The 70915-nt window shown below is 44.1% G+C and overlaps 5 protein-coding genes and 1 pseudogene across 9 annotated transcripts; 4 read left to right on the forward strand and 2 right to left on the reverse strand.

Moving 5' to 3' along the window:
- Window positions 1-3007: 3007 nt before the first annotated feature.
- On the forward strand, window positions 3008-5385 carry LOC136451724 (E3 ubiquitin-protein ligase SINA-like 7; annotated as a pseudogene).
- A 2502-nt stretch (window positions 5386-7887) lies between these two features.
- LOC136449655 (beta-glucuronosyltransferase GlcAT14A-like) lies at window positions 7888-11138 on the reverse strand. The gene is made up of 4 exons (XM_066449778.1): window positions 10326-11138; window positions 9071-9146; window positions 8875-8990; window positions 7888-8794 (listed from the first exon to the last, which is right to left on the reverse strand). The coding sequence occupies exons 1-4, from the start codon at window positions 10825-10827 to the stop codon at window positions 8280-8282; spliced, it is 1209 nt and encodes a 402-aa protein (XP_066305875.1). The 5' UTR covers window positions 10828-11138; the 3' UTR covers window positions 7888-8279.
- A 2096-nt stretch (window positions 11139-13234) lies between these two features.
- LOC136449654 (ABC transporter G family member 7-like) lies at window positions 13235-24831 on the forward strand. Of its 2 annotated transcripts, XM_066449776.1 has the most exons (12): window positions 13236-13644; window positions 13936-14126; window positions 14206-14356; window positions 14442-14574; window positions 15115-15316; window positions 15853-16129; window positions 16582-16713; window positions 22112-22332; window positions 22442-22654; window positions 22754-22838; window positions 23199-23410; window positions 24403-24831. In XM_066449776.1, exons 1-11 carry the CDS (start codon window positions 13432-13434, stop codon window positions 23373-23375), a joined length of 1995 nt encoding a protein of 664 aa, XP_066305873.1. In that variant the 5' UTR covers window positions 13236-13431; the 3' UTR covers window positions 23376-23410; window positions 24403-24831. The 2 variants fall into 2 exon arrangements, with proteins under 2 accessions (XP_066305874.1, XP_066305873.1); XM_066449777.1 differs by lacking the exons at window positions 22442-22654; window positions 22754-22838; window positions 24403-24831 and having other exon boundaries at window positions 13235-13644; window positions 23199-23871.
- LOC136449656 (uncharacterized) lies at window positions 24736-25683 on the forward strand. Its single transcript, XM_066449779.1, has one exon. It carries the CDS (start codon window positions 24736-24738, stop codon window positions 25384-25386), a length of 651 nt encoding a protein of 216 aa, XP_066305876.1. The 3' UTR covers window positions 25387-25683.
- A 3745-nt stretch (window positions 25684-29428) lies between these two features.
- Window positions 29429-30448, forward strand: LOC136451725 (uncharacterized). Its single transcript, XM_066452404.1, has one exon. It carries the CDS (start codon window positions 29689-29691, stop codon window positions 30208-30210), a length of 522 nt encoding a protein of 173 aa, XP_066308501.1. The 5' UTR covers window positions 29429-29688; the 3' UTR covers window positions 30211-30448.
- A 3953-nt stretch (window positions 30449-34401) lies between these two features.
- Window positions 34402-47078, reverse strand: LOC136449657 (protein SEMI-ROLLED LEAF 2-like). 4 transcript variants are annotated; one of them, XM_066449782.1, is made up of 22 exons: window positions 46712-47078; window positions 45345-45424; window positions 45019-45126; window positions 44726-44935; window positions 44334-44408; window positions 44123-44238; window positions 43709-43823; window positions 43481-43609; window positions 42989-43036; window positions 42267-42466; window positions 41975-42171; window positions 41548-41840; window positions 41290-41439; window positions 40778-41212; window positions 40528-40677; window positions 39007-39079; window positions 36864-36991; window positions 36082-36282; window positions 35850-35984; window positions 35628-35753; window positions 35289-35435; window positions 34403-34918 (listed from the first exon to the last, which is right to left on the reverse strand). In XM_066449782.1, the coding sequence occupies exons 4-22, from the start codon at window positions 44864-44866 to the stop codon at window positions 34769-34771; spliced, it is 3009 nt and encodes a 1002-aa protein (XP_066305879.1). In that variant the 5' UTR covers window positions 44867-44935; window positions 45019-45126; window positions 45345-45424; window positions 46712-47078; the 3' UTR covers window positions 34403-34768. The 4 variants fall into 4 exon arrangements, with proteins under 4 accessions (XP_066305880.1, XP_066305879.1, XP_066305877.1 ...); XM_066449783.1 differs by lacking the exon at window positions 45019-45126 and having other exon boundaries at window positions 34402-34918; window positions 40778-41068; window positions 44726-44919; XM_066449780.1 differs by lacking the exon at window positions 45019-45126 and having other exon boundaries at window positions 44726-44919.
- Window positions 47079-70915: the final 23837 nt, after the last annotated feature.

Raw genomic sequence — 70915 nt, forward strand, 5'->3', positions numbered from 1 at the left:
CGATGACACTAAAAAGTAGATTTTCTTGCCAATATAATGTAATTCGACTCTTGAACTGCAGGTACATATATATACCTGGTTGGCTGGTTCGCCTGGGAGGAATAAGATGGCAAGGCTTTGGATCCACAACACAAGAAGAGGTATCGATAGTAACAACTTGTTCCTCCATTTTGTTATTAGAACGAAAATGAGACAAGGTGGCTATCTTTTCTAATTTTACGTATTCTCCTGTTAAACATTTAGCTAAGGAGAAGCCGCGAAGGAATTGGGATGGCTCAAACGTGTGTAAATTCTGTGGCAAGGAGTTTGTTGATCATCTTCGGTTCCGATGTCGTATAGCAATGGTGACTTGGTGTTGGGTCAGGGATAGCCTAGGATGCCAGCTCTCCAACTTCAATTAGTTCCTTTCAAGAGAATTTCTTATCTTGTGCTGGGGATGGGAAGAACATGTTAATGTGGTCGGTTATGGCTGCAGTAGGGTGCTATCTTTGGAAGACTAGGAATGATCTTTTGTTTTCTAACATTGTGATAAAGTCTCCTAAACAAGTTGCTTACAAGACTTCGGGTTTCTTAAAGCAGTGGATAAAGATAGCGAAGGAGGACGTGGCCAAGAAGGAGCTCTCGGTGGAGAATGAAGATGAAGGAAAATGTCTTTCCAGATAGTGACTTGCGCCTCTGCTGGTTCTCTAATTTGTTTCTTTCCTAGGCTGGTCGTTTTCTGGTGTTTGGGTTGTGGTTTTTGTGTTGGTAGTGTTGGTGAGATGAGAGTGTTGGCTTTTGCATGTGTTGAACTGTAATATGGAAAGCTGGTAACCCCAACAATACTCTATCAAATCATCGCTCCGCTCTGCCTCGTCAGTCGTCACTCCATCGCCAGGCGATCCACCGCTACCGCCCCTACACATCGGCTACAGGTGGACCCAAAAAAAACTTCATGCTAATCACACCGGCCCCAACCCTAATAAGACCGGACCCGACCAACGCGTGCTCCTCCTCGAAATCATCCAGATCAGAGTCGCAAATCACTGGCTTGGTGGCAGTGTCCCTCGACATCGCCGTGCCCAACCGGTTCCTCATCCTCAACGCCGCCGAGCTCGACGTATTCGCGCTGCAGGGCTCTGACCAGCCGACCAGGTGCCTCGCTGCTTGACTTGCTCACCTCCTGCATGGGTGTGTTTGATCTGTTTGTATAAGGTTAGGGATTTAGAGAATTATTAGATGTGGCGATCTTTTTTTGAGGCGTCAGCTAGGGTTCTTATTACGCAAAGTTTATTAAGCGACGCGCCCCACGGAGAGGAAGAAGGAGGCCGTGCATGCGCCGGAGAGGGAGGAGGAGGAGGACATGCCTACACCCGCACATGTGCCGGAGAGGAGGAAGAAGCCAATGGTGGCTACGGTTCTGGCGACGACGAGGTTAGGGTTTCCATCTCTAGAAGCTCTAGAAGGGGGTTCAGGGGGAGGCGTCCGTGACACGACGGTGGTGGCAGGTTGAAGGGCGGCGAGCGAGGCGGCGAGAGACAACCTATTGGCCGGGCTGGGTTGGTGATGGGAGCATCGCGGCGGTGGTCGGCGGCGAGGTATTGTGGTTAGGGTAGGCGGGGTTGAGGGGTGGGGGAGGGTTGCAGGTGGCACGACGAGGTGGCTCGCCACCGGCCGCTGGTGGTGGTGCGGGGATGGGGGTGGGGCGAGGATGAGGACGATGCCGGTGACCTTTCATGAAGTTAGGGGAGGTAGGCAGCGCGGCCAACGAGGAGGTTGCCGCTGGCCGGGGCGGCGGGGGAGGAGGCAGGGGTGGAGAAAGGGAGCGTGAGGTAGATGAAGGGGTCCAGCTCACACGCTTCCAGATGTTGTGACAGGTCATGTTTTAACCGTGTCCTTATTAGATGGAGAGCATGCATCTGGAAGCCTTGACAAGTTTAACTCATCTGGAAGCGCCGGAGGGTGTAGATCATGCATGCAAATCAATGTTTGTCTTTTATTTTGTTCGGCTGGAGGGATTGTGGGGGGAGAGAACACTGGGTGAGCCAGAGATGCGATTGTAGCGCTTAGTCGTTTGGTACTACCCGTAGACCTAAATATTTACCACTTCTTAGCTGTAGTCATTTTCCAGATAGATATGAACATTTGTTGCTTCTTAGTTATATATAAGAAATAGAGATAGAGATAGAGATAGAGATAGAGATAGGGATTAAATCTTACATAAAGATTTTTAATTCAGCTTGCGTAAGAGAGAGATTTAGTGGGCCCTCAGTGCGAACGGTGCATGCCAATCAACTAGCTGCACTAATAAGTTGGGCCGATCCGATGGTGCGACAGGCAGGTCCATTTAGATCTCACCTCCCACACCCCCAAGCAGCCATGGCCGCTCTCTTCTTCCATTTCCACTTTCCAACCAAAACATAATCTCATTTAATCCTTACGCAAGGAGGGAGCAGCACAACGCGCGCTTTCCTTCGACAGAAACTGGACAGGCCATGGGACGTTCGCGGGCACCTCCGGTTTCAAGACGACGAGAAAGGTGAGTCGTCTCATCACCGCTGCATGCAGATTGAGTTTTTTGTGCATGTTTCAATCCCCGTTCCTGCAACCTTGCACTGCCAATTCTGGCGTATGGACTGCGCGCGGATTCGTAGGGGTTCCTCAAAATCCTCCGAAAGAGATCCAGGACCAGCGGTTTAGAGAGGGAGTGAGGGCAGATGTAAGAGCTGCTTATAGTTTTCTCATCGGTGCTGGTTGATTTGGGACTTGGAGGATCGGAAAATATTGCATGTCAACTTGCAATTTACAAGCACACGATGATAGATAGTTATCTTGATTACTTGTTTGGACCTGATCTATTACGTCAATCTTGTCGTGAGAATCCATGCGGTTTCTAAGATGATTTTCGGTGGCCATTACATCAGAGTTTTGATTAGTCCACTGATTAAGATCTTGCTCCACTATTTTACCCAATTCACAACTGTAGCACTAGTCACTGTATTGATTGCTGATGAAGACAGGCTCGCAGATGGGTGGGAAGAGGCCAAGGCAGCAGGTGCCCTCACCACGCGCCGCGACAAAAGGCCCTAGGCTACAGGCTGAGACCCTAGCCGAGATGAGCCAACACCAAGCGGAGGAGAAGATCACCGTCGCCATCAATGCCAACCTGCTGAAGTGTTGTGTATGCTTTGGTCCATTGACGTTGCCCCTTTTCCAGGTATGGATGCGCAGAATCAATCTCTCATGTCCAATGCTTCGGTATTACCTTGCAGTTTTGGGAAGTTCCTGATTCCTGATTTATTTAGAGTAAAGCTAAACATCACTCGAGTGATTTAAGGTCTCTTTTGCACACGAACTTTTCTACCCAACTCAAGAATGTCACATGGTCTTCTTCCCTAACTTCGGCAAGGTTAGGGTTAGGGGTCAGGGGCTTACCTGGATCCAGCAGGTGTAGGGGTAGCATGGGGTGAGGCGCGCGCCGATCGTGCTATGGGGGAAGGCGGTTGGGCGGGGCAAGCGTGGGGGCGCGATAGAGATAGCCTGACGACCTCCACTAGGTTAATATGACGGCAGTTAGAGGTGGTGGGGTGCCACCGAAGCCGGGCTGGAGGTGGCGGCGGTGGGGGAGCTCGAGCGGAGATGAAGAAGAAGACGGCGAGGAGGCACATCCAATGGTTTTAGGATTAGGCCGCTGTGGTTAGCGGCCGGGGAGCCACCAGAGCCAAGTAGGGAAAAGGAGGCGGCGAGGATGAGAGTCAGAGTTGGTGTCGAGTGTGGGCGGAGGAAGAAGAGGAGCCAAAGTGGGGAGCTGCTGGAGTGGGTCGCCAACGAGGAAGTGCTAGCCACCGGTTGTGCCTCCGTCAGCTCTACCCGACCTACGTGTGACCCTCCTCCTCCTTCTTTGCTTGCACCCAGGAAGGAGAGGGGAGCCATCAGAGTAGGGAGCTGCGAGCGGCCACCAGCGAGGAATGGCCGAGCATGTTCGTAACCCTAGACTGAGGGCTTTGCTCTGTGGAGCAACGAGAGAAGAAAGAGGAAGATGACGGAATGGAGGGAAAGATCAAAGGGGTACGCCCCATAAATAGTGGTGAGCGGGTAAGTTTGATGAAACTCTCGACTCTGTAGCCAGTAGAAGCAAGTCGCTAGGTGTTGTGAGAATTGTACTAGGGAAAACTACTTTCTTTATAGTTGACTTTTACCTCTTATGATAGCGAAAGCACTTTTGGAAGTCCAACCAAATACATCCTAATTCACCCGACATCTAGTGTCTAGTTGTCTACTCCTTGCTGTTGTATCTATTAGCATTGTTTTAATTTCTTTGTACCACTGATTCGGAATAAACAAATTGATCATCATGAAAGGGGCCATTTCTTCGCAAAATAAAGGTTTAAAATACATATTTGTGGTCATAATTCCAAGTTAGACAATCCACATGAATTGTTCGGTGTCGAAGGTCTAGTAAAACTAGGGTGAAGCTAGGTTGCTGTTAGGAGGTGCAAATACACCTCTAAAAATGCAAAAATAGTAGGTTTAATTAAAATTTCATTATATATCCACGCTTTATGACAACTGTCTATACATCATAAGGCAAGTGTACCTCCACTAATTCGCTCCAGCCGGTAAAACCCCTGTTGTTTCACTTCAATTTTCTCCTTTTGGTTGTCATGCAGTGCACGAAAGGCCACGTCTCATGCTCACGGTGCTGCACCGAGGGGTATCAGGACGACGAGGTCGAATGCCTCATGTGCCGTGAGCCAGAGACGGCCACCCGCTGCCGCGCCATGGAGCACGTCCTGCCCGGCCGGCCTGCACGTGCCATGCCCGTTCCAGCAGCACGGGTGCGCCGAGATGATCCCCTACGTGTCGGAGCAAGCCCATAAGGCGTCGTGCGCCCACGCCCCGTGCCACTGCCCTATCTCCGGTTGCGCGGGCTACGCCGGCAAGCCCCTACGCGAGCACATCCGGCAAGACCACCCCGGCGTGGTCCGCACGGTCGTCTCGCCACACTGCCTCAGGCCACTGAGGATGCGCGCACATGAGCAGGCCCGCGTGGTGAGGCTCGGCAACGGCGATGGGGACGGCGGCGCGGAGTTCCTGGTTGTCGTCGGACAATACAAGGAGTTGGGCCGCGCGCTGTCGGTGGCGCACCTCGTGGATGAGTCTGTGGACGAGCAGAATTTCAGGCACAGGATCGTGGTGATTGGCAAGGCCGGCGTCCTTTCGTTGTCCGGTGAGACCCTGGACGCCGAGCGGCTGGCGGAGCCGTACGAAGCGAGCCCGTTCCTGTTCGTCCCCAACGAGACCTGGGACTCTCCCGTGGACATCCTCGTGTTCATCGAGCTGAAATGAAGTCCCCATTTAGAAAGCAGTGGTTTATTTTATCCTATTTTTCGCAAGAACCTAGACTTTTTTTTCCAATGACATCCGCATCCAACTTTTGCATTCCAGACAGACTTGAAATGGTCCCAAGTACTCGCATTTTTTTTTAGATATGTAGCCTTTGTCATATCTACTCTTTCTCTTTCAAATGGTAAGTCATTCTAATTTTTTTTTTAGATATGTAGCCTTTGTTATAAGGTAATAAGCTGTCGGCCCTGTGGTATTCAGTACTTGGTGTTCGCTATGTTGGTGACAGATTGTGTTACTTGTGTTTGTTTCGATTGGCATGGAAATTGATCCGTGTAAGGCCTTGTTTAGATGTAGTCTGATTGACCTCAATTCACATGTATTAAAGTGGATTGAAATAAAACTTGAACTAATTTTCACCTCAATCCATCCTGACACATATGTATTGACGTGAATTCGACAATATTCAATTTGATGTCGTAGGATGCACCTCAATCCATATGTGTTGGAATAGATTAGGGTGGAATTTAGTTCAAATTCCACTCTAATCCACCCAACACAAATGGATTAATATGAATCCGACTATATTTAAACAAAGCCTAATGCATTATTGACCCTTTAGTCAGAAACGCATCAATCTTCCCTTCAACCAAACAAAAATACCTATGCTCGTGCGCGCAACTGCCTTTCTCTCCAGTCTCCACTGCCGGCACCGACAGGATGAGCGTCCAGCCCAGTTACGTGCCACTCGGGTCCGGTGACGCACCTTTTGGGCTTCCTTGTTCACACATATTGGGCTGGACTTTTCGCTTCAGCTCGGGTCCGGTGACGCGCCTGTTGGGCTTCCTTGTTCACACGGATTGGGCTGGGCTTCTCGCTTCAGCTTCATCCATTCGGCCCGGTATGGTGCTGCTAACACAACATAACATGGCGGTGGCTCTACATTCGGCGGAGCGGGCCTGCGACAACCGACGACGGTGGCTTACTTCGGCTGCAGGCTGCGACAGCTTCGGCCGACGCGAGTACACGAGCTGCAGATGCGTGTAGATGGCGCGAACGGCAACCTCGTCGATGACAAGAGAGAGAGACTCATAAAGCTGAACTGCTGAAGGTTGCGGACAAGCGCTGGCGAGCGTGCAGACGCGGTTGGAAGTAGCGCCGTAGCGGGCTGTGCCGGGGAGGACGACGACGGCGCCAGCGTACCAAAGAAACCAGTATTAGCTTACACTCTGTTTCCATTGCCAGTATGAACATGATTACCGTTTTGCGTTTACATATCCATTACTCAACCAAACGGCACCCTCCAATTCTGTCAGGTCCGTCAGGCCCCGTTCGCTTGAACTTATTAAGTCATGGTACAGTGTTTTTCTCTCGTAACAAAATCAGCATCAGTCGACTTATCAGTCACAAGAACCATCAGCTGTGCTACTTTGCCAAACACATCACATAAGTACCATCAACCTTTTGCACATTCTATGGCAACTAATCAACTATATGTAGATTGCTGCATCAAACGCTACTGGCACTGCATCCATTTCCAATTCACGTAATTTAGGCTCCGTTTGGTTCACTGGAATAACATAGGAAAAACGAAGGAATGGAGTTCCTATAGTATTTTTTACTGTACCGGCGTTTGAAACAAAGCAATTAGCGCAAACCATTCCGGAGGAAAGGCGAGCACACCTGTACTTCCGAAGGAATGAAATCAAATGAGCCCATACATCATGGAAATCTTTCCCGTGGCTCTCGCGTCCTCTCACTCACTAATCAAGGCGTTTTCTAGCAGGTGTAGGTGTTGTAGTTGGATTGACAGGCCATCAAAACTGAGTCAACACACAACATGCACGTGCCATCAGGACACGTCAACTCATGTCACTTTGTAAAGTAGTTAGCTTTTATTTACTCTAAACAATCTTATACAAACCAATACTTTCCTATGTTATTAATATTTCTGTGTTCCAAACACCAATTCCTAAAAAAAAATCCTGTATTTTTCGTTTCATACCTCTATTCCTTTTCTATTTCTGTATTTTTTTCTCATTCCTATGTTTTACATTCCTCTGTTCCAAACAAGCCCCTGACTGGATACAGCCTAGTCTACCACACGGCAGTGGGATACCATACCATCCAAGCCCACACAATTTGGGCCTGTTCGTTTGTCTGAGTTCTAGAAAAATCTGGATGATTTGGATGAATGCTGGATAAATGTGAGAGAGAAATACTGTTCCGAATGAAAAAATAAACGAATAAGCCAGGTTTAAGGGCACCCCTAAAGCAAACAGATCCTACAAAGGGTAGGCGGTAGGGATGCTATACCGCCAATTTGCCATTGCTCACATCCACAGTTCATTAGCTCACTACAGTCCTGCAATTAAGGGGGAACTGCTTCACTGCAAGAGACCAGAGTCGTTAGTGCATAAGCACAGATGAAATGAAAATGCAGAATGTCATATCTAGAGGGCAGCAGGACACATGAGATTATGAGAATAACTGCATGTCAAGGGAAAAAATTCAGTAAGCATTGTATTAACCACATGTCCATAACAGCAACAACCGTGACCAACCAATCAATAACATTCCCCCATTCTTCATTTTCTCAATTTTGTATGGAAGCACCAACAATTCCATCAGTTCTATAAACAAAGGCACATGCCATTCAACTCATTGCTACTAATTACAATGCCTATTAGCTTCCGTATTCCCACAGTAAGCTCTCTTGGCTTCCAATAATGCTAGTGTGCACTAAGCCCTTGAAGCCATGACACCAAAAAAATTCTGGAAAGAATAAACCCATCTCTCACCTTGGCCATGTGTTCATACAACAGGTGCAAAAATGCTTGCTCCTGAAGCCGATTCCAGGAAGTTCTCGAGACATGGAGAGCTCCTCTGAGCAAAATGAGACAAGCTCAACGCTTCAACTGCGGGAAGTGAAGCCTCATGCTTGGATGCTACTGCTATTGCTTGCAAGAGTTGTTGCTTGACTTTGATTCTTCCAGAATCTGGTTTATATATGTTCGGAACTTCTCAGCTTGAGGGCCAGGTCTTACAATGTTGACGTTGCTCCACTGGGAGCAAGGATCACTGAACCACCTCCTTCTACCTGTGCACCACGCACCAGGAACAGGTCTGTGACGCCAACGTCGAAGCACTTTATCATCAATCTTGTCCAACAGGGGTTCATTCTCCTTAAACTTCCGGGCAAAAGGAACCCCACTCCCTACTAGCTCATCATAATGTGTAACATTTAGGAAATGGGGCTCCATCTGAGGTGGATTGTCCCACGCCATATACCGCAAGTCGTTATTCACTGTAAAATTGCGGAAATCCGAGTTGCATGCAACCGAATGGAAATACCCCTCTAGAGGTAGCATCACGTTTGTGAAGTACATCAGGAGTGTTCTAGGGAGATTCTCCCAACCAAAAACACAGTACTCAACAAAGCGTCTGTTTAAAATGACCCATGGAGAACCTAATAGAAAGAGAATGCATGTGTTAGAAAACCATTTCATCAAGCGGGTGAAGAAACAAAGTGCAAGTAAAGAGAAATGCCTGTGAAAAATTTGAAACCATCAGGAGTGTCCCGTTTCTCTGTGGCTTGGAAGAACTGATTCCTCCCTGCCAAGTATATTCCGGCATCTACTATAACCGGTTGCACTCTCTGAGACCTACAAAAGAAGTATACTGGTGAAACTAACAGCAGTGCACTGTGTACCATTCAGTATTGCTATGTTCAGATAGAACATACTCTTTCCATCCAATGTCACTGGTGTGATCAATAAAGTTGAGGTGCCTTGGAACAGAGGAGAAAACATGAATCAAGTCTGCAGCAAGGGACAAAAACAAAACAGAGAGTCATGAACAGGAAACTCAAGAACCCCTAAGAGGTGTCAGTCAGGATACAAAAGCCAAAAGCAAAAATTAGAACATGCTAGCATCTATTAAAAACAAAATTACACTTCAATAAGAAAGGGCGTGAACTACATGTGACATAGCGGAAGCAGCACATAACACAGATCAAATTACAATACTTACCATGTACAGTATAACATAAAAAAGGCAATGTCATACAGGTAGTGTCAGAGGAAATGAGGAAAAAGGACAACATAAATCAGAGCATCAGACTGCATCCTGTGTTGAGAATTCAGTGGTGCACTTGTTAAAGCTCTCTCAATTGTTCATTAAAATGAAGGGTTAATCAGTTGCTCTCTTAGTTGTTCATTAAGACGAAGGGTTAATCCCAGCTAGATGGCACAAACAAAGCCACAGCAAGAGTTGCATAGCTTGTTCCTGACTATTAGAGTCCTCATATAAGGATGAGAGCATAAATTAGTCATGGAGTGGTTGAGCTGGTATGGTACCAAAATAGAGAATGAAGAAGACAGCATGCCAATCTAGTAGTTGCACTATATATCTCCACCTAAGGCGGCTATGGCACAACAGTCCAACAGGATTCCAAACAAGCAAGTTCTTCCAACATCACCTAAACGTAGCAGCAGCAGGCCACATCCTAATCCGGGTGGGGTAGTGGGTCTTTGGTCCTTTCAGGCATATTTATGCATTCAATTATGCTACTTGACAGATAACATTAAACACCACTTAATACAAGTCAGCAACATGCTGTGAAGAACACAAAATTGACTTTTGTAGCTACGGCTCAACCGAACAGTGGCAGTTGCTCCCCTTGCAACGGCATGTTCGTTTGGCTGGTTCGTTTACATGAGAGAGAAGTAATGCTGGCTGGTTTATATGAATAGTATCCATGTGAGGAGGCTGGCCAGCCAGCCCAGCCAGCCAGCCAATTTCGTGGCTGGTTCGTACAGCATGCTTTGCCTCCAATTCAAGAACGGAAATGGTCGGCAAACGCAATTTCGAGTCATTGGTATCCATATCGACTAAGTAAAAGAGCTCAGATTTACCTTAGATCCGGACAAGTCTGTGAAGCAAAACTGCTACTCAAACGGATCGTGCTAATAGATGGGAATCGAGCATTTGAATCTTACCATCCTGGGTGAGAAGGGGGTAGTCGGCGGCGTTGAGCGTGACGAACCAGTCCCACTCCGCATCAAGCCGGAGCATCGCGGCGGCCGCGCGGAGCGTGGCGGCGAGGCCGGAGGAGCCCATTGGGGTGCCCGCGGTGGGCCTGCCCACGACATCGACGTTCCCGAAGGCGCGCACGGCGGGGGCGGCGCGCGCGACGGCCGCGGCGAGCTCGGCGCGCTCGGAGGCCGGCGCGTCGGCGGAGAGGTGGAGCAGGTAGCGGTTCCTGGGGTGGTAGACGGCGAGGAGCAGCCGCAGGAGCTTCCTGCCGTCGCCTCGGCCGCCCGCGAGCAGGTAGGCGAAGGAGGGAGGCGCGGCGGCGCCCCGGCGCACGTAGGAGGGCGGCGGGAGGCGCGCGAAGAGCGTGGAGGAGGCGGAGAAGCCCGAGAGCGCGGAGAGGAAGAGCAGGAGCGAGACGAAGGAGACGGAGACGAGCGGGAGCAGCCACTTGTCGGCGGCGCCCATGGCTGGCTGATTGGTGTCGGCCGGCGGCAGGACGGTCGGGCGATGGCGGGCGGGCAAGCGCGCACGCTGAGTTGGTGGTTGGTGGTGGTGACGCGCCGCGCGTCACCGCCGCCGCATTCGGGGCTAGGGCTCCGGCGACGACTGCCGGGCGGCGGCGGGCGGGGGGATTAGGGTTTGGCGAGATCGCATCGGGGGAGAAGGGAAAATAGCGAGATCGGGGTGGCGCTTGGCGCCGCGCTGCTGTATTTTCTGCTCGCGGCTCGCGTGCGTTTCTCTCTTGCTTGGCAATGGGAAGATGGGGGGAACGGGAAGGGGAGGAGGGACACGAGCGTGAGGCGCGCGTCGCTTTGTACCACCGCAACACGGGGGGATCGCTTCCGCGGCCCCGGCTATTGGCCTGTGGCACACTGGCAACTGGGCACCACGTTCCCATGGGCCCAGCAGTCATACGGACGATGTAGACCTTGCCGCCTGGGTCGCGGGAGGTTACGGCACGGGTCCCGCGCGGTCAGAGCGACGACAGTCACGACGGTACAGGCGGTAAGACATCGGATGGGGGGGGGGCGAGCGAACGGCGCTTGCTTCCTTCTCACGGTTCACACTTCACCTGCCCACCCAGACACACGACACTGACGCGTGGGCCACGGAGGCGTGGTGACAATCGGAATGGTGGGGGGCGGTAGGCAGCGGGTAGCTGGGGAAGTGGGGTGGGGGGAGAAGGCGTCACGTCAGGGTGGACGTTGATTCCACTTGGTGGGGCCCAGATGGCAGAGGCGCGCAGGCGAACAGCGGCAGCGCTGACGCTTCTGTACTCTGGAGAGTGTGGCGGCGTCATGGGTCATGGCCAGCTTGGGATTTTTAATTCGTTATTACAGAATTAAATACAATCTCCCGCGGCTTGTCTGGGCCGCACGGCACTTAGCGAAGCCTAGCTGTAGTTAAGAAGCTTCCGTTGGTTGCTTCGGCCGCTATCTGCTTTTGAACTTCTTGCTTGTACCGCAAACCCCATGCTTCTCTTTTTGGAGATTATAAACCAACTTTCATACGGTATCTAAGGGGTGTTTCGTTCTTTAGTCGTTTCTAAAATTCATATCACATCAAATGTTTATATATTAATAAGGAGTATTAAATATAGATTAATTACAAAACCAATTACGTGGATGGAGGCTAATTTGCGAGACGATTTTTTTAAGCCTAATTAATCTGTCATTAGCATATGATTACTGTAGCAACACGTTGTCAAATCTTGAACTAATTACGCTTAAAAGATTCGTCTCGCAAATTAATCATAAATTATATAATTAGTTTCGTAATTAATCTATATTTAATACTTCATACATATATCAAATATTCGATGTGACATGAGAGACTGCAATAACCGTCGGGGCCTAAAACCAGGCGACCCGGAAGAAAGTCAGCTTTTAGAATCCGGGTTTCAGTGCAGTGCAACGACTTTACAGGTACGCACCCTGTTGTCGTGGAATGTGTTGCCTTGTGTAGACAAAAAAAAAAAAAAAGACAGATCATTTGGTCACTTGAAGTTATCAGTTCCTGTTCACTTGAAGTTATCAGTTCAGCTTATCAATTATTGTTCAGTGTTTTTTTTTTCATAATAAAATAACATCAGTCCGGTTTATCAGTCGATCAGTTGACATGATGCATTTTTCCTCGATGATCTTTCTCGTGATTGAAGTACGCTTTCACACTTCCTCTCATTGTCATAACAAAAAGCAGTAGGGGATGTACGCTTTCACACTTCCTCTCATTGTCATAACAAAAAGCAGTAGGGGATGTACGCTTTCACACTTCCTCTCATTGTCATAACAAAAAGCAGTAGGGGATGTTCTACTATATGGATAGTGATGCAAGATTTTATCTTCTCTATCTAGATCGTTTGTGTTGGTTGGCTCAAGGCTCGTCTAACTAAAAATAAATTTATGTCAAATTAGGCAAAAGTATGATTAGCACAATAAGCTAAATTGGCTGGCACAGAACTGTCCACCGGGTATCAGTACCAATCACCAATTCTACTTATAGGAATAAAGCGTGCTCACCATTTCTTGCAACGCATTCGCTCATTCCGAGATAGAGAGCCATAGAGGGAAAAACAGGTTGCTATCATGCATGATATGGTCCCATGAAAGGAAATTTTGCTTTTTTTTTTAGTGGAATGAAAGGAAACTTTGCTACGATTACGAAACGAACCGAGCTGCGTAGTTAGCTCAAAGTCACGGCCTCACGGGTCGATATCGAAGGCCCACCTGGCCACCAACCTTAACCCAAATCGCTGGCCCACTGCTTCACAAACGAGCCCAACGAAACTAATCGTACAGCCCTGGCCCGCAGCAGAAAAGGCCCAGTTCAGCAACACATCCAGCAATCCGTCTCCTTACCCCATCTCGTCGCTCAAATGCCGCAACAAACTCACCACCACCACACGAACTGCTCTCCTCAGTCCTCACACCCCGCAGAAGCGCAGAGGCTAAACCCCCTCTTCGACCCCGTTGCCGCTTGCCACTCTCCGCGTCGCTCTCCGCCGCCTACACGGACGTGCCGGAACCTTCTAAAGTGAAGAGGGGATAGCCATCGGCGTCAGCGTGTGTGATGGAGGTCAGGGGGCTGGGGCAGCTCTTGGCGGCGCTGGCCGCGGCGTTCTTCGTCCGCGCCATCGCGGGACCCGGCCCCGCCCTCCTTCCGCCGGCGGAGGACGACGAGGGCGACGCGGAGGCCGGCGAGGGAGGCGGCGGTGGCGTGCCGCCCTTGACCATCCGGTGGGCCCGCATCACCTGCGCGCTGAAGAACAAGCGCGGGGAAGTGGTGAGTCGCTGCACCGCCGCCACGGCACCACCTCTTCCCATCTCGCCGCAGCCGCGCGCACGAAACCCTCGCATTGCCCGTTTGCCCCTCTGTCCGTCTGTCATCCACTCATGACTCATCCTCTCGTTCCGTTTGCCACGTGTACTCGTTTGCGTTGACTCGTTGACCCTGTATATTCTACAACAAGTTGCATAATTTGTATGCACCATTATACAATTGTACAAATATCAGGAGGTAACTGGAGTGGACTGATAGATGTTTGTGGCATGCTGTCTAATTGCCAATTGCCAGGCAAGGTTTCTGCTGTCAAATGTGTCAGGGGAGGCGAAACCGGGGAGGCTGTTAGCACTCATGGGACCATCGGGCTCTGGCAAAACAACTCTGCTCAATGTGCTAGCAGGGCAGCTCACGGCATCGTCTTCCTTGCACCTTTCAGGGTTTCTGTATGTCAACGGTCGGACTATCTCGAAGGGCGGATATAAGTAAGTTGTATTCATGCAGCTGGGGTCTTACTTCTGCTCTTGCTTGTGGAGAAGAGCTAATGACTACTTCCTTGCGCAGGATTGCTTTTGTGAGGCAGGAAGACCTGTTCTTCTCACAGCTTACGGTGCGGGAGACGCTGTCACTTGCTGCTGAGCTCCAGCTTCCTGACTTGTGGACTCCTGAGAGGAAGGAGAGATATGTCAATGATCTTTTGTTTCGTCTGGGGTTGGTGAGTGCTAGCATTTTGGTTAGTGTTTGTAGAAATTGAAGTGAACGGTTCCGAGGACAGTCTTAATGGTTGGATTGTTGACTAGGTCAATTGTGCTGATTCTATTGTTGGTGATGCAAAAGTTCGTGGAATAAGTGGGGGTGAGAAGAAGCGCCTCTCGCTTGCATGTGAATTGATTGCTAGCCCTTCAGTGATCTTTGCGGACGAACCAACAACAGGTGTTTAAAACTGATTTAGTCTTGGCCTTCCATACTTGAACAAGGGTTTTCTTTATTACTTCTAAATGTGGTTCTAATTTATACCTGAGACATTTTGCATGTAGCTAATATGTTTTATTGTTGCGTTCACATCTTACAAATACAACAGTTCATGTCAGATATGACACCATGATCAAATTAAAATAAATTGTCTGTATTATCAAAATCATTTATGTTAAAAGCACATTAAATTTGTAGTCGTGAAGCATAAGGATCTGAACTTACTTTTTTAACTGCAACATAACTACTTTGGCTAGTGTTTTGCATCATCTTTTTGTCATCATTCAGGGTTCGTTTTCCTGTTTCACCATGATGAAACAATGGCAACTCAGCTCTGTTGCTGAATGCTCTATGGTATTTCTGTTTGTATGTCCATTTGAGCTAGCATAAAACAGGATCCATCATAAAAATTAGTCATCAACATCTGTTTGGTCATCTGACAATATGAAAATGTCAAATGTTAAGTTATTATTTTTTGTATGTTTGTGATTTGTCTTTTAGGCCTTGATGCCTTCCAAGCTGAGAAGGTCATGGAGACTCTTCGTCAGCTTGCTGAGGATGGGCACACTGTTATCTGTTCGATACACCAGCCAAGAGGTTCAGTCTATGGCAAATTTGATGACATCGTACTACTGTCAGATGGAGAAATTGTATACATGGGGCCTGCAAAAGAAGAACCTCTAACATACTTCGCATCATTAGGGTTGTTATGCTACACCCTTCCCTTTCCTTCCAGTCTTTTCTTAAGTATGTTATTATCATGGTTTCTCCTTGATTTGAATGTTTTGCCCTATATATTTTTGTGTGTGCTCACTTTTTGGCTTGCCTGGTGTAGCATAACATAATAAATAATTCATTTCCAATCCTGAACAGTGAACATGCACCCCTTCTCAAACCTATTTTTTTTAGTATAACAAAACAATCAGGCATTGTGGTGTGCACTTTCATTGTTTGCATTTCCAATAAAACTAATTACTTCGTGTCACTGACTACATTCATCCTTGTTGTCATTGTACACATCAAAATTCCAATATTAGCTACGCTAGAACTTTTGAAGGTTAATTGTTGCATGTTTGTACCATGCACATGCAGCATGCCTCTGGTCTCTGTCTATTTGAGTTTTGATCAATAAGAATTTGTGCCTTTTCTTTTGTTACGTAAATGGCCAATATATCATGATGTTTATTTTAATTTTGTTAGTATTGCCCATTGATAACTTGAGTTTTGATAATTTATCAGGTATCAGTGTCCAGATCATATGAACCCTGCTGAGTTCTTGGCTGATCTCATTTCGACTGATTATGGCTCAACTGAAAGTGTACAGTCATCACAGAAAAGGATTGAGAACCTCATTGAGGCGTTTTCTAACAAAGCTCTGCTCACTGAAGGTAACAGTTTAATTACAACTCCAAACAATCCTGAATTGTCTGCCAAACTTGTTCGGAAGACTACAATGAAGCAAAGGCATGGTTGGTGGAGGCAATTTCGTTTGCTTTTTAAGCGGGCATGGATGCAGGTTCATCTCAATATATCTATCCTTTAATCCTGTTTCCAGCTTAACCTTTCTGTGTGTGTGTGAATATATTTTTTAGGTACTTACAAAGGCTAGCTGCTCTGAATATAGCTTTGTTGACATTTGATTTTAGCCTAAGCATGTAGACCTTGATGTCATATTTTTACCTAAAGTGTCTGTAGTGTCCACCTATTACCTAACTCTGATCTTTATGAAATATACAGTTTATTGTTCATTTTAATTGATATTGGAGAAGCGTTACTGTTCAAAACTTGTAATGTGCTACTTGCATAGCTATAAGATATTTTTGCCTCGAACACGCAGGAAAACTGTGACATTGAAAAAGAATAAATAGCTATAAAATATTTGAGGACAGTTGAGTACACATGTTAAGATGTAGGTTGACTATCTCTTGTCATACATTGCTTCTAATGTGTAGGATCTTTTGTGTTCAGGCTTTTCGTGATGGATCAACAAACAAAGTGAGAGCACGAATGTCTGTTGCTTCAGCAGTTATATTTGGATCTGTGTTCTGGCAAATGGGAAAATCTCAAACATCCATACAAGACAGGATGGGACTACTTCAGGTAGAATAGTGTGAACCTTTGAGGGTTTCTGAAGTTGAATTCCTAGTTTGCACATATTTTTCATTCAGGATAGATGTAACATATTCACCGTCTTCGAACATTTGTCACTTCATATGATTGTTGTCAAGGGCCTCAAACCCTTGGGTAGCTGGACCTCGACTACGCAATTCGTAGCCGCGATCCGTCTTCTCCGGCGAGGTTTTCCCCTCCGCCGCAGGCTTAATTGAGAGAGAGAGAGATAGGTTTAGGGAATAACTTCTTGCTTACTCCTTCCGATTGTCACTGAGTACAATATTTATGGCCTCAGGCCCATAACAAACTAGCGCCATGCGCTCCTAGAATTATGGATCAAAAACAGCAACTAATCCTATCCTTCCTCTTAGCCCCTGATGGCTGGCTCGGCCCGGTTGTCCCGCGCACACGCGCGGTCAGCGTGCTCTGCCGCACGCCGCACATCCCTGGCGCGCCGGCGCCTTGAGTACTTCTGGCCCCACATGACATCTCCCCCCCCCCCCTCGAGAGCCAGCTCGTCCTCGAGCTGGAACGCTGGGTAGCGCTCCTGGAAGGTGTCGAGGTCCTCCCATGTCGCAGAAGCCGATGTTTCACCCTTCCACTGAACTAGCACTTGTTGAACGCCACGAGCGAGGCGTGACCGCACGACGAGCTCTGGCTCTGGTTGGACGGCTCCATGGTGAACGTCCGGCAAGGCAGGAGGAGCCGCTGGTACCGGGCCAACGAATTTCTTGAGGAGTCCCACATGAAACACATCATGCAGCTTGGCACGCGGAGGAAGCTCGAGACGAACGGCGATAGGGTTGATGAGCTCGACGATGCGGTACGGTCCGTAGAAACGGGGCTTCAATTTGCCTTTGCTGACCTGAGGTAAGGAGGCCGGTGCACGATGACGGAGGCGAAGAAGCACCAGGTCGCCTGCTGCATACGTGACGGGGCGGTGCAGCTTGTCGTAATACTTCTTTTGGACGACCTGCGCCTGCTCCAGGCGGTAACGTACATCAGCCAGGAACTCGTCCCTGTCCGCCATGGTCCGGGCGACGGCCGCCACGCGAGTCTCGCCCGGTTCATAAGACCGGATGGTAGGCGGGTCGCGGCCGTAGACCACCCTGAAGGGCGTGTCCCGCAACGACGTCTGGTAGGCGGTGTTGTAGATGTACTCTGCCCACGGGAGCCAGCGAACCCATTGCCGGGGACGATCGCCGGTGAAGCAACGTAGGTACATGATGATAACTCGGTTGGCCGCCTCAGATTGTCCGTCGGACTGCGAATGAAAGGCAGTCGTCATGTGCAATTTGGTGCCCATGAGCCGCATAAGTTCCTTCCAGAATGTTGAGGTGAACACAACGTCCCGGTCCGACACCAAGGACTGGGGAACGCCATGGAGGCGCACAATGTCCGCGAAGAACGCCTACGCCACGGACTCTGCAGTGTAGGGGTGAGCCAACGGAATGAAGTGACAATACTTGCTGAAGCGGTCAACCACCGTTAGGATCACCGACTTCCCACCCACACGGGGAAGGGCCTCCACGAAGTCCAGGCCGAGGTCACTCCAGACCGCCGTGGGCACTGGCAGGGGTAGGAGGAGGCCGGCGGGATGGAGGTGTTCCGACTTGTACCGCTGGCACGTGTCACAAGCACGTACGAAGTCCTGCACCACGCGACGCATGTCGGGGAAGTGGAAGTCGCGGCGGAGCCGGTGCAACGTGCGCTGCACCCCCTCGTGGCCGTCTGCGTGTACGGCAGCCAGCACCTCATGAAGCAGCGGGGAGGACGGCGGAACATAGAGTCTGGAGCCGAACGTGACCATGCCGTCGCGCAGCCCCCACGGCGCGCCACGGGAACCAGCCAGGACCGCGTCACGGATGGTGACTAGTGCGGGGTCCGTGGACTGGGCCTGGCGGAGACGGCTGATGTAGTCGAAGCGGGGTGCTGAAACAGCCAACACCGCTCCCTCTTCGGTGTCGCGGCGAGACAGTGCGTCCGCCACCGTGTTGGAAGCGCCCGGCTTGTACTCCACGCTGAAGTCGAAGCCGAGGAGCTTGCCCACCCAGTGGTGTTGTGGGATGGTCGCCAGGCGCTGGTCGAGGAGGTACTTAAGGCTGAAGTGATCGGTGCGCACCACGAACCGGCGCCCCCAAAGGTACGGCCGCCAATGACGAATGGCGAGGACGAGGCCGATCAATTCCCGCTCGTAGGCAGCGAGAGCGCGGTGACGAGGTGCCACCGGCCGGCTGAAGAAGGCCAGCGGGTGCTTGTCCTGGAGGAGCACCGCGCCGAACCCGTACGTGGAGGCGTCACACTCAACGACGAACGGCTTGTCGAAGTCCGGCAGGGCGAGGACGGGGGCGGAGGTGACGGCCTGCTTGAGTGCCTGGAACGCAGCGGCGGCCTCCTCGGACCAGCTGAACCCGTCCTTCTTAGTGAGCGCCGTGAGGGGCGCGGCGATGATGCCGTAGTCGTGGATGAACTTGCGGTAGTAGCCCGCAAGGCCGAGGAAGCCCCGGACCGCGCGCGCCGACCGCGGTGGCGGCCAATCCATGACCGCCTTTACCTTTGAAGGGTCCATGGCGACGCCCACTGCACTAATGATGTGCCCCAGGTAGGAGATGGAGTCGACGGTGAACGCGCACTTAGAACGCTTGACGAAGAGCCGGTGCTGCCGCAGAACAAGGAGGACGGCTCGCAGATGGCGCAAATGGTCCGCCCAAGTGGAGCTGTAGATGACTATGTCATCAAAAAACACAAGGATAAACCGGCGGAGGAAGACGCGCAGAATGTCGTTCATGAGCGCCTGAAATGTGGCGGGGGAGTTGCACAGCCCGAATGGCATCACAAGGAACTCGTAGAGGCCGTCGTGTGTGCGGAATGCCGTCTTGGCGATGTCGTCGGGGTTCATGCGGACCTGGTGGTAGCCCGAACGAAGGTCCAACTTGGTGAAGAACCTGGCGCCATGCAGCTCGTCCAACAGCTCGTCGACCACCGGGATCGGGTACGCATCCTTGACGGTGATGGCGTTGAGGGCTCTGTAGTCGACGCAGAACCGCCATGACCCGTCGGCCTTCTTAACGAGAAGGACCGGGGACGAAAATGCCGACGTGCTGCGGCGGACGAGCCCTTGCTCCATCATGGCGGCGCACTGCCGCTCCAATTCATCCTTGTGCGCGACCGGGTAGCGGTACGGGCGGACGGCCACCGGTGCGGCGTCCGGGAGGAGGCGGATGGCGTGGTCGCGGCCACGCTGGGGTGGCAGTCCGTGGGGTTCCACGAACACGTCGTCGAAGGAGGATAGGACGGCGTCGAGCAGCGGGCGCGCCGGAACCGGTGCGTCGGGGGTCGGCGCGACTGAGTTGGTCGCCGCGGGCGCGTCCCGACTCGCGTCCAGCCCCGCGGCCGTGGGGCCCGATACGCCCTGTGCGGCCGATGCCTCCAGCCCGCGCCAGCAGAAGTCGCGGCTCAGCCGTTTGAACACCATGGTCCCTGCAGAAAAGTCCCAGGCGATACGACCCAAGGTAGCCATCCACTGTGTACCCAAGACCATATCATACCCGGCCAGGGGCATCACGTACAGGTCGACGTGGAACGCCAAGCCGTCGATGGAGATGGCTGCGTGACGGAGAACGCCGGGGCAGGGAACCTTCTCGCCGTTGGCCACCGTTGCTGTTAGGCGAGGGCGCGGCTGGACGGCCAGACCCGTGCGCGACGCCGCGGCTTCCCCGATGAAGTTGTGGCTGGACCCGGTGTCGACGAGCGCGACGAGGGAGGCAGCGCCCAGGGTCACGCGAAGCAGCAACGTGTTGCCGCTAGGAACGCCGGCCACCGCATGGAGGGAGAACACCGGGGCCTCCGGGTCCGGCGTGTCCTCGCCGCCGGCGTCGTCGTCGTCGTCCACGATGCTGTCCAAAAGGAACAAGCGTTTGCAGACCTTGTTGTGGCCACGGTTGTACCGCTCATCGCAGTTGAAGCACAGGCCAAGGCGACGGCACTCGTCCTGCTCGGCCTGAGTCAGGCGTTTCACCGGCCGGCCTTCGACGGTGACGTTGGGCGCCGGGGCTCTGGGGGCCGGCAGGGCGAGGCGCGGTGCTGGCGCCGGGAGAACGCCGCGTCCAGCCGCTCTCGTCGGCGCAGGAGTATACTGCTCCATGAGTTCCATCTGACGTGCCAAACTCATGGCTGCAGCAAGCGACTGCGGGTTTTGTACTTGGACGGCGAGGCTGAGTGGCGGGAGGAGGCCCCCCGTGAACAGCTGGACTCGTTGAGGTTCGTCCAGGGGGCCAGCGCGGGGCAGGAGCGCCTGGAAACGTGCCTGGTACTCCGCGACGGTCCCGGTGCGCCGACAATCGGCGAGTTCGAAGAGTGGGGCAGATCGCAGCGGCGGCCCGAACCTCATGTTGAGGAGTTCGGTGAAGCGGTGCCACGACGGCTTGCCCTCATCTGTCTGCACCTGCATGTACTAGAGTTGCGCCTCGTCGTCGAGATTGTAAGAAGCCATCCACACCTTTTCCTCCTCCATGATCCGCTGCTGGTGGAAGTATGACTCGCAACGGTTGATGAAGACGAGTGGATCCTTCGTGCCATCGTACTTGGGGAAGTCCATCTTCTGGAACTTCGGCGGTCGGTCGTTGTGGTGCTCGCCGGAGGCCGTCTTGGAGCCCGAGGACGACATGCGGTCGGCCGTGAGGGAGGCGATGGCCTTGGCATTGGCCGCGACGGAGGCCTGCAGTTCCTTCAGGGCGTCGGTGAGACTTTTAATCTGATCGGCATCGCCCATGGCAGCGGCAGATGAGGCAGTGGAAACGGAAGCCGAAGACGGGGACAGGGGGGCTGGTGGCTGTGGTGGTGGGGGATTGGCGGCGGTGGAAGGTGAAGAGGAACGGGACGGCGAGGATCTTCTGGAACGTGATACCAGGTTGTCAAGGGCCTCAAACCCTTGGGTAGCTGGACCTCGACTACGCAATTCGTAGCCGCGATCCGTCTTCTCCGGCGAGGTTTTCCCCTCCGCCGCAGGCTTAATTGAGAGAGAGAGAGAGATAGGTTTAGGGAATAACTTCTTGCTTACTCCTTCCGATTGTCACTGAGTACAATATTTATGGCCTCAGGCCCATAACAAACTAGCGCCATGCGCTCCTAGAATTATGGATCAAAAACAGCAACTAATCCTATCCTTCCTCTTAGCCCCTGATGGCTGGCTCGGCCCGGTTGTCCCGCGCACACGCGCGGTCAGCGTGCTCTGCCGCACGCCGCACATCCCTGGCGCGCCGGCGCCTTGAGTACTTCTGGCCCCACATGACAATTGTTCTGATTGTATCTTCATGAAGTTGTTCTAGAAATATTGTCTGAACATATTTTGTGTTTGATCTTTCTCCTTTTTAATATATGAGTTCAGGTGGCTGCCATAAACACAGCAATGGCTGCACTGACAAAGACTGTGGGAGTTTTCCCAAAAGAACGGACTATAGTTGACAGAGAACGAGCAAAAGGTTCCTATGCACTTGGACCATATCTTTCATCTAAGTTGTTGGCCGAGATTCCCATTGGAGCAGCATTTCCATTGATATTTGGATCAATTCTCTATCCAATGGCTAAACTTCACCCAACATTTTCTAGGTCAGTGTAATTTTAAATATTTTTTTGGCAATGCTTGGAGACATTATTTTATGTATATCTATCGCAGTTTTGCTTATGGTTGTCTAAAGAATGTTTCACACTCTCCCAGATTTGCCAAATTCTGTGGTATTGTGACTGTTGAGTCATTTGCTGCATCAGCGATGGGTCTCACTGTTGGAGCAATGGCTCCTACAACAGAAGCTGCAATGGCTCTTGGGCCATCCCTTATGACAGTGTTTATTGTATTTGGAGGATACTATGTTAACCCTGACAATACTCCAGTCATATTTCGTTGGATCCCAAGAATATCTCTCATTAGATGGTATTCTTCATTTTTTTCTTGTGATATAAGTTGAGTCTAGTGTAGTAAGCATTGCATCATCTAACAACTAGATGCTATTCTTTTGTCATTAATTTTCAGGGCCTTTCAAGGGCTTTGCATTAACGAGTTCAAGGGTCTGCAATTTGAGCAACAACATTCATATGACATTCAAACGGGTGAACAGGTAGTGTTTTGGTGACATTCAGCAGAAAAAAAAAACTGACCAAAAAAGAATCTGGTCAAATGCAAGGGGAAATTACTTGGCTTGAAATCTTGTAATGTATTCTAATGAAAATGGTTCATTGCAGTTTGTCCATGGATAGAATTATTGTGGGTATTTGTCAACATCATGATGACCGCAAAATAATATTTATTTGCTTAATTGCTTTTATGGGAAAAATATTGTTAGTTGATTGTGATTATTTTTTTATTGGTCAACCTAGTGTCTTCTATTTGTTAACTCCAAGCCAAGCTGCTATCAACATTTTTATAATTCTATTTAAAGAAAATATTCCAGTTTTGATGTGCTACTTTTATGTGGCAGGCCTTGGAAAGGTTTTCATTGGGAGGAATTCGAATCGCAGACACGCTAGTTGCACAGGGTAGGATTCTGATGTTCTGGTACTGGTCAACCTACCTTCTTCTGAAGAAAAACAGACCAAAGTATCAGCCGCTCCTGCCTGCATTGGAAGAAGATCAAAATAAGCAGCAGGTGGAATAAGTGTCTCGTTGCAGACTTCCATAGAATAAAATAAGGTAGGGCATCTTTTCATCAATCATTTCTTTGCAGTGGTCCCAAATCAATAAAAAGGCTTTATGAGCCTGTTCGCTGGTTGGTTTCTAGGCTGATAAGCCCGGCTGGTGCTGATTTGTTGTGAGAGAAAAACACTGTTGGCTGGCTGATAAGTCCTGGCTGAAACCAATAAGCGAACAGGCTTGTGTGGGGAACATACTGCAATTAGCAACGCAATCAATGTACTATATTGAATCTTTGTTACTTCTATACCTTTCTGTTCGTAATTGTTTCCATCGCTTAAGCTTTTTCTCATGTTGAATGGGAAATTATCACCAATAAAACTTGCCCTGGACCCTGGTTAGAGTTACTCTCACATGGAATATGAACTCCCAGTCCCATGATGACAGTTCTGCCATCATATAGTCATTTCAGTATCTTGTTATTCTCTATAGTTTGCTGCTGTTGTTGTCGAGAAATGACTTGAGGATTTGTGTGGCCAACAATTTGGGTAACTCTGCAGTCTCATGACCCACTGAGATTAACACTTGTTAGCTATGAAAATGTTAAATCACATCTCACTTCGTTGCTGTAGTTTGAGCTGATGCTCGTTGCACATCGTTGGTTACTTGGCTGGCTGGATCACAATGATAACTGAAAACCCATCTTAAGTTCCGTCGTTTGTTTAGGTGGGTATTTCGATTCAATTATACGAGCTAAATTGTAGAAGATTTATAGCAAACCCCTCATCTTAACACGCCTTAGATTCTTCTGACACCTCACATCACTAAGATGCTCTACTGAACTTTTTTTAAAACATAAGTGGGAATACAATACAATACAGACCAAATCTTAGTGAGCCAGCAAAGTAGGTATTGCAGGTGAAAGTGTGAAACATGTGTTAGTGTTGTGTTCACCTCCAACACAGCCCTTTAATTTGTGTTTCCTTGTCGAAGCTACACCACTTTACCATCTGATTTCCCCACCCATTGTTGATCTGGTTCTCTCTTTGCAGTATATCGCGAATCAGAACGAGGCCGCGCCTTCTGCACGGTATCTGGTTATGAGAGGACCCCAGCATTATGGACGAGCCGAGGCAGAGGCAGTATACAATCCGCCGCCCAGAAGCCTTTTTTTATTTTCAGATCCTCCTAGTTGAAGTCAGCTCAATGATCAGAGATCGCAGCAGAGCCGTTGTTTCTGTTCATGATTGCCTGGGGCTGGGGCCATGCCGCTGCAAATAAACTATCTCCAAATCACCGTCCAAAGTACGAGCACCGGCAGAGTGGCAGTAGTACTAGTTTCTTATGGTTTAATCTCTGTACGTGTCAGCCTCCGGTGCCTATAAATGCGTACACCTCAGACGCGTGAAGCCCCCAGTGCCTATAAATGCGTGCCCATTTGGGCTCGAAATTCTCATCAGCTTCGATTGATTCTTCTTCCCTCTCCCTCGATCCCCAGTTTGGTTGTGCGGTGTTCTCTTTCTTGCCTGAGATACAAAGATCAGCTCCTGAGCCGATCCATGGCTGCTGCTGCTTCCCTCTCCCGTCCAGTTCCCGCAACGCCGGCCGCGCTCCGGCACGGGGCGGCGTGCCACGGACCGGCGCTACCGAGGAGGGCGCCCCCGGCGGCGACAACACGATGCGCCGCGCTACGCCGGGACGCGAGCGGCGGCCAGGGCCAGTACGGGGGCGCGCTGGTGGACGAGGGCATGTCCGTGCTGCGGCGGCGGATCCGGGAGGCACGGATGGCGGAGACCAACTACGAGGCGCCCGCCGAGTGGGCGCCGTGGGAGAAGCGGTACTACCCGGCCTACGTCTCCGACGTGTCCAGCCTCGTCGGCGCGCTGCAGCTGCTGCTCATGGGCACCAGTCCCGGCGTGGCCATCGCCGTCGCGGCCCTGGTGCTCGCCAGCGTGCCCGTGTCCGCCGTCGCCGCGCTACACCATCTGGCGCTGGTGGCCGAGGCCGTCCTGCAGTCCGTGCATCACATTTCTTGATCCAGTCAGACCATTTTTTTTCTCTTTTTTCTTTTCTTCTGTGGCCTCGAGGCAGTCTGCCACGTGTATAGTATTGGAGACTTGTAGTAGTAGTTCTTTGTCTGCAGCTGGATTGGAGCAAATTGCTAACCAATCCACCCAAGTTGGATTCCTAAGACCGGCTTGGGTTTCGGAAGATGACGAGGGATTTGCAGTATTTGCAATTAGATTTGCTGCACTGAAAGTGAAAGACATTCAGAATGAACCTATCCGTGGAATTAATAATAAAATTGAAAAACATTGATGCAATTCTAAACAGCTTGTACCAAACCGAATCGATTTTTTCTGTAATTCTGTGTTAGGCTGTGCCTTACTGCCTTTTACTTTTTTTTCACAACAGTAAAACCGAATTTCATTACTTGCCTCAACGGAATTACAACTTTTACTGTACTGCCAAGCAGAAAATTTCGATTCACCAATTATTTGAGAACTAATGATGCATCGAATTTGCGGTCCATCATTATACCATTCTGCCTTACTATTTGAGTACTAATGATGGACCGCAATATACGGAATACAGTCCACTGAGCATAACTTGAAGTAATGTTGAGAGGTCTAAGCGAGTGGCAGGCAGGCTCCTCTGCTCCCAGCTGAAACAGTCATCGGATTCGGATAGCATGGCCAGCTAATACAGTCGAAAGCAATTGAGATGGAACGTGCAACCATAACAAAGGTTGTTTCGTAATAGAAGGGGCAGCGCAAATAACTTGCATAGTTAGTTTTTTTAATTATATTTTTTTGGATTTTCTTACGTGAAAACATTATTTATATGTAGTTTTTTTTTTTGCTTGTATTGTCCTCTCTTTCTCTATGCGTTCTTACTGTATTTATTGACACGACTCTATATAGCTATCATCGATTAATTCCTCTATTTAAAGCTATTGTTGTCTCTCTTCTCTTCATTTTTTCCCACGCCAATGTCCTTCATTTTTTTTGGTGGGCTGCATTTCTCAATAAAAACATTGTTGAAATCTCTCGCAAATTATTCAATGGCTTAGACATTTTCTAAGTTGTACATTTTATTGTCAATTTGTGGTTGTCTTTTTTCCCCTAAAACTTGGAACGAAGGGAGTACTATTTTGGGGGCTAAAGAAAAATAAATCAAATAGCATGATCGATCACCATCCCACTCCTCAAACTAATCACTTTCGTATAAAGCAATGGATCCGTGCAATTTTCAAACAGAGCGTGTGATTTCTGCGCATAAGAAGTAAAGAATGAGATTAGAATAAAATTGCTTTTCCGCCATCTCATTCAAAGGAACCTTGGAGGAAATTCCCTAGTGGGTTATATAAACGGATATCATTTAGTTTGAAGGAGCCAAAAAGAAAATGATACTTGCTGAATTCAGAGACGGCATCTTTAATATGATGCTCTTCTTTCTGTGCACCTGCCATCCACATCCATGTGGCCAAGTTGGATCATTGAGGCCTGGTTTAGATTGCAAGTTTTTTCACTCTCTCTCCATCACATCAAATCTTTGGATACATGCATGGAGTATTAAATGTAGATAAAAAAATAACTAATTACACAGTTTGATTGTAAATTACGAAACGAATCTTTTGAGCCTAGTTAGGCCATGATTAGACAATAATTATCAAATACAAACGAAAGTGCTACAGTACCAAATACTAATTCCTAACACCCATCTAAACAAGGCCTGAACCAAAAACCAGTGTACTTTTCAAAGAAAAAAACTAACTAGCTTCGTTATTTATGTCAGCAGAATGTGCCGATTTTAGCTAGCTGCTGCTGTTCTGTGATCAATCAAACTGATAAAGGTGCCGTCAGGGTTATTAGAGTCGACGTACCACACGCACTCGGTTACGTAGCTATCAGCTAAACGCGTCGACAAAAGTCTGGCCATTGAACCTGCCAACTGCAAATTCTCAGTACGCGTTTTAGGGGCTCCCAGTAATCAATGCCATCCTAATCTTGAGATACGTGGCTTGAATTACATCTTGAGTAAAAATAGTAGCATATGTATTACTAGAGATTCTGACAGTCTATTTTTTTATTATATCATCATTATATTATGCAAAAGTTATAAAAGAAAATGGTGTTATTATTTAATTATGTTAAAAAATTAACAGTATTCCAATGTAAGGGCAGCCACAATGTATATGCATAGGAGACATGTGACCATTCCGATGCTGCTATTATTTTCTCACAATGTTCAACCAACAAGTAGTGTATGAGGTGAGTCCATCCAAGACAAAAAATAATTCGCCATCTCTAACATGGGTAGAATGTGGACAAAGAGGAAGGAGTAACAAAAATAACATTTTTTTATTCTCTATATTTGAATAGTCCATAAGTCGATAGGTACCTCTTTTATTATGAACTACTCTAGGCTAGTCTCATAGTGTTTTAGCTATCTGATAAGTTAGACGGCTTTTGAATAAGATTGTGGTTGCTCCAAATTAATGGAGTAGTACTGATTAAGTATAGACAAAAAAAAATTCATGTGTTGAAGGGTCATACTAAAACAGTTGAATCTTTACATATAATATGTTTTATTGAGACAAAGCATAACATTATTTCTTCTCCGTCGTCGTCAGAGATAAACTCTTCTAAATAAGAGGGGGGGAAACAATTCTTCTTTTAATGAAAAGGCAGAGCAGTAGAGCACCAGCACCAGCACCTGCTGCCAGTGTTCTAAACAAAGAGAGACAGACGAACCGATCGAAGTGAACCGACCATAATGACCTGGTAGCTTAGAGCAAGGCTAATAATACAGCCGGCTTGCTGGCTGTAAGGTTCTTTGTAGCCTTCTCTCAGCCTACTCATATAGTAGTTAGCTATTTACAGTTAATACATGGTCCACTTGTCTCTCTCACAGACTTTCTTGGTTCTTGTGCCCAAGCCGGTTGTAAGCTTACAGCCCGCTTCTCCTCTCTCTCCTCCCCTCTCTCCTCCACCTCAGCATTTAGTCGGCTTACAGCCTACTATTATACTTGCTCTTAGGGAGCAAGCATTGGGCTGCGAGCTAGAGATCGATCGAGCCCGCCGGCCGGCCGGCCGTTCACTCTGCGGCTTCGGCTCCATTGCACTTGCCGGCGCGGCGCGAGTGCGCATTACTACAGTGGGACAACGCGTTTGCGTGCAATTTCTACGCATCGCGGCGCGGGCGGGGCCGGGCGATGCATGTGCGCGGGCATACGCGCAGGCAGGACAGAGGGCTTAGACACGGAGTGAGAGTGATTGATATGACGATTGACGTCGACCGGCCGCGCGAGGCCCGTCGTCGACAACGTCAAAACTGGTACGCGCGCTGGCGGTCTCACGGAATCACGGGCATGGGCCGGCGCATGGCTAGCTAAGCTACATATAGTGTAGCATCGACTCGTAGTAGCAGCGTGACGTAAATGTTAATCGACGCTACTGAATCCCGCGTTGGAATTTCCTAGTTGATTGTCGTTGACAGCGTAGTATGTGCATGCATGCATGCTCACCGGTAACGTAGATAGATTAATCAACGTGGCCGGCCGCCCATCCAGCTTGTAACGCATTAGGACGTGGACGTGCATGCCTGCGTGCGCGAACTCATCGTGAGTCATGACGTGTAGCAAACGCCGGCCGCCGACGCCCGGCTTCGTTCCTTCCCAGCAGACTCCCGGCCGCGCACCGTCGCCGGGGCGGTGGCCGTAGCTTATTGGGTCAACATCTATCGTCTATCCTATCACGTATGCGTGCCTGCCGACCAGCCCGTTCGTTTGAACTTATCAGCCGGTATATTATTTAAAATCTACGGTATTTTTCTCTCATGATCAAACAGCTTCAGCAGCCGGCTTTAATACCAGCGAACAGAAAGTCACCGCTTGCCGTGACGGCCATCGGATTCCATCACTTAACCGCCCGCCCGTATCCTCGCGTGCCAACAGCAATCCGCGCGACCAGGGGCCTCCATGCACGAGCCCCCGAAGAACATGCGCGCCATCTTCTCACCGCCTGATGATCGATCCCCAAGTCCCAAACCAACGACGACGCCAGCGCCTATATAAACGTAGCTCACCCACCCAAAGTTGCGTGCAGCTGCAGCTTCGTCCTCCACGGCTCCACCCATCGGTTCCATTCTTTCCTTCCATTCCACTTCAAATCAAAGGCCGGCGCGCGCGCATCGATCCACTTCTCTCCCTCTTTCCAGTCGCATCGCATTGCATGCTTGGCCCCCTCGCAATCAATCAGAGAGTTCTCTGATACATCATACATATACCCTCTGCTCGCTTCTTGAATTGGTCCGCCGCCGACCAACACGACAGAATGCACCCCATGATGAGCTGCGAATTCGCCGCCGTCCGCCACCCTGGCCTCCTGCCGCTCCGGTCGGGCCGCATCAGCCGACCATCCCCGCTGCCGCCGCCCGCCGTAGCCAACAATAAGAAACCCGCTGCCTCCACCTCCGCGCGCTGCCGCTGCGCGTCGTCCCGCCGCGACGACTCGGATGAGTTCAGCTGCAACGGCGGCAGCGGCGGCGGCGGGGGGAGGCTGGTGGACGAGGGGATGGTCGTCCTGCGGCGACGGATCCACGAGATGGAGGCCGCGGAGCGCGGCTGGGCGCCTCCCGAGGACTGGGCGGCGTGGGAGAAGGAGTGGTACGCCACCTACGACGCCGACGTCTGCCGGCTCCTCGGCGTCCTCCAGGCGTTCCTCGTCAGCTCCCGGCCCGGAGTCGGCGTGGGCCTAGTCGCCGTGCTCGTGCTCGCGGTGCCGGCCTCCGCCTTTGTCCTCGTCTCCCTCCTCCTCGATGCTTCACGCGCAATCGTCTCCAATCTGCACCACTGATCAAACTGACAACACGCACGCATGATCCTATATATATACTAATATACATTCTTTCGTTCCTTAATTACTCTATCATCACACGCGCCCATCATACGTAATGATCTTGTCCTGTGTGCATTATAACTCTGTGTTCATGACAATTGGTACAAACAAGAGAATATCAAAAAGTGATTGTAACTACTTATGAGTATCCTTTTTATTTCTTTTGCGAACGTATGAGTACCTGTATGATTCTATCTTTTTGTATAAAGTCCTTGCCACTACACTAATGGTCACTGTAGAGTCTGTGGATTCAACCAGCGCAGTGACTTTCATTTTCGCATTTTTATATACTTTATTATTACATTTACATATATGTTACTATCTAATATTTCATATCTGATACTAGTAATGCATACATAGTTATACCATACAAGTGGATAATGAATACATCATAATTAGAAAAGATACATACATGATAGGTAGATATGGAGTCATTACAAACTAAAGTCCATACAAACAGAATTACAGATGATGGCCTCATTGCTACAAAACAAGTGGCACCCACTACTACAACATCTCCGATTGTGTCACCGAGCACGTCATTTAAGTACATCAATGCATGTGCACTCTCTTTTACTTCACGACTCCGAGCACATGGTCTCCCAAATACAAGGAACAAATGGTCTGCTTGCGAGTTCAAAATTGATTCGAGTTGTGCAAACTTTAGAGTTTAACTTGAGTTACATGAGGTGTATCAATTTTTTTGAACGATGTATATACCTTATTTATTAAAATTATTTGATTTTTTACGGCAAGCATAACATTCAAAATATGCTTGGATGCAATTTTTTTATTTTTATGAATACTTTTAGGTATTCATGCTTAAAAGTATTTATTCGGGCACCCATCCGTTTAGTGTCTATTCAAGCTATACGGTCAATAAACCGTTGACTAAACAAACACAGCTAGTCATTGAATAGCATTCAAACGGTCCGTAAATGGATTATACACGACCATTACGGCAATACTGGCAAGGGCTACGTGCCTGAGCCAGCCCGTGCAGACAGTTGCTCGTCGTTGAACGTGAACGAGAGCGCTGACTTGGCTGCCACGGCGAGCATTCGACTATCAGACTCGGCTAGTCGGAGAAGTTGTTAGGGCCTTGGTGCTGGGCACATGCATCGAAGCGGGCACGCCGGCGACGTGGTGAAGAACAACTATAGGGGCAACGTTGCTCCACACTTACCTGGACGGGGTCGATGGCCGATCAATAAGACCCATGGCCTAGGTCAGTGGGCCACATGTGGGACTGAGTTTTTTAATCAGATCCTCGAGCACTGTAGGTCTAGATGTAGCAAGTGTTGTAACATCGGCACTGTAATTAAACTTTATTCTACATATAAATTTATTTCTCGTGCTCAGATCAAAGCTGAACAGCACAAACACTTGGGCGTTACATGGAATTGGGCTCAATTCTAGACAATGGGCCTGTTCGCTGGTTGGTGCTGGTGCTGGTGCTGGTTTGGGCTGGCTGGTGCTGGTTTTTGTGAGAGGGAAATACTGTTGGCTGGCTGGTTTGGGCTGGCTGAAACCAACAAGCGAACAGGCTGAATAAGCTCTAGGCCAAAATTGGATCTCTCTTTCCTTCAATCCACCTTGTCTCCATTCACGGTGGAGACATCCATGCGATCGGACACCAGGCCTGGTTACCTTCGGAAGGAGTTGGTGAGGTCGACGGAGCTGAAGGAGCCCAGGTTCTTGTACGGCACCGGCAAGAGCCCATCATCAGCGGCACCCATCTATCGCCTTGCGTCCGCGGCGGTCAGCCACCTCCTGTCCCAGACCCTGTACGCCCCGAACGCAGCAGAAGCCACCACCGCCGAGATGCCGACAACAAGCACCGCCGCCTTGACCCCGCTCGCGCGCCCACCGCCGCGTCTCCCTTCCTCTTCCAGGCTCCTGGCTTTAAAGTAGCCCGGCCATCTTCCTGACGTCGCCTTGACCCCCGCCGTGAGATGAGACCTCAGAGCTGGGGACCCTAGATGCCGACGGGGTCAGCACCAGACCCGCCGCCGATCGCCCCCCCCCCCCCCCCCTCTCAAAAAAAATATGTCCCCTACTTTCTTCATCAAATTGGGTCCAATTCAATTGTATTCTTAGACCAACAGCAAACTACACTTGCAGTAAAGCCAAAATTACTGACATCAGCACATATTCCATACTTTTTTAATAAAAAAGGCATATGTCCTAAATCAAGTATCATAATTAAAATCCAATTGCACCGTCGTGTTCCTTACTTTTCAAAACAAGACCCATATGAATATATTTTGATAAAAAAAATTTAACAAACATTTATCTCATGATGAACCTGTATTTAAATAAAATCATCGAACATCACATTAACACTACACGAACATCACAGAAAATAGCATAGAACACTATATGTATACTACGCGAACATCATATATATCATGAAATGTAAAAAAAAATTAGTAAAATAATTAATTAGAGTCAAATAAAAAGAAGAAAAAATGCTACCGAACATCACAAAAGACATTGTAGAACATCACATTAAGACTACACAAACATCGCTAAATATAGCATAGAATATCATATGTATATTACGTGAACATCAAAAAAATATCATAAAAAATATAAAAATAAAAAATAAAAATAAAATTAGTGAAGTAATTAATTATAGTCAAATAAAAAGAAGAAAATGCTACAGAACATCACAAATACATCGTAGAACATCATATTAAGACTACACGAACATCACCAAATATATTATAAAACATCATATGTATACTACACAAACATCACAAATAACATGAAAATATAAAAATAAAAAATAAAAATAAAATTAGTGAAGTAATTAACTATAGTCAAATAGAAAGAAGAAAAATGCTACTGAACATCACAAGTACATCCTAGAACATCACATGAACACTACACGAACATCATTAAATATATCATAGAACATTATATGTATACAACGTGAACATGATAAATACGATGAAAATATAAAATAAAAATAATAAAATTAGTGAAGTAATTAATTAGAGTCAAATAAAAAGAAGAAAAAAGCTACCGAACATCACAAAATATATCCTAAAACATCAGTGTATGCGTACTGAACATCACCAAATACATAGAACATCATATTTCTACTCATGGACATCACAAAGTACATCATAAAATATCACATGTATACATCTATCATAGAACATCCCATGTATTCTGCGTGAACATTGCAAAATATATCATAAAACATCACATATATACTACGTGAACATCACATGTATACTACATAAATATCACATGTAAACATATAGAAAAATAAATAAATAACTTAAATAAGAAAATAAAATAGAAAATAGAAAAGGTCACATTTAATAAAAATAGGAAATAAAAAACTAAAGCATAAAAATGATTAATAAAAAATAGTTAGAGCAAAATAGAAATAGAAAATGAAAACCAAAATAAAAAAATTCCACATGAAACATAAAAAAGAGAAGTAAATAGAAGAAAAATAAAGAACATGGAAAAAATGAAACTAAAAATAATTAATTTGGGCAAAAAAATGAATAAAATAGAGAAAAAATAGAAAAATGAAATGAAGAACAAAAGGCCACGTATAAAAGAAAAAAGAAAAAAAAAGCACAAAGTTAATAAAAGAAAATAAAAAATAAAAGTAATGATAAAACAACACAGATAAAAGAAAAAGGGAAAAGAAAAAGGAAAAAATAGAAAAAAGAAAAGAAAAAAAAAGAGAAACTAACCTACCGAAGGGACCTACGGAACTACGACGCGGGATGAAGAAGTCGGCAACGGTGCGGACCGGGGCCATTACGGTGCGGAACGTATGCAGTACGTGGGCCACGGCCTGGCCACATGCTCTTTTGGGCCGCTCGCGAGAGTCACGCGCGCAGGGGTGGGGGTCGGCAGCGACGGTTTCCGCTCAGAGCTTCGGCCCGATATTTGTCGGAAAAATAGTGTAGACTGCTAACAAGTTTTTATTTTTCGGTTGTATATAATGGCTAACAAGTCAAAACCGGTGTAATTTTATTGGACTCATCACCAGGCTTCCAAACACTATTTTTCAGTTCGGGCCATAAAAGTTTATGGGCCAGTATTTTACACCGGTTCTGAATTGAAAACGCACCTTCTAAACAGGCCCTAAAGCGGTTCATCAGCTCTCTTCACTTTCTTGTTTAGATTGTGAAATAAAATGGGTTAATTCTCTACCACATCCATCACAAGCTAATAATCAGTACAAAGCATGAGAAATAGGGTGGTTATATAAAAAACAATGAAATAAACTCAATGATGCACCCCCTATATTTCCCATGGTAAATGAGAACCATTTACAAATGAGGGAACCATCTACAAATGCGGGAAATCATGTCATCTGGCCCACGCACACATGACTCGTCTGAGTCTCCAAGGAACCTTGGCCCGATGGACATCTGTTAAGGGCACCAATTTTAGCATGCATGAGCTGGAACCACCAATTTTTAGGTGTCCACTGAACACATTCTTAGTTATAGAGGTCCACATCCCAGAAGAGATCATCTTAGCACCCAGACTTTGCAAGGAACCGGTCATAGGGACTCAGCACTGGCAGCTTACAGGAATTGGGGTGCCATTGTTCATCAGCTGTGCAGAGAAACGTATCTGCTTGAGGATCCTGCAGAGATGACTGCTCAATGGATGATTCACCATCCTGAAAGTTAAGAACCTTGTGAGCTCATGCACAATAAGGGTGTGGATAGAGAAAGAACTGCATGGTGTCACTAACTTTTATTATGCCTAAATAAAGAGAGAAAGAAACATTTAGTTCCTCCTGTGTTGAATCTCAATATCTCATTTTAAATTATCCTATCAGATAAACATTGAAACTGCAACTTTAAGAAAGGAAATGCAAAATAAAAATAAGTGCTAGCTATATCTAACGTAAAGCCGCTTCCTTCACCTGGAGACACTGCAAAATGTACTTAGTTGACATAACGTCCAACTGTCAATTAATACTGTTTTGTATAAACTATTGGCAGCTGTTTAATTGTGGACAGCTCAAGCCGCTCAGGATCTCTAACCTCTTTTTCACGGACACTCATGCAGACAGGTAGCTTTTGCCGCTTCCCAACCAGAAGTGCTTCGCATTGGTTGGCTACCTCCTTGAAAGGCAGATCCTGGTTTGCTGACACTGACAACCTTCCAACATGCTGAGATGTTTCCAAAACCTATACATAAATTATAACGCTTCTCAGGATTTATTTACTTATATTTAAAGGTTCTTAGTGTTACCATCGTGTAAGAGTATGAAACTGTGCTCCAACAAGTGTCAAACAATATTGAATGAAATGCACGAAGATATCCTTTTCTTTTCCAGCGGATTTTGAACAATGTAGAAGAACCAGGAGATAAGTACATACTGAATCAATAAGCCGATTGACATCAAGAACGCTGTTACATGGCGGATGTCGCAAGTGAGGTTCTACTAAGCTGTCAGATGCTTCAACAAGAGTATCATCTTCAAAAACAAATCCCAATGGAATAACCTGTAGAAGTACCATCATAGTAATATATAAGAACAAACTAATAAAACTTTGCAGGTGTTTAGTTGTTCCTTATCTATCACGGACAAGACTGATCACCTCCATAGACTTTTGGTGCAGTTTTCCATTTTGTGCTGAAGACTTCGAAGGTGTTTCAGTAAAATGAGATCCCAGACAGATGTCATCTGCTGAAAATTCCTCAAGCAGCTGTTTTCTAATAGTAGACAATTCTGACTGCAGAGAGAATAACATCAGAGCATTGCCAAATAAGCAAGTAAAAGGTTCACAGCATGAGGAATAGCATATATATCATAATCTTTTGTGCAGGTACCTCTGACAGATCTTCCAAGCTGTCAAGTATAAGGGACACTGATGTTTCTTTTGACTGATCTTCATTCATGTCAATGTTGGAGAGTGATTTCAGAGCTAGATCGTCATCTTCTTTTGAACCATAGAGTTTCGTGCAAGGCTCAGCAGCACTATCAAGAGCCTGCAATCTACAGTCTTCTATTAAACAAAGAAATGGATCAACCTGCAACAAGGCACATAGAAAATAACAGGTGAAATATATATAATATATTCACATTTCTAGGGCCAATGATCCAACGCTGCTGAACAGCTCACTCGAGACCAATTCATAACAGACAGGTCTGTAAAGCAGTAGATTAAATAGTTCTGTACTGGCTTTCAACAAAAGAAGGGCAACAATTGACTCAATAACTTCTAAACTCAGAGCTAAGCAAAACCAGGCCAGTCTGGCCCAATCAGGCATGCCCTGGTAGATCCGATAAGAACTTCAATATAGGCCTTGGTAGTACTTTCTGAGACCCTGAACATGAAATCTCAGGCCTGATAGCAAAAGGAGAGCTTAGCTGGCCCAGGCATGGGCAGATTTTCCAAGCCCAAAGGTGCCCGTCCTGGGCCTGGGATCTGCTCAGATTGGATTGGGATTTGAGTGTTTCATGTACTCTCTTTTTTAGAAATGCCTCATACATGTCTTTAGCTGGCTAGTACAGTACCAAAATTCACTGCATGACTTTTTAGTTGCCTGATAGTTCACATACATGACTTCACCGCAAATACAAATGAAGCAAGGAACTGTGTTTCACTTACTGTACTTTCTGTCAACACATGCTTCACAACTGGAATGAGCGCCGGAAAGTTAAAAGCTTTAGAGAAAAACACAAGCATTGAAGTTGCCAAAGTAAAAAGAGAACGCCTGCGTGAAGGTGGAAGAAAACCTGCAGAGCATGTCCATATGATTACATTATCCATACATACATATATATATATATATACACACACACACAAATGTTGAAGTGAAAGAAATATCCATGTGGAAAAGATTTGGCAGAAGCACAAGTTTTTCAATGTGTATTGTACAGCATAGTTCCCCAGGTATATAGTTATATATGTGAAGTTCAAATTAGCAAGCCTTTGGTTCTGAGTTCCTTAGTTCCCAAGGATTGTGAGGAAAACTATGAAAATTAAAAGGCAATTGCTACGTACTAAGTACTTTGATTCTGAGTTGCCATGGAAGCTCAAGTTAACATGCTAGCAGAATCCCATTTGTACAAGTGTCACCGCCGCCGCGTGACAATTTAGGCACAATCTTACATGAAGGAATATTTGTTTCAACTGCTAAATTAAACTATGTCGTAGTTACAGCAAGCTATCTAACACTGTGAATTGCTGTACTCCGTCGTGTTGTTTTGGGTGAGTCACCTGGGCAATTGTGTTTGTGTTTTTTTGCTGGTTTTCCTTAATTAACCATTCAGTTGTATGGTTTTTGGGCCCAGTTCACCTTATAAACCAGGTCAATTCTTTCTTCTTAAGTGAACTGCAGGAGCTCCCTGCCCTTTTCGAAGGTTCTTCGAAAAAATATCTGAAACTGTGAATTTTCAGCTACAGTACGTCAGTACCATAAAAAAGCCTAAATATTGCTACATCTAAGTATAATTAATAGAAATAGGAATTGGTCAAGTGGAGCAAAAGGTTTTTCTGGTTGTGCAGTCATGGGCTCAAGTTCTTTTCCGCTTTATAAAGATCTTATAGTTCTTATATATTATCATTCTTTTTCTAAGGATGCAGATAAAGATTCTGGTTTTGAAAGAAATGGCAGGAGCTCATAAGATTGGGCGACTATCCATCAAAAGACGCATCGATTGCAATGGTTCCATAGCAACCAGGCTCCCAAGATGATTATATAATTCAGGCCAATGTTTCCCCTTTATATAATTCAGGCCACAGCATAACTGGCTTTAGAACACCAGCCATCAAAAGAGGACTCTCCTGGCTGGGGACAGAGGCTCTGAAGCCCGAATTTTTTTGCAGCAGCCCAAACCAAAATTGCCAGGCGAAAACGCAAGTCACCAACAGATGACACAGATGCTTTGCACCAACAGAACACCACAAACACCTTCCTGTACGACAGCCCTCACAACTCTATTTATATCAGGAAATCAAGTTAAAGACTCAATCTTTTCAATGCAATTGTTTTTTTATTAAGCAGTACACGAACCTTAATGACTCATCCCTATATTGTGTCTTGATCTGCATTGTCTTTTATGAGAAAGGAAAATCAGAACTGTTTAGGCGAATGAACTAAATCTGTCTGATAGGCATCGAGCCCAGATGTTTAAAGTCTTTATCAAGGTAGGTTACCCAATCCAGTTGTCCCCGTCAAGGCAAGCTATGTCCCTTTTAAATACCTCACTGTTCTTCATTTATGTTTGCTTTCCACAATAGGCACAACTTTTATTTCAGAGGCTCGGATCATTCTCTGTTGCCAATAGATATGTTCTCTACACCGACATGATCAGTGAATCAAGTCACTAATATCTCCATATATACAACAACAACAAAGCCTTTAAGTCCCAAACAAGTTGGGGTAGGCTACTATACATGATTCATGAAACCCCTAGGTCCTACCACTTTGATCATTATTCAAATTGCAGTGCTCTGGTGGATTTCATGAACATATAGGCTACACATAAAGTTATATGTGCCTCTAATAAAAAAAAGGGCGTACCCAGTGCAGAGAGCTCCCGCTCTGTGTGGGGTCTGGGGAAGGGTGTCAGTGGCAAGCCTTACCCTCGCCTGTGCCTCTAATGAGTACAAAAAATATTTTCAATTATTTATACCGAATGGAATGTCCTCCATGACGGAAGGCAACTGGACAACCACGTAGATAACGATGCTAAAAGAGTTATTCTGACTCAATAGATAATGAACACTGTATAAGAGGGAAATGTACCTGCTTGTAACGGAACACTTCTTAATGAAAAAGCAAGCTGAAAGCTACCAACCAAAACTTCGGCACCTGAGCCCTGCGGTAAGAATAGGTTAGGTACGAACTAAACAAATCAGATCAGAAGGGGAAGTGGCAAGGGAGGGAGAGGAGAAACTATGCAAGGTGCAGTTGTATGTGTTCACCCTCGATCAACAATCTAGCAAATCATACAAATGGGATAAAGATTGCTGACTTTGATCCACGAAAGAGAATTTAGATGTAATTGGCAGTGCAATAAATCCAACATCTTATGGAGAGCGATATAATAGTTTTAGTTTGCTTTGCCTTTGAGCTGACAGATTCCTGTGTTTGGTTGTGGATCTTTGTAAATGATGTTGAAAATGTGAAAAGTAAAATGGATTCCCAATACCGAGTAATACACTACGTGTTAGAATAGGCGCCTATGGGCTGGCCGTATGGGCCTTGGCACCCACGCCTGTGTGGGCTGCCTCTAGGGATTATGGTAGATGATTATAGATTAGGCAAGGATCTCCGTTGATTGGGTGTATCATATAAACCCTATTTGATCCTTGCCTACATATTGTACCTCCCTGTACTCTATCAATCAATCTACTATTCCGATATTGCCTATGCTGTGCAGCTAAGTATGTCTTCATATGCATGACCCCCGTGAGCCCCATCTCGCGGCGCTCAAGCGGATTCTTCGCTACGTTCGAGGCAATCTTCACCTTGGTCTCCTGCTGCGATGCTGATTGGGCCGGTTGTCCAGACACACGCAAGTCCACCTCAGGCTATGCCGTGTTTCTTGGTGACAATCTTGTCTCCTGGTCCTCCAAGCGTCAGAACACAGTGTCAAGATCCAGCGCTGAAGCCGAGTATCGCGCGGTGGCCAATGGAGTTGCCGAAGCCACCTGGCTGCGTCAGCTTCTCCAGGAGCTGCACGCCCCTCTCTGGCGCGCCACACTGGTGTTCTGTGACAACGTCAGTGCTGTCTACATGACCTCCAACCCAGTTCAGCATCAGCGTACTAAACACATTGAGATCGATCTTCACTTCGTCTGGGAACGGGTTGCTATTGGTGATCTTCGTGTCCTGCATGTTCCAACCTCTTCACAATATGCAGACATTTTCACTAAAGGGCTTCCTTCTTCTGTATTCACGGAGTTCACGTCCAGTCTGAACGTGCAGAGTGGCTGATGATCCGACTGCGGGGGCGTGTTAGAATAGGCGCCTATGGGCTGGCCGTATGGGCCTTGGTACCCACGCCTGTGTGGACTGCCTCTAGGGATTATGGTAGATGATTATAGATTAGGCAAGGATCTCCGTTGATTGGGTGTATCATATAAACCCTATTTGATCCTTGCCTATATATTGTACCTCCCTGTACTCTATCAATCAATCTACTATTCCTGTGCCATATTGACTTACACTACGCAATAATATTGACAGCATTATGACCTTGTCTCATACCGACAAAGAGTAAAGCCAAATACATGCATAAAGCAAAGTAATGTGTCCTCTCACCTTGGCTCTAGAAAACAATAGCATCAAGCTGTAAGTATGAGAAATTGCTTCATAATTCCGCGGAATATTTTCAGGTGACAGTGCCTGAGTCCATAAGGACAAAAGAAGAAGATTTGCCTGACGAACACTGAGCATGAGGGTGACAGCATCCTGCGTGTAAATAAATGATACCTTTTATTCTAGTGAGAAAGCAAACAGAACAGTTACTAGAGGATCCTATTAGCCACAAAAAGGAAAATCTAACACGCACCTTTTCCTGATTTGGAGTTGGTTCACTCGAAGTACTTGTATCTGTGGAAGAGGGAAGAGAAATATCTTTTGTACTAGCCATCCTTTGAATAGTCTGTGACTTGAATAGTGTTGCATCATTTGCACTGATCTCATCTGCATTCTCGCTGATGGGTAGTAGCTTTGTGTTATCCTGGAGCGGACTTTCACGAAATGAAAGCATGTCTCTTTTAAGTTTCCCAAACAAAGCAGCAGAAGATGAAAACACCGATGTTGTTCTAGATAATGTCCTTCGGAGATCAATCTTCCTTGTCTGTGATGTGTCTGCAAATGAGCATGGAGCGACAGAAGAAGGAACAAGAACAACAGAGAAAATCCGATGTGCTCCTAAATGTGTCTCACAATCTGGATAGACCATTGCTAAAAGCAGTTGATGAAACAACGCTTCAGGAAATGCCTACAGTGTGTAGTATATCACGTAAAGAGCTGGTATAGTTAGTAGAGGATGCAGAAAAATATTGTTAATCAACTTACTTTGCTCTGATGTGACAAGTTTGGCAATGATGCAACTATTTGAGCAGTGCGATATGCTGCAGAGATAGTAGACCGTGCAACAATCATAGAACTTGAAATATTTTCCAGTACTACAGCTAATGTATCAAGGATAGGTCCAGCATCACCGACCTGAAGAGGACAAAAAAAAAACAAATTATCCATAGACTGCAGCTGTAGAGCTATAAATGGAAAAAAAATAAAGCAATACACCTCTAAAATATATTTAGAAAAATTGACCTTTCTAGACAACTGAACAAGACATTCATCTACAGCTTTCCCATATCTGCTATTCCATTTGACCATGCTGTCTCCAGGATCTGCATCACTGGCCAAGGATTGCATGCTTTTAGCCATATGCCTGACCATATCACTTATTGAAGCCATCAATGCTGTAGAAGACTGAGCTTTGGAGTGTTCAGCAAGGCGTGAAGTAACTTCGATGATATCTAGATTCATATCTGGTTGTTTCAATACATTCTTGTGTTCAAGATGCTTGACTAACATAGACAACAATATATGAGCATTCTGTCCTGGCATACAATGATATAAATATCTGTCAGAATCAGCAATGGTTGAAGACAAGAATGCCCATATAGATTATATAAATATCACAGATAAGTGCAAAATGTATACTAATCAAATAGATTGAGGAAACAATGAATACCAGATTTCTCCATCACAATCTGCATATCCAGCAGGACACACAGTGCAAATCCTTTAGAAGGTGACCATAGATTGTTATTATCAAAATAACGAAATATAGCTTCCAGAACTCGTCGCACTGTTGTTCCTCCCCTGGATATTCTAGCAAGGTTATGTAGACAAATCCCTGACCAAAAATTTGGACTTGTTGATTCTTCTCTGTGGGAAAATGATTTATAAAAAAGATAATATATTAGATAAATTTCATACAGTATAAAACTTTCAAGTATTCCACATGCCTGAACTTTATTTACATTGTCAAACTTAATTCACCGTGAACAGCTCTAATAACTTTCCATGAAGGAACCCTTGTCAAAATGGTAACAGCAGGAGGTTCATGACCTTCAGCTTTGAGCACTTCATCCACCCACTGAATTCGTCTCTCCTCAACAGCGGCATCATTATCAGCATTTGCATATGGGCTCTCATAATTTTCCAGAACTGCAGAAACAACCTGTGAAATCATTGAACAGTAGTAGCTGAGAATAGAGGAGCGGTGGAAATTATAATGACACGTCATTCTACACTTCCAGGCTTCCTGCTATATGATGCTGGAAGGAATTGTATATTACAAGTTTTTTGTTTGTTTGTTTGAAAACACGGGGGAGTCTCCCGGATACTCGTAAGAAAGGAGGTGGGCGCCGAGTTCGAGCCCGGGTGGTGTCGCTCTCACCTGGAGTGCTCGACCAAACGAGCTAGCGCTCGTTCCCATGACCAAAAGCTTTATCTTGCGTGATTTGGACAATTTACAGGGCTATGAACCACCCAGGACATGTCCAAGCTAGGCCACCCCCTAAGGTATCCTATCTAGAACTCTAGATCTATTACAACATGAAATACTGGAAAGTACTATGGGTTACTGAATTATTCAGAATCACCAAACATAAAGGCTTTGGTTGGGCTAACAACTGTTTACTTTACTTCTTACCAAAATCAACTAAGCAGCTTAAGGGGGAAGGCAAAATAACACACTTACATTATCAAGCTCTGCGGACATATGGGAGTGCTCACCCATAAACCAAATCTGCAAGCACACAAATCAACATTAGGCATTAAAATTCTGGGGAAACGAAAGAAATGCAAATGTAGCAGAGTGGAAAATGAAATGATATTTTTGTTTAATTTTGTTGGGACATTAATGACCTTTTTATAAGAGGAAGGGGGAATGAGATCCAAAGGATTTAGTTCAAGTTTGATAAAAAGAATCCTCATCTTTCAAACAGGTCCTAAGAGGGAACATAGAGCCTACATTCTCTTTCCCAGATGGGACGGTCCACGATCATTGTTTGATAGAAGGGATTGATTATCTTGAATAGTATGGTGCATGAGAAAGAAAGAACATTTTAAAAATATCACATCATACTATGAATTATTCCCATCAATGAATACACAATGCACGACAAGCTAATCTTGAACCAAACAGCTGCACACCAAGAAGGCCACATGGCATAACAAGAGAAACAAATACCATAGATGAAAGAGCTTGTAGCCCAGCTGCATGAAGAATGCATATCTTCTCCTTTTCACCCATCTCTTGGGCCAGATGACATAGTTTAGGAATCTGGTTTTCTAAATTGAACATGTAAGTACTGTCAACCTACAATGAGAAGTTAATAATCCACAAGTCAAAACAGTCTAAAAAGAGACTAATAATACATGATGCATCCATTTTGACGCTACAAGAATGTTTAAATACCTGATTATTTATAAAGTCAAAAAGTGTTTGACATGCTAATTTCCGCAAGTCATCCTGTCTATTTTGCTCCAATAATGTCTCTACAATTGTTAGCAAGCTGCTGGCAAAAAGTGACCTACAAAGCAATGGTTTCACCCATTTATCGATGCAACACTTTCTTATTAAAGTTCCAATGCAAAATGAGTAAGACCATGTTTCCTATAAGAAAAGGAACTAAAATTTTTGCTCCAAGTACAAATTCAAATGTTGTCAGAGAGCAAGGTCCATCTAAAATTGACAAAAAAAATAATGATCATTGAAGAAAAAATAATAAATTGTCGTTGGAGATAGCAAATTACAAGGCCTTGAAACTTGAAATGCATGGCATATGCAAAGGAGAAAATGCAGCTATGTTTATAAGTAGAAAAAACTTACAATTGCTCCTGACAAGAACATATCACCTTTCGATAGATTGCCATAACAACTTTCACTGAACCATAGCGCTCAGCCCTAAGTTCCTTGTAGCATTTTTGCTCTAAGTAAACTGTAATCTGTAAAGGAACATACATAATTTTCACGACAGTTTTCGTAATTGAACTCATGTTACACTTAAAACTATACAGGCAAGGCATAAAAAGAAATAAACCTTTGGAACACGCATAGGATTCCTTGAAATATATTCACACAGTTTCCCTATCTTGCGATCATTTGGTCCTTCATCCTGAAAAGAAGAACAAGGACTTTTGCAGCTAGCACTCACAATGTAGAGACTCGACAAAACAAAGGTTCTTATAGTTATGTGTCCATTCTTGAAAATATAATGACAATAGAAATTTTACAATAATCGCCTCCATGTCTACAACAAATACTTTTGTGGAGGTGGAAAGTGTTACAGAACGAGCTAAATAGAAACAATAACTGTAATAGAGAATCTCAAACAATGCAACATTATATTGTCCCTGATACATAGTAATGATAGTTAGGCTATAGAAATAGTACATATGACCAGAACTTTTGAGCATTTGTAAAAGATGTGACCTGTGTCCGAGGGAAGATTTCTGCAAGCAACTTCTTGTAGCGCTCGACCGGGTGGCGAGACCTCGTCCGCAGGGACGGGCAAATGAAGCAGAGCTTCTCGCATGCTGGCAACAGCTCCCTCGAGACCACGCCCATCGACATAAGGGTTCTTAGACTTCACCAGTGCTCCTCCGCACAACATATGGGACACTCCACTGCTCGCACCAAACCCTGATAAAGAGGAAAGTTTTTAGTCAAATCACAGTCCATGGATCAATCACAATTTTCAAGCATGCCCCAACGAGCACACGAACCAAATCGATGCCATCTACTGCATTAGCAACATGTCAAACGCTCCTCAAATGAATCACTACCGCTCACCACCAAGCGCTAATTCCACGAGCCACTTGACCAACATGACACTGCGGCCAAAGCAACATTACCAATCAAACATTCGAGAACGTGACGGATTGCACGCGAATGAAACAAGCATCAACCCCTGACCAGCCACACGGACCCATCTAATGCTCACTGCAAAGTGGCTTGGTCCATTTGATCACTGGTGCATATTTGCAAATTGCGATTGATCCATTCTAAATAATTTGGCTAAGAAGTTCCTCTATCAGGGCTACTTGCTTACTTCTACTGTTTGACAGTATCCTGTTCCTCAAATCCAATCAATGTTGGTGCTTCTGCACGTCTCAGATCCTCCGTAGTCCCCTGAAAAAAATATGCAAGACAAAATCATAATCTTACATACTATGAATGCCAAGAAGCATTTGATAGTGCTGCTGCTACTAAACATGTGGTCAGAATCAATTAAGATGCATCAGCTTCACTGGTTCCAAATAATGCTGAACCAGCCAACCAACTCTTGCGTCTGCGGCCTATCTACTTCTACTCGTTGTTTCAGTGATACAGCAGAACCCTAATCGGTCAGAAGAGTGTGTGCTTGCGAGACAGCAGTGTGTGATATTATTTGTTTCCAACAAGAGATCACAGATGAGAAGGAACAAATACTTGTAATATTTCTCAAGTCAGCACCACTAACAAATGGCCACAAGTTGTACAGAAAATTTTATCAGTAATTCTCTTTTGTTCATAACCTATCAGCTACATGCCTTAATATTCAGTTTTGGGTTCAAAATAGATTGACAAAACACTACTCTGACTAATCACTTCTACCAGATTACAAGGATATGGATTAACTTCAAAATTTTGCTACAAGTCCACTGCTATAGAGCTCCCTTCGGAAACAAAACCACAAACATTATATTTTGTTCACATGCAGTTTTTCAGAAGCCAGAATATTAGGACTACCATGAAACAGATACGCACAGTTCAGAACAATAATTGCACCATACCAGCCAGGCACGAAGCACCTTGCACAATAATTGCAGCTCTATAAAGTACGAGAAAGCTATGTTAAGTACTGCCCAAAAAGTTCATTTGGTGTACTTGGCAATATGTAATGAGCAAATGGTATTATGACTCATCTCTTTTTTTCCTCATTGAACAAATATATTGCCCTGAACTTCAGAATCGGGACTAGAGGTGATACTGACCCTTGAACTCATTTGCATTGAAAATTCCTAGGACAAATTACACTTTGAATTAAGGGATCACTAACATTACTAATGAAAAAGGTACACCGTTTTTTTTACGAAAGGTGAGATTGGCAGCAACACTACACAATTCTTGCTTGCAATAACAGTTTCCAGGTCTGCATCATCTTGAATTTTCAAATGAATTATTTCCAAGATCCTTTCACAACTGTTAATCAAATACTAAAATCATTCCACACGGTTTTCCCATTTGCTGCTGTAGTGCTATACTATCCGACAGTCCAATCAAATCAGATCCTAAATTTTGAAAAAGAATTCAGCTGCTATTCATACAAAGCAACCAAACATCCAGAATGTGTTGAGTTGAGTATTGTATGTTGTATTACATCTTGCGGGCAAAACATATAAACCAATCAACAGATGCAAGCTAGATCGCCCGTACCAGCAAAGGAAGAAGCTTAGGCGTCCAGACCCCGGGGCCGCAACGGGAGCACCACGGCGGTGGCGTCCACCACGTTGTGGCATTCCCCTCACCGTGACGCCCGAGATGGAACTGCCTTCACCTTGAAGACGCACCACGTGCTTCCACATCACAGTTGTGGATGGCCAGATGACGACGGGAGATACGACGGCCGCGGTGCGCGTGGGGCCGAAGGCTGGACGAGCGGAGCAGCCGAGGGGGGCGGGGCGGGGCGGGCGGGCGGAGGGTGGACGGGCCATGCAGTGGAGGAGTGGAAGACGGCGGATGAGCGGAGGAGGCGGAGCTGGGGGGGTCGGCCGCGCGGGTTCCCTTACGGGGCGGCGGCGGGACTTTTGCTAATTTTGGCACTCGCGTTGCGTCTTCGCTAATTTTGTACTATATAAATAAACTTAATTCTTAATCTAAATATAATCATGTGTTTCCTTCTGGTAAATCTTAGAGCATCTCTAAGGGTGTTCTATTTTTTTCTTCCAAAAAATTATAGTTTTGCAACTTAAAAAAATGATACTGGGAGAAAAAAGAAAGTTATCTTCGATAGTTTCCGATAAATGTAATTGACATTGTCGGAACCAACGGATCTCTGCACAATTATTGCGTAGATGCCGGGTTAAGATTGACAAAAGCTAGAGGAAAACGTTTGATATGAAAAGAAAATAATAGAAAAATTTTCAACAAGGGCCTACAACCAAAGGAAGTGGTCTTTTTATGCAAGGAAGAAGTGGAACCATACCAGTCGGTGACAAGATCCTATGAGCAGACCAATCAGTCACATCAGTAGTAGACATCGGTTTTTATTTTTTTCTTCCCCCCACGGAGTGTTTGTTTCACTCGTGTAAGGACACAATAGTCATTTTAGTCCCTCAACTATTACTCGAAACTTAATTTTATCCCTAAATTTTTAAAACGACCATTTAGATCCTCAAACTTTAGTTTTAGACTCAATTTCATCCTACAACTATGAAGATAATCGTTTCAGTCCTCAAATTTTACATTTTAAGCTCAATTTCATCCATAAACTATCAAAGTGCATTTAACTTTTATTTTCAACTCAATTTTGTCTATTTAAAAAGAAAACTTTATATTTTAGGCACAATTTCATCCATAAACTATCAAAATTATAGATCTGCTATTGTTTCAATATATCCATGTATTCTTAAAGAATAAATAGTGTTTGATGCAACGTAATTGCTTCCACAGATATCATTTAGTCGAATATATATAAATGGTACCATTATAAGGTAACACTAAAAAACAACTTGGAATTGTTAATGGCCCTAAAAAAGTTTTTGGATGAATATTATTTTTCTATCTCTAAGTGTTGATATTTATTAACTTTGTCACTTATTTAGTAGCCATCTATTATAAACATATATCTCATAACATTACTTTACTAGGTTGTCATCTTTAGTGATGATGCCGCATATGCTTGTTGGTACAGATAATTATACCATTGTAGGACTCTACCCGGGAGTATTTTAGATATCGTTATTTATATTTTTACCATAAAAAAAGTCTAGCATGGACATGTATTGATAGCTTATACTATTGATGCAGAAGTAAACCATAACCAATATTCTAGTCATAACAGGGGTAAGTCATAGAATAATATATATATATAATAGGTATTGATCATCAATAACGATAAATCACTCAGAGTACATCTTTCTATGGCATTAGTATGGTCAGGTAGAATATTAGAGGAATAATTCCTAAGTCATTCTTAATTACAAGTCAAAGTATACATTGATTAGTGTAATTACACCTAGTAGTCATGGCTAAGGTTATCTTTATATCTACACATAATGGATATTATTAAGGAAGATTAAGAACATAGCTTATTCTTCCTGCGTAACCAGACCCTACTTGCACCTATATTTGGGGAGTGGACTACAAAGGACTCAACGTGAGTGTCATATCCGCGATCTACCATATGACCCAAAATATAGGGTGTATCCACAGGTAAACAACGTATAAGCACCATGCTTATACAATGTCGATCACCCACCCCGTGTACTTTAGAGTAAGTGCTATATGAACTTATGCATAAACATAATGATAAACTAGCTATACTAAGTATATAATCAAAGTAGACGTTGAACATTATAATGAAGAACATGAATAAGATGAATACTAATATTGTCATAACAATTATAACAAGCATATAAAAATAATAGAGGTACAAAAGAGGAGGTACAAAGATTATACCAAACCACGCTCTTGACACGATCGGGAATCCAAAGAAAGTCTGCTTACCACCCTCTAGACCTAGACTAACTAGCTATGTCCTAGAATATGGTGGCGCTCTTAGGATAGTTAGGGTTTCTGTCTTCTCAAATGACTTATGCAATATATGCCTCAGGAGATGGTAGGGGCTGGTCTATATGTGGCAGAACCGCCCGAAATAACACGCTTTCAAAGGCGCTCGTCTTCCTCTAGACACTAAGCACCCTGAAAGTTAGCTACATCAGACAGTTCTATCGAGCACACCCCAAGGGAGATCTCGAAACAATCCACGTTTTACATCCAGAATCCAATAATGAGTATGAGCTTACAATACTTAGTCCATTCATACAACAAGAGTTCTTAGAAATTATTTATTACAATATCAGAGTTCAGTGTGTGATAATTAAACAGCGAAATGAAAATAAGCATCTAGCGGAAACGATATAAGGATCCGTCTGTGTTTACCAGAAGAATCCTCCATACAAGAGCTACTCCTTAGGCTGCACCTACAACAGGGGTAAAATAAACTCTGAGTACATAATATACTCGCAAGACTTACCCGACTAGTGAGAATAGTTTCCCGACTACAAGGAGTATGATAGGAAATATGGGTTTGTTGTTTTCTTTTTATTTACGAAAAGCATTACTAATAGTTTATCCTTACAGTCAAGTTTTATTAGCAGTCATGATTACTTTATTAGATAACCATTCTAGGTAAGCACATGTTCTACTTTCAAGCAAAGGTTAAGCAATCAGAATCATTTCACCATCTTTCATCTTCCAATTCTTACTATGGTGCTAGCCATAGCAGTCGTACCATCTCATGGAAATGGCGATTAGTGAACCAATGTATCCTAGCTGGGTACCCTGAAATACATACCCCATTTGTACCCCAGATACAAATAAGACCAACCCATTCCACTCCTATCACAGGGTCCAGATCCCCATCCAAACTTAGACTCTAAGCCCCCACACTTGAGACCCGGTCTTAGTATGGTGCTTAGACCTCCACCATTTCCCGCCTCCAATCAGTCGGTCCGGAAAGAGCCGAAACCTACAATAAGAGTTTAACGAGCCTTCTCGCTCCGATAAGCAAGTATGTGCTTAGGATAATAAGTCTATGACCTGACTACCATCCACAGCAATGGACGGTCTTTAATCAACATGAACAGAGAAAACAATGTAACCAAGCTAAGCCCCGTTGGCCACGGGACACAACCTATTACACCCACCAATATTCATACCATATCCCTGCCCTGTCTCTATTTTTTCTTTCATCATTTTATCATGAGAGTAATTATAATTATCACCTATTGTGAGTAACGGTAGGTTACTCACGCTACCGAAAACCTAAGCATAGCAGCTACTCGAACCTATACTAGTAGGACTCATAGGACATTTATATCTATGCATGTGGTTTTTATAAAATTCCTATAACGTAAATGCACACAACACATATAAACAGTGATTATCAAAAATAAGGGTTATATACCGGGGCTTGCCTTGGGTAGGCGCGGTGTTAGCTGAGTCAGTTAGTGGTGGCTTTGGGACCTCCTCCTGCACAAGAATCTCCTCCTCGTACTCCTTGACAATCTCCTCGAACTCGTGATCGCCGATGGTCACGATCTCCGCCAACTCGTTCTCTACATGCATGCGATGATGATACAACACTTAGCATTTATGCAACAACAACTCTTAAAATAAGAATACGCATACTAAGCTACTAAGCTAGCTCTAATGACTAAGCTAACTATCATCTTTACCAAGCAATGTGTTGGGTTCAACTAACAAACACCTAGCTTTACAAATGAAGAATATATCTCTATTTTTACTAATGATTTAATGTATATTGAAACAAAAAGCATTTAACTACCCTAATGCTTAGTCTATTCTAAAGCTACAAAAAATATAGTGAGCGCATAATAATACAATGAAGCTAACATAAAAACTTTAGGACCAAAACTAACACCAATGTACCATAAAAATTCCTACAATATTTATCCTAACAATATTAAGCACTCTCAAATGATTTAATATCCCCTGATATCAACATGTATATATATGAACTAAATACACTAACCGATAGAGCATAATTTTAGAAAACTAACAAAATTTGTTTCACAATTTTTGGACACCTACATGATTTTATATGATTTACCAAAGATTAGCTCAAAAATTATATTAGAAAACTATTTCTAATTCCTTATGAAAAAGAAAAATGAATTCATGTGGCGGCCCATAGGCACGGCCCACATGAGGTTGGCCTATAGCGCGAGACGGCCCACAGCGGGGGAATCCCGCGGGCGTCGACTACTTTGCAAAAGAGACCTCACACTTCTCCCGAATTGCAACCAAGTCCTGATGCTATTTTCTCCTCTCTCAGAACTTCCCACTTAACCCTCTGGCCTTTCCCTAATTCACCCGTGCATACCCCCGGAGACCCAACGCACGGCAGCACGGCGAGCGGTGGCACTAATCACCTACGTCGGCCACCTAGGACCTATGTGGGCCCACCTAATGGGTCGATCATCATCTCTGACCCAAGCGGCTATGCTAAGCGGTGGAGAGAGGTGGTGGGACGTACTGGAGTGAGCTACAATGATGGTGCCACCAACGTCCTATATAGAAAAGACAGGGTCTAATAGAGTGGACCGGACGCTGGCCTCAACTAGACCGGTGCGTCCGGACAGTGGAAGCAGTGAAGACGCTGGCGTCGGTCTTCGACCGGACGCTGGGTCACTTCGTGACCGGACATTGACAGGGTGCATTCGGTCTTGCTGATGTGGCAGCGCACAGAGGAGACAATGAGTGACCAGACGTTGGGTGAGTCCAGTCAGGCATGACTGGACGCATCTGGTGATGAGTGGAGGCTTACTGGAAATGACCAGATGCTAGGGTCCTGCATCCAGTCACGATCAAACTGACACGTCTAGTCGTAGCTAGAATCTTACTAGAAGTGATTGGACGCTAGAGTCCTATGTCCGGTCATGGCACTGTGCTGCGTCCGGTCATCACTTGACCATTGGGATCGGGCACTCAGTATTTGAAGAGAGGGATGACATGGCAGCCATCCATTGATCGGACGCTGGCAGGGTGCGTTCGATCAATTTGACCGGAGCGTCCAGTCACCCTGTGTTGTGCCCAGTGAAGGGGTACAATGGCTCTATTTCATCGGGGCTTCTATTTAAGCCCCATGGCCGGCTTTAGCTTACTCTCTTAGCCATTTACATTGACATAGCAATCTTGTGAGCTTAGCCAAAGCCCTCCCACTCATCTCCATCATTGATTCAACATCTTTTATGAGATTAGGAGTGAATCCAAGTGCATTACTTGAGTGTTTAATTCCAAAATGGCTCTCTTTGTCAAGAGATTTGACAAGTTCATGATGAAGAAGGACTACCATGCTAGAAGGAAGAAATCTTCATCCAAGAATAAGAAAGAGTCAAGAAGGTACTTTAATTGTAGAAGCAAAGATCATCTTGTTGCTCAATGCCTATACAATAGTGACAAAGATGATGACAAGAAGAACAAGATGAAGGACAAGAAGAAAAAGAAAGAGAAGAAGGACAAGATGACCTTCAAGAAGAAGAATGGTGGTTCATATGTGGTCACTTGGGATAGTGATGCTTCCTCAAGTGATGATGATGATGATAGTGATGATGACAAGACCACCAAGAAGAAGGCACTTGCAAGCATTGCTATAAATGAGAAGCCTTCTCTCTTTGACACTCCATCATGCTTCATGGCTAAGGCCACTAAGGTACAAACTTATGATGATGGAAGTGATGAGGAACATGATAATGAAAATAAAAGTGATAGTGACGATAATGAACCCACTAAAGATGAATTATATGACATGCTAGAAGATGCTAAAGAACACTTTGACATTAAGAGAAGAGAATACAAGAGCTTGAATAAGGAAGTAAAAGCCCTTAAGCAAGCCCTTGATGAGCTTAAAGCAACTCATGAGAGGCTAGAGAAAGCCCATGAGAAGCTTGGCAAGGCTCACAAGAAGCTTGAAAAAGCTCATTCCTCTTTGCTTGATTAACAAAATAAAAAGAAGCATGTTGAAACTTGTGATATAGGCTTAACTTGTAATATAATTGATGAATCATTATCTATGCCTATCATTGTTGCTCCTACTAACTCTTCTTGTAGTACTTCCACTTCCACCTCATCTAGTAGTGTTGGTTTCACTTGTGATGCCTCACTAATGGTTGAGAAAGAGACCCTCAAGAAGGAGATTAATAAGCTCACTCACACCTTGGCTAAGGCCTATGGTGGTGAGGAACGCTTGCTTATGTGCTTGGGTAGCCAAAGAGCTTCTTTCTACAAAGAGGGATTGGGCCATATCCCCAAGAAAGATAAGGCGGCCTTTGCTCCTCACAAGACTAGTTTTGTGAAGAATAATAGTCGGTTTTGCACTAGTTGCAAGCAAGTTGGTCATGAAGAGCAAAAGTGCATGAACAAGAAATCACAAGCTAATGTATCCTCCATTAAGCTTGATTCTTTCTATGTGCTTACCAAATGTGCAAATAGTGTAAAGGCTAAGTTCATTGATAAACCATGGATGGGCTCAAAGAAGAAAGCCATTTGGATGTCAAAGAGCTTGGTCACTAACCTTCAAGGACCCAAGCTAGTTTAGGTATCTAAAAGGAATTGATCTTCTTTTATAGGTCAATTACAAAGCTAGAGGAAGGCATTGGGTTCTTGATAGTGGATGCACTCAATACATGATCGGTGATGCAAGAATGTTCAACTCAATCAACACCAATGGCAATAATGGTTATAATAGTATAACATTTGGTGACAATGGCAAATGCAAGGTCAAAGGGCTTGGTAAGATTGCAATATCCAAGGACATGAGTATATCCAATGTGTTGCTAGTAGAGAGCTTGAACTTCAATTTACTATCCACGGCTCAATTGTGTGATCTTGGATTTAAATGCATATTTAAGGTAGATGATGTAGATATCATAAGTGTAGATGGCTCTAACTTGATCTTCAAAGGATTTAGATATGAGAATCTATACTTGGTTAATTTCAATGCTAGCGAAGCTAAATTATCCACATGTTTGTTCACTAAGTTTAGCATGGGTTGGTTATGGCATAGAAGGCTTGGTCATGTTGGAATGAAATAATTGAATAGATTGGTTAAGCATGACTTGGTTAGAGGCTTGAAAGATGTTGTGTTTGAAAAAGATAAGCTTTGTAGCTCTTGTCAAGCCGACAAACAAGTTGGAAACACCCATCCTAAGAAAAGTATGATGAGCACTAGTAAAGCATTTGAGTTATTGCACATAGACTTGTTTGGGCCAACTCAATACACTAGCATTGGTGGTAACAAATATGGCTTTGTGATAGTGGATGATTATACTAGATACACATGGGTATTCTTTCTAGTGGACAAAAGTGATGTGTTTGCAACATTCAAATCATTTGTAAAGGGCATTTACAATGAGTTTGAAACAACCATTAAGAGAGTTAGAAGTGGCAATGGTAGTGAGTTCAAGAACACTAGAATTAATGAGTTGTGTGATAAATTTGGAATTAAACATCAATTCTCGGCCAAGTACACTCCACAATCAAATGGCCTTATTAAGAGGAAGAATAGAACACTCATTGATATGGCATGGTCTATGCTTAGTGAGTACAATGTGAGTCAATCTTTTTGGGCCGAAGCTATCAACATGGCTTGCTATTGTAGCAACCACCTCTATTGTCACCCATTGAAAGAGAAGACACCACATGAGCTCTTGAATGGTAGAAAGCCTAACATTGCATATTTTTGGGTCTTTGGTTACAAATGCTATATTTTAAAGAAAAGGCACTAGATTGGGCAAGTTTGACAAGAAATGTGATGAAGGATTCCTACTAGGCTACTCCACTACAAGCAAAGCATATAGAGTTTGGAATTTGGATAGTAGTACTCTTGAGGAAGTTCATGATGTTGAATTTGATGAAACCAAGGGTTCACAGGAGGAGAATGAGAACTTAGAAGATGTTAGAGGCATTTAACTTTCAAATGTCATGAAGAACCTGGATGTTGGTAAATTGAGGCCTAGGCAAGTGAATGATGATGAAGATGATCAAATACAAGTGCTCTCTAACTCAAATATGCAAGATGATACAACTCAAGCTAGTACAAGTGGCTCTCATGACAATGAACAAGATCAAGTGGCTAGTACATCATCTCAACCCAATGATCAAGTAAATACAAGCAATCAAGTTCAAATCCCCCAACCAACAAATATTGCAAGGGATCATCCATTGGACACTATAATTGGTGATATTTCTAGAGGCGTATAAACAAGATAAAGATTGGCATCATTTTGTGAGCATTTCTCATTTGTGTCATCCATTGAACCAAAGAAGATAGATGAAGCATTGAAAGATGTTGATTGGGTGAATGCTATGCATGAAGAATTGAATAACTTCACAAGAAATTAAGTATGGGAATTAGTAAAGAGACCAAAGGGACACAATGTGATTGGAACCAAATGGGTTTTTAGAAACAAGCAAGATCAATATGGGATAGTAGTAAGGAACAAAGCAAGATTGGTAGCACAAGGATATACACAAGTTGAAGGTCTTGACTTTGGAGAAATATATGCCCCGATTGCTAGATTGGAAGCAATTAGAATCTTGCTAGCATATGCTTATGCCCACAACATCAAACTCTATCAAATGGATGTTAAGAGTGCATTTCTCAATGGTTACATCAATGAAAAAGTATATGTTGAGCAACCTCCTGGTTTTGAAGATGACAAGAAGCCCGACCATGTGTACAAGTTAAAGAAGGCATTGTATGGCTTGAAGCAAGCACCTAGAGCATGGTATGAGAGATTAAGGGACTTCCTACTCTCTAAAGGGTTCATGATGGGCAAGGTTGACACCACTCTTTTCATCAAGAAGATTGGAAAAGATTTATTTGTGTTGCAAATCTATGTTGATGACATCATATTTGGATCAATCAATCAAGACTTTTGTGAAGAATTTAGAAAGATGATGGCTAATGAGTTTGAGATGTCCATGATTGGAGAGTTAAGTTACTTCCTTGGTCTTCAAATCAAGCAATTGAAGAATAGTACATTTGTGAGTCAAGGCAAGTATATCAAGGACATGATCAAGAAGTTTGGCATGAGTGATAGCAAAGCCATTAGTACACCAATAGGAACAAATAACAACTTGGATAGTGATGCAAGTGGAAATATAGTGGATCAAAAATTATATCGGTCTATGATTGGAAGCCTACTCTATGTGACCGCATCAAGGCTAGATGTCATGTTTAGTATGTGCATGTGTGCAAGATTTCAATCGTCACTAAGAGAAAGTCATTTGAAGGCTACAAAGAGAATATTGAGGTACTTGAAGTATACACAAAATGTTGGTTTGTGGTATCCCAAAGGAGTAAAGTTTAAGCTAGTTGGTTACTCTGACTCGGATTATGTTGGATGCAAGGTTGAAAGGAAGAGCACCTCAGGCACATGTCAATTGTTGTGAAGATCACTTATTTCAAGGTCATCAAAGAAGCAAAATAGTGTTGCATTATCAACCGCTGAAGCCGAATACATATCCACCGGTAGTTGTTGTGCACAAATACTTTGGATAAAAGCCACTTTAAGTGACTTTGGAATCAAGTTCAAGAAAGTGCCATTGCTATGTGATAATAAGAGTGCAATCAAGTTGACCAACAATCTAGTTCAACATGTAAGAACAAAGCACATTGATGTCTGCCACCATTTCATAAGAGATCATCAACAAAAAGGGGACATTTACATTGAGAGTGTAGGCACTGAAGATCAACTTACCGATATATTCACCAAGCCATTGGATGAGAAAAAGGTTTTGCAAGATAAGGAATGAGTTGAATATATTGGATTTCTCAAATATGTGTTGATGCACCCCCACTCATATGACATGCCTCTTCTTCGAGCAATCCAAGGTAAAAGTTGATTGATATGACATACATCCTTGCTAAGGACATGTTTAGTGCATCTAGACATCTTTCACAATTAATAGGCTCATTGATGAAAATCAAACAAATTTAATGATTATATGGTACCACTATTGCTTCTATGCTTGACTTAATCTAGTGGTAGCATATGACATGTTTGTGGGCTTGTAAACCTAGTGTTGGTCTACAAAATGAGCTCTAAGTGTTTAACTCAACATGGTACAAGATAACCCTTATTTGGAGGTGTGAAGAAGCTTGTCCTTGGATTAAACCGAGTTAAATATCTTTGGCAAGTATTCTAGATTTGACCAAATTTAGGAAAATGATCCTCACCCCATTGATTGATATTGATAATCTCAACCTATCTACATTTTGAACATTTGTGGTTATTGATGACAAAGAGGGAGAAAAACAAAGATATTAGTGCTATGGAGAGAAATAGAAATAGTGTACTAAGATAGTGAAAAGACAATAAAGGGGGAAATAAATAAAGATATAAGTGATAGGGGGAGAATTTGACATAGGGGAGAGATATGACAAAGGAAGGGGATCAATTAAAATTTTGAGCACACAAGTAGGGGGAGCAAGCTCATGAACTTGTATGGTGCATTTAAATGTGCATTTCATATGTTTGCTTGCATGGCACAAGTTTTAAATTTCAATATCCATGCTTGTGTGGTGTATGCTGGTTGTAGGTTTGAATGATGAAATGAAAAACTAGCATGCATAGGTTATCGAGTAATTTTATTTCCAAGTGGTATCGATCTAACCATGGTGCTAAGGATGGTATATTGGTGTACTCTGATTGGTATCACGCTTTTAAGGTCCATCTTTTATACCTTAGCATCATTTGGTAGACATTGTCTCCTATATTTCCTATCTAAGCATATATGCAAGCTACAATCCAAACTCTTAGCATATATGTAGGGGGAGCAATTGCTACCATTTGGGATTCATGAAACTTGTCCATATCCTTTTACACATGGTAAATATACTTGGGCAAGCAACATGGATTCAATTAAATTTCAATTCATATCTTTGTGTAAGGGTTGTCATTAATTACCAAAAAGAGGGAGATTGAAAGCTCTAGTTTGGTTTTGGTGAATTGATTAAACCTTAAGTGCTAACCTAATTTATCAAAGTGTTCATGAGATAGGTAGCACATTCCAAGTGGCAAAGCAAATGAAGATCATAACATGATGACAGCGATGATCAAGTGCTTAGACTTGAAAAGAAGAAAGAGAAAAACAAAAGACGCAAGGCAAAGGTATAAGTGATAGGAGCCTTTTTGTTTCTGTAATCAAGTCACTTAGCGAGTGTGATCATATTTAGGTTCGATAGCCATACTATTAAGAGGGGTGAAACTCGTATCGAAATGCGGTTATCAAAGTGTCACTAGATGCTCTAACTCATTGCATATGCATTTAGGATCTAGTGGAATGCTAACACCCTTGAAAATGTTTGTAAAAATATGCTAACATACATGTGCACAAGGTGATACACTTGGTGGTTGGCACATTTGAGCAAGGGTAAGAAACTTCACCAGCGGAGTGTCCACCCGTAGAGTGCGGACAGTCTGGCGGTCCCAACGACGTCCTGTATAGAAAAGACAGGGTCTCATAGAATGGACCGAACACTGGCCTCAATTGGACCGGTGCGTTCGGTCAGTGGAAGCAGTGAAGACGCTGGCATCAGTCTTCGATCGGATGTTGGGTCACTTTGTGACCGGACACTGATGGGGTGCGTCCAGTCCTACTAACGTGGTAGCGCACAGAGGAGATAGTGAGTGACCGAATGCTGGGTGAGTCCGGTCGGGCATGACTGAACGCGCCTAGTCGCGAGTGGAGGCTTACTAGAAATGACTGGACACTAGGGTCCTGCGTTCGGTCATGACCAAACTGACGCGTCCGATCGTAGCTAGAATCTTACTGGAAGTGATCGGACGCTAGGGTCCTACGTCTGGTCGTGGCACTGTGCTGCGTCTAGTCATCACTTGATCATTGGGATCGGGTGCTCAGTATTTGAAGAGAGGGATGACATGACAGCCATCCATTGATCGGATGCTAGCAGGGTGCATCTGGTCGATTTGACCAGAGCGTCCGGTCACCCCGTGTTGTGCCCAATGAAGGGGTACAACGGCTCTATTTCATCGAGGCTTCTATTTAAGCAACATGGCCAACTCTAGCTCACTCTCTTGGCCATTTGCATTGACATAGCAACCTTGTGAGCTTAGCCAAAGCCCTCCCACTTATCTCCATCATTAATTCAACATCTTTTGTGAGATTAGGAGTGAATCCAAGTGCATTGATTGAGTGTTTGCATCTAGAGGCACTTGGTGTTCGTGTTTTGCTATGGGATTTGTTTGTTACTCTTGGTGGTTGCCGCCACCTAGATGGCTTGGTGCAGTGAGGATCGTCGAGTAGAGGTTGGTGATTGTCTCCGGCTCCGATCGTGGTGATTGTGAGGGGTTCTTGACCTTTCCCCGGTGGAGAGCCAAAAGGTACTATAGTAAATTGCTTGTGGCCTATGTGATCCTCATCTTGTGTTGGTTGTGCGGCACCCTATTGAGGGTTTGGCGTGTGATGCCAATTAGCACGTGAACCTCCAAGTGAGTGAATTGCCACAACAAGAACTAGCTTGCCGGTAAGCAAGTGAATCTCGGTAAAAAAATCATTGTGTCATCATTTGATTACGAGGTGATTGATCTTCATTGATATTGATTCTTGTGATTGATTGGTTTATTCCTCGACACGGCGGTATAACCATTTTACTCTCTCTCTTACATTACTACAAACTAGTTATCAAGCTCTTTAGTGTAGCTAGTTGTGAGAGCTTGTTAGTTTGGTTAGTGTGGCTCTTTAGTTAGTCTTTGAGAGCACACTAACTTAGTGTAGTGACATAGCCATTGTGTGACAAGAAACTATAGAAACTAGAATTGTGGTAGGTGGCTTGCATGTTTAGTAGGCTAGCGCAACACTTACTTCGCCTCATAATTGTCTAACCGATTTGTTAAGTATTGTTGTAGAATTTTTTATAGGCTATTCACCCCCCTCTAGCCATTAGGACCTTTCACCATGGACCTAGCCGAGGTGATAGTTGGGGTGGAGGGTGATGGAGGAGGGCTGGCCACGTGTGGCCGAGCCATGCGGTGGCGCACTACAGCGGCATGGTCGCGTTAGCGATGAAGGGAAGGCGGTAGCGGTTCGACTAAGGCGCACAAGGTGGAGAGGGAGGCAAGGTGAAGCTAGTGGTGTAGGAAAATTGGCTTAAGAGGGATGGTAGGAGAGCTGCCCACATCCACGACCAGACGTGGCCTTATCGACACAGCGGCAGAAGAAACTCCAAATTAGAGCTTGGCCGTGCTCGCTTCAAAGCTTGGTGGGGTCGGGCAGCGAGAGGACGTGATGGTAAAGGATTGGATGCGATGAATTGAATGGAAGTGATCGTTCATAGGGCAATTGATGGTGTGGCTCGGCAGCGACAGCAAAGGAAGAAAGAGAGAGACGGGGCACAGTAGGTGGGCTCGGCTCGTCCTTGCCTTGGCGGGACACGAGCGGCACGATCAGGACACCCACATGGAGGTGCTATGGACAAGGCATGAGCTCATTCGATCGACATGGCCCACATGGCCATAGTGTCTTAAATGACAAGGCAACAATGGCTCGGCCACATGTGCGCGGCAGTGGCGGCCTTGAACTAGGCCAACAACATCGTAGGGGTACAACAGACAGGCGTGGATGCGACGATGATGCGATGACAATGACAACATCATGACGTGAGGCTGGTCGGTAGTGCGGCCATGCGATAGCAGCGTAGCGCGGCCATGGCGGCACCAACTGTATTAGCACGAGGCAGGGCAGCAGGGTGCGGGGCCAACGGCTTGCTGTGGCCAGCCTCGACCAAGTCCAGGTGGCCCAACTGACCCAGCATGGTGGCATGGAATGACCATGCAGAATGCAGCCATGTGCGCGGCACGGAGTGGCCGCACAGTGACCATGTGCACGGCGCCAACCATCCCGAGACTATGACTTGCATGATTTTTAAAGCACCCAAAACGACTAAACGGTTGCCCCAGGAGCCAAAACCATCTTCACCATGCTCAAGATGGCATATGAGACTACCCAATCGAGCTATAACACTACACCACCCCTTAACCCAATATCTCAAAATAATTTGCTAAACATAGCAATGTCTAGTTGTTGACAACATGGAAAATTTTCTATGTTTTGAGCTGACTTTGATTTCAATTTGTGATTTCTAAGCTAGTAGAAATATTAGCTAGTAATATCATTTTTTGACAGCAAGTATTTCACTGCCATCTACAAAGTTTGTACTTCAAACTTTATTTAAGTACCATACACATCTTCTATAATATTTTCGCTTAATAAAAATTAGTTTTAAACCCTACTTGATATACCTGAACTATTGAATCAACTTTCATTTAACATTTTTATTGATCATTTTAAGTTACAAGGAACTTATCTATATACTCTATCATATGCATTAACACATAAACATGATGCTCATGACATGTTTTAGTAAATGATTTAGGGTGTAACACTGAGGGTGTTACAACTCTCCCCCTTAAAGAAAATCTCGTCCCAGGATTTCATGTGAGTGCCTAGTGTAGGAAAAAGGGTAAGAGTGAGCTTTTAACATAAACTATTACCTTGGCACACCAGGGATAAGATGGGGATAATGCTCCAGAATATAACTCTCCTGCTCTCAAGTTAAGTTGCTTTGTCCGCCGAATGATTTTTCCACTGGACTTTATAAAATTTCGCCACTTTGTTCCTAGTAACTCTCTCTTTTTCATCCAAGATTTTGATAGGATGCTCAGTATATGAAAGATTAGGTTGGAGAGGGAGTCCTTCAATTTCTACCACTTCCTCAGGAACTCATAAATACTTCTTTAATTGGGAAACATGAAAGACATTATATACTGCTGACAAAATATCCAAAAAGTTGGAGACGATAAGCAACCACACCACATCGCTCTAAAATCTTATAAGGTCTGACATAACGAGGAGCTAACTTTCCATGGACTTCAAACCGATGCACACCTCTCATCGAGGATACCTTTAGGTACACATGGTCACTAACTTCAAACTGCAAGGGCCTCCTTCGCTTGTCCGCATAAGTTTTCTGACGATTCTGAGCCACTTTCAAATGACTCTGAATAACACTGACCTACTCTCTTGCTTCTTTGATAAAATCAGGTCCAAAGTAACCATGATCACCCACTTCAACCCAGTTAAGAGGTGTTCTACATTTCATGTCATACAAGGCCTCAAAAGGTGCCATACGAATGCTTTCTTGAAAGCTATTGTTATAAGAAAACTCAGCTAGAGTCAAGCATTTGTCCCACCTCTATGGAAAAGAGATGACACAAGCCCTCAACATATCCTCAAGTACCTGATTGACTCTTTCTATCTAACCATCAGTTTGCAGGTGATAAGCTAAACTTCAGAGGAGACGAGTACCAAGACATTTCTGGAGTTGCTCCTAGAAGCGAGAGACAAACACTAATCCTCTATCTAAAACAATGGTAAGAGGAACTCTATGTAGGGTCACAATCTAATCAAAATACAACTTGGCATACTTCTTGGCTGAATACCTTATATCCACTAGGAGGAAATGAGCAGACTTGGTAAGGCGATCTACAATGACCCAAATAGAATCATACCCCTTTGCGACGTGGGGCAAACCCGCAACAAAGTCCATGAAAATATACTCCCATTTCCAAACAGGGATAGGCAAGGGCTATAGAAATCCAAGCATATGCATATGGTCTGCCTTAACCCTTCCACAAATGTCACATTCTGAGATGTATTTGGTAATGTCCTGTTTCATATTTGGTCACCAATACAAGTGACATAAATCATGATACATCTTGTTACTTCTCGGATAAATGGATAACTTGGAATTGCGAGCTTCATCCAAAATTTTTCTCCTAAGCTCATCACTTGAGGGAACCACTAATTGGTTCTTAAACTTTACCACACCTTGATCATCAACACTAAAATGAGGACCACGCCCTTCGGCAATTAACTTTTTGATATGCGGAATTTCCTAAACATCTTGCCTTTGTTCCATAATAATTTGCTCAAGTAGATTTGAGACTAGAGTAACTTATCTACACACTCCATCGTATGCATTAACACATAAACATGATGCTCATGACATGTTTTAGTAAATAATTTAGGGTGTAACACCGAGAGCTTATAGGAGTGGAAAAAACATTAAAGAGCATACTTGCAATACATATATTATAAAGTCAAACCTCGGATCCAAAGAGAGTTGAGTCATACAATCAAATCAAGTTGTGCATGTGTGTGGATGTATGGTGGATATATTTGGTGACTAACCTAATTCTACTATGCTCCTTAAAAACATATCTCTCTTTTGAAACTTGAAAATAATTTTGCCAGAAAACATGGGCTATCTTATTCATCTTTTCTTCTTTTTTTCCAGGAGGGCATCTAAGTACCTATTGTTTTAAATATCTTAGACACTTGTCCATTTTTTCTCATCTTTCTTTTTTTATGAATAACTTTTGCATAGCCACATGCTTCTTTTCTGCAATAGAACTTTTGAGAGATAGCAACAAGAACTTTGAAGCATTTATTTGGTGCATATCCTATCAATAATTTTTTTGGTGTTTACTCCTAGTGTAGGAGTAAAACATTTTGGGGTGGATCTAGATAGAATGGCATATTGTTGCGCCTACCCCTAGTGTAGGAGTAGTGCATATTTGGGTGGTGTGTATGTGATCTTGATTTTAAGAGCATGACAAACCTATCATAAGGGTCAACAAAGCTTGACTAAACTCAATGCAATGCAAGCAACATATATGAGTGGAAATTTTCCAAATCTAAATATCATATATGGTGCTGGTAGGAATTCAAGCTTTGTCATACTGGAGCTCACCATGTAGGATTTTTATGTTTTTTAAAAGATAAATCTCCAGAACTTTAGTGTCACTTGGAACAAGATAGACAACAGCTCAAACCTTCTCATATCATATCCATCAATTACCTAGACTTAGATCAAGCATATGCTACCCACGAGTTTCAAGTTCCGAGTAAACTCTTATATCAAAATAGTCGTATCCAAAACTCAAGAGAATTCAAGGCTGAAAACTACGTACTTGAAAGGAATTACGACATAGTAACTATTCATCATTTTCATTGCAAGAGATTATCCCAAGAATTCATTTATTTAGCTCTTAAAAATCAAACTTAAAGAAAACTTCACACACCTTTTATTTTGTTTTCAAAATTTAAGATCATACCTTAATATATATATATAACTAGTTAAGGTAAATTCTTATTTTGCTTTTAGTTTGTTATACATCTTTTTATTTCTTTAGTAAATATGAAGCAAACTTAAAAATAGTAAAATCAAAAGGGAAAGAAATACTTAGCTAGATACATGGGGGATGCTCCTCCCCCAAACTAGATGTTGTTATGGTCTTTCTTAGAGTGAGTCTACTAGCAGAAGTCTTTCTCATCCATACAGAAGTTGTGTTCCTCGTGCAGCGAGTGTAGCGACAGTTCGGGCGAGTGTAGCGACAGTTTGGGAAAATGTACTTTGGATGGATGGCTTTACTCTTGATCATCCTGCAAAATACTCCAACAAGAATACCAAAACTCATGGCTTAGATTAGGATAAGGGGTTAGCGGTCAGCCATTGAGAGATTTGTCGTCCTTGGAGGTTTAGACTGATTTCCTAATTAGCAAAGTTCTAGCAGGATGTCTATTTAATATTTTTTTAGATTTTCTTATTTATATATTGTAGAAAGAAAATATGCATGTATGATATATATTATTATTGTTATTATTTATGCCACCACAATGAATACTCCCTTGGGCTTTTACACACCGAGAAAATTTTTCTCATAGGGCTTAGGCTTTATGATGCAATGATGTAATGCAATCATGAAACTTTTTATCTTCCTTTTCTAAATGCAATGCTAATGCAGAAAAATGAATATGCTAAAGTGAAAAGTAATTCATGCAATACTAAAAAGTAAATATGGATAACTACCTATGTTAATTTATGGTCAGGGTTCGGATTTTTAAGTCCTCCAGACAAGACTTGGCTGGAGAAAAGTTCTTCACTCTTCGGGTGCATCATTCGGTCTCAACGATGGAGACCCAGATGGCTACACATCTTGTGATGGTGTCTCTGATGGTGATGCCACCTTCTCTTTCCATACCTATTGTGGGCTTGACTTAGGCGGAGTAGGTTCATCTTTCACAACTTCTTTAGGTTCTTCATCTTCTTTCCTTTCATTCTTTGGAGGTTGATTCTTTTGGCGTTGGGATGATCAATGTCTCCTCCTAGAGCGGGTCTTCTTAGGTTGTTCATAAGTGGTATAACTATTAAAATAATAGTGTATCTTTTCTCCAGGGAATTGGAAGTGGACTTTTCCAGATTCGACGTAGATGATTGCATTGGTTGTGTTGAGGAACAGTCTTTCTAATATAATAGGTGTATCATCTTCTTCTTCACCCATGTCTAGAACCATGAAGTCGGTAGGGGCAAACTGACCATGTATTCTTACCATGACATCTTTTACTATTCCTTCCAGAAATCAGATTGATTGGTCTACCATCTACAATTGCATATATGTAGGGAACAAAGGTTCATCACGATAGACGATAGTGGATAGATAGCAAAAGAAAAACTCCAAATTGTCTACAGCAATGTTTCAAAAAGAAACCTATAGTGTTGACCATACCCCTTCGCCCCTTTGTGTGCTCGCTAAAATGCAAAAAGATTTGTAGGCCTACTTTGGCAGCAGGGGATCCTGGAGGGTTCCTAGTCGTTTCCCCATGGAGGAAGTCCCCGTGGAAAATTTCCATGCACCGACACTCTGACTTGTTTGGAAGCACACGAATCAGGGGTCTTCGCCCCGCAGGAGCTGGATTTTGATGAGGAAACCTGTCCGACCTCATCACATTAGGCGGCATTCCTCGCTGACTTGACTTATCTCTCCTCTTTTTCTCGCAACTTGCCTCAACACTCCTCCACCGCCGCCCCTCTACCCTCACCTTGACTCTCCTCTTCCATCCCCATCGCCGTCCCAGCCATCATCCCCTTCCAAACCATCATCGTCCCCCGCCTCCACATTGGCTTTGTCCCCTCATGGGTGAGACATGACCCCCGCAGTAGCTGAAAGGTGGGCTCCAAGATCCACTCTAGTTCTTCTCGGATTTGTCATCCCTCCGAACGAAGGAAGGCAGTCTCGATCTAGTATGCACCCACTCGGATTGTTGTCCTCATCTATGATGTGCTTGTTTCATGGTTGAACCACTTTGCTTGCTTCGATCTGGTTGATCTAGGGTTCACTAAATTGTTGATTCATAGGTGCCCAAATATAGTCGATCTAGGGTTTCAGTAGATTATTGATTCTCAGGTTTACTGGTTCTGGTAGTGTGCTGTCTTGTTTCTTGGATTTCTTGTTTTTAGAACTATCTAGTTCTAGTGGATCCAGTTTACTGATTCATGAATGCACTTGTTGCTACTAGCTTCAGTAATATGATGCAGAGGCCAAGTGATGCTCTTGAGCTGATAACTAACTATACATAATAATTGCAATTTAATAGATTGGTATCTTTAGACAATCCAGTAACACTGAATTTACACATTTCGCAGAGGTTGCTGAGGTCTGACTATGACTTCAGTTCCTGATTTGCGCATGGAAATTGTTAAAGCACCTGATTTGTGCATTGCTTAGCACCATTGGAGTGTTTAATTATAGCTATGAAAGTATGAGCTTTTACTAAACAAATTAAGGCTAAACTTTGAATGATTGGTCCCCATTCTCTAAAATAATGTTGATTGGTTGTCCAATAATAATTTCCTTTTTTTAGAGGAAGCAATAATTTTCCTTTTTTTAGAGGAAGCAATATTTTTTCCATCTTGTGTAGGGACAGTTCTGAAAAGGGGCTATTGTTTGAGTTTAGTGGATGACCAGTACTCTAGAATCAGATTGATTTGTGTTGTAGGCATATATATAGATACAAAACTATGTCTAAATTTGTGAATCAGATTGATTTGTGTGGTAGACATATATATAGATACAAAACTATGTCTAAATTTGGCTGTAGTTTATCTTGTCAGTCCTTCTATTCTAAAAAATAATGCATACATGCCTGGATGAGTAGGTGCTGCTGTAGGTGCTACCTGGATTATTAGGTGCTACTGTAGAATGCTATAAATATGATTAGGTGCTGCCATAGAATGTTATAGAAAATGATTAGGTACTTCTGACTTCTTTAGACTTTTAATACTTATTTTCTCTACTGGTTTATATATGTAAATGTAATAATATAATTTCATATATGTAACACTACATGGCTTCTTGGGAGGAGCTTGCTAGGAATTTTTTGTTGGAAGAGGAAGAAGAAGATGAGGAGCTATTCTTTGTTCTTCTCCCTACTGTAATGCCCTTTCTCGATGAAGAGAAAACACCTGAGCATACCTCTTCTCTTTCTGATGCTAAAAAGGTTAAAGGGATCCTCCAAGGACACAACCAAAGCAAGCAAATAATAGAATTTTGAAATTTAAAAACTACATACTTGCTAGGATGCAATGCAAGGGGCAAGGTTATATGATGCTAAAGGATACTACATGTAAGACTAAAAGATACTACATAAAAACTAATCTTTCCCTTGCAAATGTCCCCATGTGGCATTATGGATATAAGCATTGCTTTCTACAAATTCTCCCCATTACATAGACTAATCCATAATCCACTATCCTCCCTTTCTCGGACCATTACCACTTGTAAATTATTATGATCTAGCTTTTGGTCCTATAAATTAATGCTTGCTTTTGGTCCTCTAAATTCTTCCCCTTTGGAATCAAACACCAAAAAGGAAGACATTAGTAGCACAAGGGAGAGTCAAACTTTGTGATCCTTTGTGTATAGAGTGGAATAGGTCACAAAATTTGACTCTCACATTATATAGATTAAGCTCCCCCTAAATATATGCATACATGTGGTAGAAAATAAAGCATATGCATAATTGGTAAATTATTGCTCAAGGGAATTTAATCTATATAATGCATGGAGAAAGCATATAAATATCAAAACAAAGTCAACATGATGATATTGGTTTAGAAATACCACATGTGGAAATCAATTTGATTTCTACCATTTGCAATTGGTGGTGGATATTTGAAGTATGATGCTTAACTCCGAGGACTCCATTTTCCTTGCAATGAGACTACTACACACATGATAAGCTTTGAAAAAGTGTTAGTCTCAAAGCATCCAACTTGTAGAGTAACCTCCCCCTAAATTTGTGCACACAAGTATGGAATACTTGTAGGAAACATGCACATTGATTTAAAAATAAAAAATACCACTTGAAGGATGATATCACATGAATGTGAGAGTCATTTTCAAAGGCGATATTCGGGAGAAATTATCTATAATTTGGACTTTGGCACATATTAGATGAACAAATCGAAAGACAAGCTATGTGCCATGCTCCTAAACAATTTTAAACCATGCAGGTTTGCTCCAAGGGTTAAGAATGAAACCGAGCGAGCCTACCATAAGATATACCTAGTGTATGCATGACAAAAGATATAAGCATGCAAATGCAAACATAGGCATGAAAAGTAACTAGATGCTTAAAGATACCAATTTGTAAGAAATACCACTTGTAGGAAATGCAAATTGATACTACTTGAAGGAAATTGAATCTAGTTACCTAACAAGGGAAGGAGAATTTGGGTCCATAGTATTCACTAACCCACTTGGCAATGATTTTGTCCGTCATGATGCACCCCATGAAATGCACCCATACTTTGCCACGTCTCCAAATTCCCCGTCGTCCATCGGACCTCTCACTTCCCTTTCGGGATCCAAACCTTTTTGGTGCTCTTCATGTTGGAAATGATTTCCTTTGGCACCCAAAAGTGTTTGACCCCATTGATGGCTTGCTTGTTCACCTTGATGGCCACCACCTTGTCATTTTTCTTCTTCTTTAACAAGTATGGTGTGGAGGCCTTCTTAAACACCTTGTTAGTGTAGGTGTTGGAGAGCTTGCTTGTTTGCTTCTTCTCTTTGTTCTTTGCTCCTCCCACATTCTTCATCTTGCACTCATAGGACTTGTGGCCTTCCTTGTGGCACACATAGCAAACCACGGTTTGTCCTTTATCAAGCTTCTTCACTCTCTTGATGGTGTTATCTTGATGAAGTTGGGCTTGCTTTACCTTGCCTTTCACTTGAGTCAAGTCCTTGGTGAGGCGAGCTACTTCTTGCTTGAGTTGCTCATTCTCCTTTGCAACCTCTTGTGTGCATGTATCTACAACAACTTTCTCAACACAAACTTGGTTGCACAAAGATGAGTCTAAACATAAATCATTACAAGAAGTAGAGGCATTCTTTTTAGACATGTTGAAGATAGAACTTTTTCTTTTTAGATGCCTTGGTGGGGGTTATACTAACGGCTTCAAGATTGGCATATTAATTAGCTCATCACAATGTTTGCACATGGTTTCTATTTTAGTAAGCAAACTTTTATAAGTATCTTGTGAGCTAGCTAACTTTTCTTTTAATTTTTTATTTTTCTTTACAAGTTGCTCATCATTGATTGTGCATGCATTTGTTGTTGCACTAGCCTCAAGTTACTCAATTTTAGTAGATAGTTCAACATTGAGATTAGTAAAGTTCTCATATTGTTCAAGCAAAGTTTTATATGCATCTTGTGAACTATCTAGCTTTTCTTTTAATTTTTCAAGCTTCTTTTGTTGACTAGTGCAAACTTTAGCACAATTAAGATTTTGTTGCACAATTTTATCATAAGAATGCATTTCATCATCACTATCACTCTCACTAGAGGATGTACTTTTGTTACCTCATGCCATAAGGCACATACGAGAAGAGCTTGATGATGAGTGCTTGCGCCCTCGTCTCTTGTGATGGTATTCTTCTTCACTTGAAGAATCATTCCATGACCTTATTGATGTGAGGGCTTGGTTCTTGCATGCCTTCTTCTTTATCTTAGGTGTGGGCTTGTTTGGACAAACTTCCACAAAGTGTCCCAACTCACCGTATCCATAGCATCCTCTCTTTCTTTGCTCATTTCTTTAATTGGTGAAAATGAGATCTTGGATTTGGATGGGCACACCCTTAACATTGAGCCTTTGGATCATCTTCTCCACCATGTTGATTAGCTTGATTAATTCTTCATCAAGGTCAGAGGTGGAGAAGTAAGATTGATCATCTTCACTTGAATCTTCTTCTTCTTCATCATCATCATCATTGTCATCCTCATTTTCTTCTTCATCTTCACTTGAGGAGCTTGTCTCAACTTTCTTGCCCTTCATCTTCTTTTTCTCGCTACATGCGAGAGCTTTGCCTTTGCTTGATGAAGAGGCTTCGTCTTGACCCATCTTATGTGACATTTCAAATGCCACTATCTTGCCAATGACTATGCCCGGGGTCATGGTGCTCAAGTTCTCCATGTTGTGAAGGATGGTGATGATGCTTGCATATTTCTTTTGTGGTAGCACGAAAATGATCTTCCTCATGATGTCCGCATCATCTAGCTTTGTTAATCCTATTAAATGGAGCTCATTGATAATTAGATTCAAATGAGAATACATATCACGAACAAGCTCATCATCATTTATTGTAAAGGAATAATAATTTTATTTAGCTAGACAATGTTGCTGCTCACGGACATTTGATGTGCCATCATGGAGCTCTTGAAGTTTCAACCAAATTTCATGTGCTGTATTTAAAGTGAACACTTGGTTAAACACATCCATACTAAATGATTCAAATAAGCAATTTTTAGCTCTAGCATTGAAATAAATTTCCTTTTCTTCACTCTTGGTGGGTTTATCGGGATTCTTAATGGGTTTCATCCTATCACGAGTGACTCTCCAAACTCCCAAATCAATTGCCTCAAGGTAGCAAGATATTCTAGCTTTATAGTAGGGGAAGTTAGTGCCAT

The sequence above is a fragment of the Miscanthus floridulus genome, chromosome 5 (assembly GCF_019320115.1).
Source record: "Miscanthus floridulus cultivar M001 chromosome 5, ASM1932011v1, whole genome shotgun sequence".
NCBI classification, from domain to species: Eukaryota; Viridiplantae; Streptophyta; class Magnoliopsida; order Poales; family Poaceae; genus Miscanthus; species Miscanthus floridulus.

Coding starts and splice junctions, on each gene's coding strand:
- LOC136449655 (XM_066449778.1), bottom strand. CDS start 10,827: ATGGGCGCCGCCGACAAGTGGCTGCTCCCGCTCGTCTCCGTCTCCTTC. Junction 8,991..9,070: donor AGTGACATTGGATGGAAAGA/GTATGTTCTATC, acceptor CTTCTTTTGTAG/GTCTCAGAGAGTGCAACCGG. Junction 8,795..8,874: donor TGGTTTCAAATTTTTCACAG/GCATTTCTCTTT, acceptor TCTTTCTATTAG/GTTCTCCATGGGTCATTTTA.
- LOC136449654 (XM_066449776.1), top strand. CDS start 13,432: ATGGAGGTCAGGGGGCTGGGGCAGCTCTTGGCGGCGCTGGCCGCGGCG. Junction 13,645..13,935: donor AGAACAAGCGCGGGGAAGTG/GTGAGTCGCTGC, acceptor GCCAATTGCCAG/GCAAGGTTTCTGCTGTCAAA. Junction 14,575..15,114: donor TGCGGACGAACCAACAACAG/GTGTTTAAAACT, acceptor TTTGTCTTTTAG/GCCTTGATGCCTTCCAAGCT.
- LOC136449656 (XM_066449779.1), top strand. CDS start 24,736: ATGCGTACACCTCAGACGCGTGAAGCCCCCAGTGCCTATAAATGCGTG.
- LOC136451725 (XM_066452404.1), top strand. CDS start 29,689: ATGCACCCCATGATGAGCTGCGAATTCGCCGCCGTCCGCCACCCTGGC.
- LOC136449657 (XM_066449780.1), bottom strand. CDS start 44,866: ATGTCGATGGGCGTGGTCTCGAGGGAGCTGTTGCCAGCATGCGAGAAG. Junction 44,409..44,725: donor AAATCTTCCCTCGGACACAG/GTCACATCTTTT, acceptor TCTTCTTTTCAG/GATGAAGGACCAAATGATCG. Junction 35,754..35,849: donor TGCACCAAAAGTCTATGGAG/GTGATCAGTCTT, acceptor GTACTTCTACAG/GTTATTCCATTGGGATTTGT.